This window comes from Oncorhynchus clarkii, chromosome 13 (genome assembly GCF_045791955.1).
Source record: "Oncorhynchus clarkii lewisi isolate Uvic-CL-2024 chromosome 13, UVic_Ocla_1.0, whole genome shotgun sequence".
Lineage (NCBI taxonomy): Eukaryota > Metazoa > Chordata > Actinopteri > Salmoniformes > Salmonidae > Oncorhynchus > Oncorhynchus clarkii.
Window position 1 is genome coordinate 54,580,755 of NC_092159.1, and position 61,967 is coordinate 54,642,721.

The window sequence follows — 61,967 nt, forward strand, 5'->3', positions numbered from 1 at the left end:
GGTGCGCTTTACCGACAGGCGGTGATGTCATGCGCTATTCTGATACCTCATCGCCTATACGGTTACTGGCCGGTAATTTATTCATTTACATTTGCTAATTTTCCTTACAAGCTTACGTACCGACATGGGTTGTCCCAGGGCGGGAAAGACGTAATTTGTTTTGGCTAATCCGGTGTCGAACAGAAACGGATTAGAGATGCTCCGTTGCCACGGAAGAAACGGTTGTGTGTTTCTTGTTGGGTTTAATCATATAGAAAATTGTGTAGACATATCATATGCAGTTCCAGATAATAGGCTAACTGCATTAATTATCCGAATTCAGTGTATTATGATTACATGAAATTTTGAACATGGTCCTGAAACTTCTGATCGCAGGGGGTTCCGATAGCCGCTGTCCGTGGTGCTAAATCATATTTCAATGTTATTAGCGCTATTTTATGTTTGTTTACACTGGCTTTTCCCTCGTGACAGTGCAACTATATTGCCAAATGCCCAATACCAAAAGTAAATTACTAAATCAGACAGCTCTGCCTGACATGGTTATAGTAGCCTAAATCAATGGCAGTTCGTTTTTCCGTTTTGTGGGTGTATGGTTTAAAAAGCTGCACGAGATGTTGTTTCATGGTTCGTTCTCCGTTTTAATGTGACTCTTCAAACATACATCAGGGGCCTGTGTTATATAATATGCCTACTGATGGTTTGTCGGGACTGATGGTTTCTACGGTTGTGGCTAGATGGAGTACAGCTTCATCTAGTTGTAGCGTCGGGGATCACAGTTGTTGACAAGTAGCATTTTAGCTAAGCCTAACCCATACCCTTTAATGACGTTCATTCTCCTATCCTGATGCGTTAGTTATCTTAACCTGCTGCGTTGGTTCTCCTAACCTGCTACGCGAAGTCACTTCTTTCCGTAGTTGGGTTAGATTTAGCTAAAATGTTACAGTTGTCCCTGAATCATCAGTCCCGACATACCATCAGTATCACAGTACCTGTTCAGGAGAGTGTAATATTACAGATAACGTTCAGATAAAAATGTAACCTATCGAGGGAATCGTATCAGCTTTCATGATTATTATATTCATTATATTATATTTCACTACCCTGAATACACCTCAGTACGCACCTCTGGCTATATTTAGGGGAAACGCTGCCTTGGGAAGATTACTCACTGTCTTTGTGTTTGCCGCCATCTAGTGGACTCCTAACGCCGACGCATGGACTATACTCCCATGTGGGGCTGCTAAATTCTGTCAGTAGGTCAACTGTAATACCGCACATCAAGCCATAGAGACGTTTTTAATGAGGGCTTTATACATACATTGATTGACTAAAAACAATATAAAACATATTGAAGCATGTGTTTTGGCCATATATACTGTATGTATGCAGACTCTAAGGCAATGGTTCCTAACCTTTTTCGGTTAATGTACCACCAACTGAATTTAGCTCTGCCGTAGTACCCCTGGAGTACCCCCTCATGTGCATTTTACCAGTAGGTCTATGGTCTCATGAGTCTTCTCGAGTACCCCCTGCAGATAGGCCAAGTACCCCCAGGGGTCCTAGTACCCCCGGTTAGGAACCAATGCTCTACGTTACTGTGTCGAACATGATTGGAATCACTTGAACCCCCAATCATAGTCTCTAGTCTAGGATAGGATGTAAATTATGGATGAATATATTGTTTAAGTAGAACATTTATGTTACCTATTTTCATATGAGGGCGGAAAATCTAAATTGGTGCTTGGCCATGCTGTCATTTGTTTTATTGACTTTTATTGTCCTTCTCTCTCGCTCTGTCTCTCTGTCTCTCTCTCTCACACCTCGGTTTGTGTGTGCCTGTGCGCCTTTGTGTGTAAACTTGTACTTGCACAATGATCGTCGTGTTTTTTTAATCAGCAAAACATGACAAATAGACTATGTGTCATGAATTATTATGTATAATTATTAGCGAATAAAATGGCAGGCGTTTTCTCAATTACAGTTCATATAAACCGGTTCCATTTATGTGTGTGAAGTTAAACTTATGGCATCTGAACTCAGATAAACACATTTGATTAATTAAATAGTAAATAATACAAAGACCTTTTATTCCAAAAGAATATTGATTTTTTTTTATCTATCGTCCTTTCCTGAAAAGTGCATCATAGATTTTACAGTAAGCAAAATTCGTATAAGACATGAACACATCCGCGCTACATTCACAATCATCATTTTGGACAGTGTGCCGCACAGGAGGAAACTTCTTGCAAGCAAATGTATAAAAAGTATTTATATTCAGATGAAATGGGGAGGTCTTGGGCAATATTGTTTCTTCAGGTGAGGTCTTGGTCAGTTGCTCTTTATTGCTTAACCAATACAGCGAACTCTGCAAAAGAAAAATACAACCATTAACCCTTTCCAGTGTCTTATAACATTCATGTACTTTCTTAGGCCTTAATGTAGATTGACACCAGATCATAAACATCGTTATTAATATTCAAGCAGCGGTGAAAAAAGTACCCAATTGTCATACTTGAGTAAAAGTAAAGATACCTTAATAGAAAGTTACTCAAGTAAAAGTGAAAGTCACCCAGTAAAATACTACTTGAGTGAAAGTCTAAAAGTATTTGGTTCTAAATATACTTAAGTATCAAAAGTAAATGGAATTTGTAAAATATACTTAAGTACCACAAGTATAAATAATTTCAAATTCCTTATATTAAGCAAAGCAGATGGTACCATGTTCTTGCATTTAAAATGTACAGATAGCCAGGGGTACACTACAACACTCAGACATCAATTTGACAGAATATGAATTTGTGTGTAGTGAGTCAGCCAGAAAAGAGGCAGTAGTGATGACCAGGGATGTTCTCTTGATAAGTGCATGAATTGGACCATTTTCCTGTCCTGCTAAGCATTCAACATGTAACGAGTACTTTTGGGTGAAGGAAAACGTATGGAGTAAAAAGTACATCATTTTCTTTAGGAATGTAGTGAAGTAAAAGTGAAAGTAGTCTAAAATATTAATAGTAAAGTAAAGTACAGATACCCCCCAAATACTACTTAAGTAGTACTTTAAAGTAGTTTTACTTAAGTACATTACACCACTGTATGTATGCAAGTGACATTGGTTAACGAATTGATTATCCCATGTATGCTATGTTTCGTACCATCAATTCCAATCATGCCATCACCATCGGCATCACCAGCCTTGAGGAAAGCCTTTGTCTCTGCATCGGTAAGTACCCTGGCCTTGGGGCAAAAGTTCTGAAGGAACAGCCTAGAGAAAGAGACACAAATATTAGTTTAGTTTAATTTGAATGTATGCAGATCAATGCACCAATGTACCCTGACTTTTACAATGCATGCGCACGGATACAATTGGATAAAGTGGACAGTCTCCTGCATTGGTTTAATCAATTGTCTGTTATTTGTACTGTAATGGTGCATGGCTCTTACTTCAGCTCCTCCACCTCAATAAAGCCACTTGCATCCTGGTCAATGACCTTGAAAGCCTTCTTGACGTCGTCGGCGGACTTCGAGGCAAAGCCAATCGTATGGAAGAAGGTCTTGAAGTTGAAGCTGTCGGCGGCTGTAACGCAAATATGAAGGATATATGCCTATTGTGTAAGCTGCAAGTAAACACACAATGCAACTACAGCCTAGAGAGGTAATCGTGTGTTCATATTGCTAATTTCACATTTATCATACAACATACTTGTGTTGAAAGGGCTTTTTAGGTGGAGGGGGAAGTAAACGAACTAGGGCCTACCTTTGCACGCTTCCAATGCGGTTTTGATGTCAGCCTCCTTGCACAGATGGGCACAGGCCATTTTGAGCTGAATGTTGAAAAAAAGGGAGAAATTGTTACTTTAATACAATTTTGATTTAGCATTTCAACGTTCGGTATTGAGCATTGCATTTAATCTACAACATGTTTGAGAGGTTATTACCAGGCAAGTACTAAACTATTATTATGTTGTGCAATACCAGGGCACAAAAAAATAATGATAAAAAATAGGAACAAATCACCAAACACTCAGACTTTCTACCAAACAAAATTTCAGCACGACTCAACCCATTTTATTGAATTTAAAATAGATGATCCACTTCATTACGCAGGATGTCAAACAAATATTTCAAACCGACCAGCCACTGTTTACCGGCATTTGGCTGGTGGTCTTTTGATAAAAGCAGAGCCCCTTTCACCATCCGGGTGATTATAACGCAATGAGCCAGATCAAATCAAATGTGTCAAGCTGCCCTCAAATGTGTCTGTCTCGACCAATGGGTGTAATTTGGGAATTCATATCAAATCCAATTGAAACGTTTTTAGTGGTTCCCAAAAGGAAAGCCCTGATAGTTAAGGCAGCCCACTGCACATGTTGGTCTTTGATAAAGATGTTGATGTGCATTCCAAACGTTCCATCTGAGAAACTGATTTGCAATTGTCCAAATCCGTCCCGCTCCGGGGTGCGTCCAAATACAGAAACAACATCTCAGCCTTTGGGTGTTTTGGATGACGCAACGGCTTGCAGTCCCACGTAAATTGTAAAGAGCGCATATGCGAAAATGTACAGCAAAAGCCTGGATGCTGTTGCAATTTTCTGGATCCTGGGTTCCTGTACTTCCTTCGCACCGCACTGAAACTCACCTCTGACGTCTTTGGTGAACGGTTGATAGAGAAGACTTCAGGCGACTGCAGCGAGTGATGTTTCCATCGATACTGCTGACCTTATATACTTTCACTCAACCGAAACCCGAGGCATAATGTAACCGACACCGGAGGGGGTGGGGGGATTGTCCACTGGCAAGAGATCCGATCTATTTTAAGTTTCATAAATGAAGATGCTTAAAAGGTGCGTTTGAAAAAAGTCCATAATATCCCCCATTGCTAAGAATATGTTCTGCTGAGTGATAGGGATGGAATCGACGGTTGCTAAAAAGATTCTGACCGTTTATATTGAGAGGTTCTTGTAGCCTATGGATATCAACGCGGTCATTAGTGAAGTTTCTAAGGAGGGTTGTAGTGTTCATGTAATATGCATGCATATGCTGGACTTGAGAGGTCTGTTTAAAATATTTTGTGTTACTCTGAATGTCTTTGTAAGAGTTTCCAGTCATTCATTGCATTGAAGTATTGGCTGTGCGTAAACCGTGTTGGTTTAGAGAAAATATGATGCTTTTATGATTTAATATTTTCATATTATAAGAAATGAGGCTACACTAAACGTTTAATATTTTACATGAGAGCAATTTACTTGCAACATTTTTATGATTGCCTAAGATTTTATCATGCAATGTCTCGTGAAAGCAAATTTACGCATGATCTTCCACATTCATTGGTGTATCCCGGACTAAACGTGCATAGCCAAAAAGTGTCTGCCGCTTCTGTAAGCCTATAAATGTAATACGATCATGTGGAGTAGCCTACAGTAAGTTGTACTATACTTCATGTCTAGCCTATACTGCACGCTCAAGTCCTTTGCATTTGTATATTTGTGTTACCCTTTACATCGCTCAGAGTACTTGGAAAATAAAGGAAAATATGTCTCAAAACAAACGTCGATATACTGTTTATTACTTTCACATGGTTTGGCTACTGGATAGAACCCAATGCACCATTCCACCATAATGTTTAACTGTTCATTACGCAGTTTTACAGCAAATGTATATTAAAGTTTATAGCAAACATATTTTTTTCTGCAGGTGGCATCACTGTCCTATCTTTGACTGGAGGTGGGGGCGGGGATAAACTATCACGACACCTATTTTTCTGTCTGGAAAATGAATTGATTGCGGCACGCTTATGTCGCAAAAGTGTTGCGTGTTGTATTACCGGATACATTCCTTAGTTGGGTAGTTACTATGTTGCACCAATGGGGTCAGTGATACACTGATTGGCTGAACACAGTCTGTGTACATGTTTTGACTGTTAAATGAGAGGATATGGAATTAATTATCTTAGATAAGCTATAATAGGACAATTGTTAGTTAGCTACTGTGAATTATTTACTGTAAGTATCTTTTAATTATATGTCAAATAAACAACCTACAAATACATTGCAAGATGTGCCACAAGTTTTCAAAAATTATGCAGATAAACACAATCTGACGTGACTGAAAATACCACAATCTCCTTAAGTATTTATAAGGGAACCCCACACACTGGTTACACTGTATTTAACATGTATTTAAAATGTCCCGCTGACTCAACATAATGACACAAGGCTATTCTTGGCCATTCTGTTGCAGTGTCAGTTTTCTCCAGCACTCTGTCCCCTTCACCAAAGAGGAAGTGCCATCCAGAGAGGGAGGATCCATGAGGGGGCAGCAGGCGGGCAGACCTGCAAGGCTCTATCAGAGTAATATGAAATATATCCTCTGCAAATCCCTTAGGAAGTATACCAGTGATGCCCAAGGACTTCCCCCACACTAGAAGCATTCCAGTACCTGGTCCAAATCCTACAGGACTCCCCTCTCCGATCTGGGCGTTATTAAAACAGGTGCACGTCTCTCTCTCTCCCCTCGTAACCTCTCACACTAGCAATGACCTTATAGATAAACACACAGGATACATTTGAAAACTCCTCAAATGTTCCCCAAAAGCCTGAATTCCAGATCTGTTTGTGCTGTCTTGGTGTGATAGTGACATAGGAGTTCACAAGACAGCACATACATTATACATCTGGAACACAGCCTTATTTCTCACCACATTGGTTTCGAAAGCATCGAGGGGCAAAGCTGGAAAGACAATGTTTACACCAAAATAGTATTTATTACTGGGTTTTCACTATTCCTCGAAAGTGTAGATACGATTGTACAATTTTCACAAGCCATTTTCAGATCATTATAACACATCCAAATACCATTAACAATACACTGTAAGGACATTGTGCTCCATGTTGAGAAATATGGTCCGCATAAATAAATAAAAATATGAATTTAGCTGAAAGTTAGTGATTCTGGTTCCGTGAAAAGCGGTGGATCTTGGTCAATGGACAATTATGCCTTTACAAGGGCAAGAAACTCTGTAAAAAGTGGATAGAGTTTAATTATCATTAGTATTGTGCAAAATATGCTCAACCAAGAATATTGACCTTATAGTTCATGTTTGAATAATACGATGCAGTCAACAAATCAGAAAATCAGTGTCCGCCTGCTGCAGCAGTACTGAAAAAAAGACAAAAACCTCTTGCTCTTATACACACAAGGCAGTCAATGTAGCAAATCTCCTCTAGTGTTGTTTTTCCTTGTTAACGTCATGTGGTCAGGAAAAACTCTGGGTCCCAGCTATATGTCCAATTTCTTTGTTACCAGTACACCAACATATCATCCCTGCAGTGTCCCTCAACCATGATGAGCTGGGTTAGTTCTCTTACTGTCAACTCCAATCTTGCCATCACCATCCTCGTCTCCTCGTCCTCAGCCACCAGGAAAACCTTGGTCACTTTGTCTGTGAGTACTCTGTCGCCGGCAGAGAAGTTCTGCAGGAACAGCCAGAGAGAGAGAGATGATGGAGGGAGGGATGTTGGTTTAGTGTAGCTTATAAAACGTTGTCTACTCAGACCAGTATTACTGTTCCAGCTTGCTGATTGTTACTTAGTGTAATGCATTTTGCACAGAGAATTTTCAACCAACATTTTCTTGGTGATAATTCCTCAATTCCCGACCATGAAGACAACGCATGTCTTTTAAACTTCCATGTCTAGTTGCAGGTGGTTCGTTTGAATTTAGAAAATGTTCCATTATTAAACAAAATCCTTTTTTTGCTCCATAAAGTAATCCAGCAATGTGTATGAATCTTCTCTCAGGTGCCGCATGTCATGAGCGCAACTCAGAAATTAAGTGTTGCGTTGAATGACACCTGTCACCTCACCTGTCTTGATCAATGAGAATATTTGAAATAAACAAGATGGCGGCAAGCTCATCACCAAACTCAGGGCCCTGGGTCAGGAAACCACCCTCAGCAACTGGATCCTGGAAGGTCTGTTATGGAAACTGCTCCGCTCTCGACTGCAATGCCCTTCAGCAGGTGTTGAAGACGGCCCAGTACATCACAGGTACTGTACTCCCACCCATACAGGACATCTACTCCAAGCGATGCCTGAGGAAGGCCCTCAACATCATCAAGGACCCCTCACAACATCATCAAGGACCCCTCACAACATCATCAAGGACCCCTCACAACATCATCAAGGACCCCTCACAACATCATCAAGGACCCCTCACAACATCATCAAGTACCCCTCACAACATCATCAAGGACCCCTCACAACATCATCAAGTACCTCTCACAACATCATCAAGTACCCCTCACAACATCATCAAGGACCCCTCACAACATCATCAAGGACCCCTCACAACATCATCAAGGACCCCTCACAACATCATCAAGGACCTCTCACAACATCATCAAGGACCCCTCACAACATCATCAAGGACTCCTCACAACATCATCAAGGACCTCTCATAACATCATCAAGGACCCCTCACAACATCATCAAGGACCCCTCACAACATCATCAAGGACCCCTCACAACATCATCAAGGACCCCTCACAACATCATCAAGGACCCCTCACAACATCATCAAGGACCCCTCACAACATCATCAAGGACCCCTCACAACATCATCAAGTACCCCTCACAACATCATCAAGGACCCCTCACAACATCATCAAGGACCCCTCACAACATCATCAAGGACCCCTCACAACATCATCAAGGACCCCTCACAACATCATCAAGGACCCCTCACAACATCATCAAGGACCCCTCACAACATCATCAAGGACCCCTCACAACATCATCAAGGACCCCTCACAACATCATCAAGGACCCCTCACAACATCATCAAGGACCTCTCACAACATCATCAAGTACCCCTCACAACATCATCAAGGACCCCTCACAACATCATCAAGGACCCCTCACAACATCATCAAGGACCCCTCACAACATCATCAAGTACCCCTCACAACATCATCAAGGACCCCTCACAACATCATCAAGGACCCCTCACAACATCATCAAGGACCCCTCACAACATCATCAAGGACCCCTCACAACATCATCAAGGACCCCTCACAACATCATCAAGGACCCCTCACAACATCATCAAGGACCCCTCACAACATCATCAAGGACCCCTCACAACATCATCAAGGACCTCTCACAACATCATCAAGGACCCCTCACAACATCATCAAGGACCCCTCACAACATCATCAAGGACCCCTCACAACATCATCAAGGACCCCTCACAACATCATCAAGGACCCCTCACAACATCATCAAGGACCCCTCACAACATCATCAAGTACCCCTCACAACATCATCAAGGACCCCTCACAACATCATCAAGGCCCCCTCTCAACATCATCAAGGACCTCTCACAACATCATCAAGGACCCCTCACAACATCATCAAGGACCCCTCACAACATCATCAAGGACCCCTCACAACATCATCAAGGACCCCTCACAACATCATCAAGGACCCCTCACAACATCATCAAGGACCCCTCACAACATCATCAAGGACCCCTCACAACATCATCAAGGACCCCTCACAACATCATCAAGGACCCCTCACAACATCATCAAGGACCTTTCACAACATCATCAAGGACCCCTCACAACATCATCAAGGACCCCTCACAACATCATCAAGGACCTCTCACAACATCATCAAGGACCTCTCACAACATCATCAAGGACCCCTCACAACATCATCAAGTACCCCTCACAACATCATCAAGGACCCCTCACAACATCATCAAGTACTCCTACTATTCTATTTTATTGTTTTAAAGTTTTATTGTTTTAAAGTTTTGTAAATATTTGTATTACTGTTTCTTTAGCCATTTACTTTCTGCTATGTTTGCTGCAGTGTTGAGAGGTGAATCTGCAGGTCAGCATTTCATTCACTGTGGACTCCATGTATATCAGTTGTACAGCATGATGATGAATAAACCAACTATAACGCCTCAAATGTGTACCAAATATACAAATGTGTTATTGTAAATTGTAAATAGTCCGGTGGCCATTTGATGAATTGTTCAGCAGTCTTATGGCTTGGGGCTAGAAGCTGTTAAGGAGCCTTTTGGTCCTAGACTTGGTGCTCCGGTACCGCTTGCCGTGCGGTAGCAGAGAAAACTCTCTATGACTAGGGTGGCTGGAGTCTTTGACAATTTTTAGGGCCTTTCTCAGGCACCGCCTGGTATAGAGGCCCTGGATGGCAGGAAGCTTGGCCCCAGGGATGTACCGGGCCGTACGCACTACCCTCTGTAGCACCTTATGGTCAGATGCCGAGCAGTTGTCATACCTGGCGGTGATGCAACCGGTCAGGATGCTCTCAATGGTGCAGCTGTAGAAGTTTTTGAGGATCTGGGGACCCATGCCAAATCTTTTCAGTCTCCTGAGGGAGCCCTCTTCACGACTGTCTCGGTGTGTTTGGATCATGATAGTTTGTTGGTGATGTGGACAAGGAATTTGAAACTCTCGACCCGCTCCACTACATTACTGCCCTGTTGATGTTAATGGTGGCCTGTTCGGCCCTCCTTTTCCTGTAGTCCACGATCAGCTCCTTTGTCTTGCTCACATTGAGGAAGAGGTTGTTGTCCTGGCACCACACTGCCAATTATCTGACCTCCCTATAGGTTGTCTCATCGTTCTCGGTGATCAGGCCTACCACTGTTGTGTCGTCAGCAAACTTAATGATGGTGTTGGAGTCGTGTTTGGCCCCGCAGTCGTGGGTGAACAGGGAGTACAGGAGGGGACTAAGTACACACCCCTGAGGGGCCCCAGTGTTGGGGATCAGCATGGCAGACTTGTTGTTGCCTACCCTTATCACCTGGGGGCACCCGTCAGGAAGTCCAGGATCCAGTTGCAGAGGGAGGTGTTTAGTCCCAGGGTCCTTAGCTTAGTGATGAGCTTCATGGGCACTATGGTGTTATCTGTCTATGCTGGTGATATATTGAGCATCTTTTCTGGCTCTATTATTCACTGTAGAAAGTATACTATACAACGAGTACTTTGTGAAACACACAAGTGAAACACAATCTGACATAATAGGTTTGAAGTGAAGAAAAATTGGACCTGATGATTTTTGTTGACAAACTGGTATAATTCGTACCTGAGCATGTAGCCAGAGCTGCGGTCACATCAGCTGCAGCGAGAAGTGCGGCCATTGTCTGGGAAATTATAATGTTCTTACATTTAACTGTTAACACTGTCAACACTATAGGGGTCACATTTAGACGTTGTTTTCAAGAGTGAATAACCCACGAGGTTACATTAAGGTTAAAATTAAGATGAATAGAAAGACAAGATATATATTTTTAACGTTTTTAAATGAGTTTTATTATATTTTATTTGCCACTGTGGGAAGAAATAGATGCCAACTCTGTAAATCGATCCAAACGTGTGCGTCATGCGCACAACTCCAACTTGGCGCAAAACATGCAGTGCTAGTCGGTTCGGCCACAGATTTGGTTTGACTAATTACCAATTTCTCAATCTTTTCAGCGTGTAGAAGCATTTATAATGTTATCTTTTTTTTCATCACTTTGACAAATTAGTGACGTGGGGAAATAATGTTTTTAAAGCTACATTACATTGTAGCCCTTTACATTCGCACCTATATGGATTGAAAATTGCAAATTTGGGCACTGATAAACTCCTAAATCAGAGAGCAGTGGCTATACATGACGTCAAAGCTCTGGCTCTGCACTTCACAGCACTGTATGTTTTTATTTTACTTTGACTGACAGCTGTTCTGAACTTGTGTTGGAACTTGAGCACCTCATACGACAGTTGCAGCCTGGCCCCATCACTCCCGCTAATTGGGAAACTTTTGCAAATGTTTTGTTGTCTGAGGAAAATGCTGTAAATTATGAAGACTTTATGTATTTTTGAAAGAGGAGACGTTGAAGATTATAATAAATACCACTTTGATGTCATATAAGCAAGCCAAACACCCATGAGTCCAAATGTGCACTTCACATTTTCATATCCTAAAACCCATGTTACAGTGTCAATGTTTCTGATCACTTTGTTTGATGTACAGTTAGAATATGAGATTTCGTCTTACCCTGTGTTGTTCTCAACATAATGAGCCTATGTTTGTCTTTTGTGAAGAAAATTAGCCGCGGAACATGCACCAGAATGCACTAATGACTCCCTTCAAAGCGCACCAAAATTATTATATTTTTCCCTGAATTGCATTGTGAAAGCCTAAAACTGTAATATCGTGTTGGCAACAGAACATGCTTTTAAATCATGCTCGCCTGACCCAGATTGCAATTTATAATGGACTGTTTTGGGATTTCGTAAACAACAACAGTAATTGTGTGATGGCAGGGATGCAGGGTTGTGTTCCTCACAAAATAACTATGTGTACTTGCTCTAGGAGAGCTAAAAAAAAAAAAGAACCTTATAGTTGAAGACTCTTCTTTGAGTAAAATGACTTAGGAACTGTGCACAATTTGGAGAGGTGTGTGGCCACTTGGAGACACCAGGTTGTCCTCTCACTCAAACCTTGTCATTTATTTGTCTTATTTTGCACCTAACCCGCATTTTCCAGGAATGTTCGTGTCATGTTACTGAATGTTTCCATAGTATTTTCAGATTTCGTTATCAACAAATGCCGCGAGAAGTAAAATGCACATAGAAGTAAAATGCACGAGAAGTACGAGAAGTAAAATGCACATAAAATCAACAACGTAATGTTTGGATTCAGTCTTGTGTCAGTCAGGTGAACCGTTGTGTCTAATAATTGTCCCATAATTTTCAAACTGTTCCCTTTCAATTGATACCATTGTTATGCATATGGTTTTCATATTTCTTCTGCAAGAAACATTTACATTTATCCCTATCCATATAAGCCCATTTCCACGAGTGTAAAAAGTTAAATAGACCATTTTAAATAATTATAGGCATATTGTTTATGTGGTAAATATAGGCTACTATTTTTTGGGTTTGCTTGTAATACGAGTGTGTGATATGAGTCAGTAAATGGAATTACATTCACGACATCTGTAACAGAATCACCCTCTATTTCACGCCTATCAGAGGCATTTAGACAATGACCCCCATCTCAGGAAACGCAACTTTTCGAGGCATAGCTTTTGGTGATTGTCTCTTTTGAGTAACATCTGGCATTTGTAAAAAAAATAAAACTATTAGTTATTCCATTCGATGACTCTTTATTTTTCTCAATTTGAAAGGAGGTAAAAAAAACAAAACGGGGCTTGTAAAGCTCTTACAAGCCTCGTTTTGTTTTTTTACCTCTCCATACACGCTGCACGTGTACTTCTCTTTTGTCTTCTAATTATCATAATCTTATTGTTTTGCAAATAAATAAAATAAAGAGGAGAACAAATCAGTGACTAATGATTATAACGGATGGTAAGAAGTTCAAAGTGTTATCCACCTTCACAACTGCTGTCCATAAATGATCAAGTTTGCCTCTGCTGAAAATTGTCCCTAAAATGTTTTTAATCAATTTTTACTGAGAGGTCCAGTGCTCCATGTAATATTTTGGTTCCATATTCACTATTCTGATGTATTCCAATTCAATGCCCCCATCTGAGATCCCTTTGCGCACTGAAGTTCCTTCGGAGAGCGCACATCCTACTCACCTTTACGCTGCGTGAAGGCAAGTGACAAACAGTGGATAACTCGAGTTGGCTGACCCTAACCCCTTTCCTTCTGTTTTGTATTACCGTGACCCACACCATTTATAGGAGTTTGAGTCCCCGTTACTATATCAGCATCGGTTTTGCTAAATAATTGCTATTTTTAACGTAACAAATTAGGTTGTTCAGGGGCTCTGAGTTAGGGCCACGTGTGTGAGTGCCTAAAGACTTGGCAAGGTCATAGCCGCCTTGAAACCAAAGTAGGCTAGGGAGTGACTTCATGGACCAACCATTCACGCATCTGGGCAGATAAAGAAAATCTGTTGTTTGGGGATATCAATTCTCAGTCGCAGGCCAACCCTATTGATACAATGTAAAAACATTTTAAGCTCATAAAGTTACAAAATGTTTGGTTTCTTTTTCCAGGGTAGAATGTCAATATCATGATAGCCTATTAAGATATGTTGCTAAGGGTAGACCCATGGTAGAAAAGAACACTTCAGCTCTTCATGGCTTCATGCTTTTTCGTGATTGATCTAATTGATTTATTAATTGACACAAACACAGCTAGGCATATTATGCACGAAATATTTTGATATAGTCACTGTAATACGCATTCTGACCCTTCTGCGACTCCCCTGCATAGAGGACCATTAACAATTCCATGCAGGTTAACTGTCCACAGATTCAGTAAATACGTTTTTTAAATTAAGCCTCTTACCACCTGATCCTTCTTTATAGGCAATGAGTTTAAATAATGCTTTCTCAATGCGACACTGCACTAACGGGAATAGCATGTCACCTGTGTGGTGTTGGATATAGAGTATCCGTCAGTCAGTTGGGAGACGAAGACAGATGGAGAGGGTATGAATGGAATTCGACGTGAGTGTCCTCCATCACCTTTTACCGCCTGAGAAAGAAAAGCCTTCGATCAATACAACTATTTACGAAACTGGGGTGCCATGCAGAGCCACCCCACAGGACACAGACATCAGTTAAACGGCTAGTTTTGATTTAGATTTGGTTGAGTTGTCAACTAACATGGAAATCTGTCTTTTGGTCTAATGAGTCCAAATTCGAGATTTTTGGTTCCAACCGCCATGTCTTTGTGAGACACAGAGAATGTGAATGGATTATCTCCATATGTGTGGTTCCCACCGTGAAACATGGAGGAGGAGGTGTGATGGTGTTGGGGTGCTTTGCTGGTGACACTGATGGTGATTTATTTATAATTGAAGGCATACTTAACCAGCAGGCTACCACAGCATTCTACAGTGATACGCCATCCCATCTGGTTTGTGCAATGACCCAACACACCTCCGGGCTGTGTAAGGGCTATTTGACCAATAAAGAGAGTGATGGAGTGCTGCATCAGATGACCTGGCCTCCACAATCACCCAACCTCAACCCAATTGAGATGGTTTGGGGTAAGTTGAACCGCAGAATGAAGGAAAAGCAGCCAACAAGTGCCCAGCATATGTGGGAACTCCTTCAAGACTGTTGGAAAATAATTCCAGGTGAAGCTGGTTGGGAGAATGCCAAGAGTGTGCAAAGCATAGATCAAGACAAAGGGTGGCTACTTTGAAGAATCTAAAATCTAATATATTTTGATTTGTTTAACACTTTTTTGGTTACTACATGATTCCATATGTGTTATTTCATAGTTTTGATGTCTTCACTATTATTATACAATGTAGAAAATAGTAAAAATAAAGAAAAACCCTTGAATGAGTAGGTGTGTCCAAACTTTTGACTGTTACTGTATATCTCTCTATTATGTGTGGGAATACTTTGGAACAGATTTCGGCCCGCGGGATGCCAGTTGGGGAACACTGCTATAGGCTCCAGCCTACTCAAATGACTTTATGTAGACTATAAGTGTAGCCTATAGGCTATAGCCTACCCAAACATTACGCATAATTGTATGCATATATCAAAATGAATGCGGTCGGCTTTTTCGTTTACAATAGATAATACAATGTTATATTTTATTCACATGATTCTTCATGGGCAAAGGCAGTTGTTAACACATCTATCGAAATAGGCATGTTTAGGTCTGACAAGTATTAATTTAAATTATCTCCAGCAGAAGGCGGTGTTAGTCCTGATATGGACACGCCATACGGGGAACACAACATTGCATGAGTTTATCAAATGTTTTTATCATTTTTCCGACATATTTTGTTTTGCCTACATCTAACCATATTTAACCTGTCTGGCCTCATTGCAGACTGACGTATCGCTGTCAGTACAGTATAAGTCGATTAAGATGTATTTAATTGATGCTTACAATAGGCTACTCATCTCATTGTCTTGATGAATGATCTTTCTTGTCGCCATCTACTCAAGAGGTTACCGTCACTTTGTGATGGACTGTAGTTGGCATCGTCCGGGCTCCGAGTCTTGTCCATGGTTGCGTGCTACATGCACGCAGCCTCTCGCTTGCTTTATACTGCATCGGAAATGCAGCCTGCACAGGCCGTGGGCACTTTGCTTATATCATCACATTTAGAGCTGCGTTGTCTCTTGTAGGGCAATGCAGAACACACAATTAAAATGCACTGGGGTAATCAGGCTAATAGCTTAGACCCAAATACGCACTGAAACGCTAACATAACCTTGGGAACTGTAGTAAGACACACGGACATCATATCTACGTTTTACATCCTTTATTAAACCATACCAGTTACCCAATGGATAGACGGACACTGACTTATACACCTAATATCCACAGCTACGAATTTATGTGCCAAGATGCACCATCAACCGGGGAGAGGACCAGCAGGCATGTAAATAGAGTCGCTGAGGTGGGCATTTCCCTCCAGACTTGCTGAATCTGGGCGTTTTGGGTTCCAGACGTTGTAAAAAGTACCAAAAGAAAGAAAAAAAAGAGACAGCCCTGATGAGGAGTGAAAGCTTCATTTCAGCAAAGCGCAGAACTCTGCAAGAGAACAGAGAAACAGAGCGATGACAAAGAGATATAGTGATCACCTGACGTGTGACCTCACAGCCAAATCACAGTGAATATTACAGACGTTGAAAAAGCTTGCTTTTATTTACAGTTTCTTCCACTATGCCTTTGCAGCATTCCTTCCTTCCTTCAGATGCAATATCCCCTATCATCTGGAATAATATCAAATATAATGATATACAACTGATGAAGATTAAACTATTATCAAGATGATATTTTGTGTCAGCATTGGACAGTCCCTCTGTTGCTCTCCTGTCAGTTGTGTGTAGTGCTTATGTGAGTGTACTGTAACCTGTACCTTCCATCCCTATCTTTCCATCCCCGTCTCTGTCTCCTGCCGCTAGGAGAGTTCTGGTCTCAGCATCAGTCAGCTCCCTGGCCCCTGAGGAGAAGTTCTGCAGGAATAATCTGGGGATCGACAAACAAAGAGAGGAGAAGGAGTGAAGAACTACACCTACATCTCATGTGTCAATGCTGCTTCATTGTATTGATATATAATGTATAGATCAAAGATCTTACTGAGTTACAGTTCATATTAGGAAATCAGTAAACTGAAATTAATTCATTAGGCCCTAAACTATGTATTTCACATGACTGGGAATACAGATATGCATCTGTTGGTCACATATACCTTAAAAATAAAGGTAGGGCCGTGGGTCCAAAAACCAGTCAGTATCTGCTGGGACCACCATTTGCCTCATGCAGCACGACACATCTCTTTCACATAGAGTTGATCAGGTTGTTGATTGTAGCTTGTGAAATATTGTCCCACTCCTCTTCAATGGCTGTGCGAAGTTGCTGGATGTTGGCGAGAACTGGAACACAATCAGTCGATCCAGAGCATCCCAAACATGCTCAATGGGTGACATATCTGGTGAGTATGTAGGCTATTGAAGAACTGGGACATTTTCAGCTTCCAGGAATTTTCAACAGATCCTTGCGACATGGGGCCATGCATTATCATTCTGAAATATGACGTGATGGCGGCAGATGAATGGCATGACAATGGGCCTCAGGATCTCGTCAAGGTCTCTCTGTGCATTCAAATTGCCATCGATAAAATGCAATTGTGTTCGTTGTCCATAGCTTATGCCTGCCCATACCATAACCCCACCGCCACCATAGAACACTTTGTTCACAAAGTTATCATCAGAAAACCGCTTACCAACATGACGCCATACAAGCTGTCTACCATCTGCCTGGTACAGTTGAAACCGGGATTCATCCATGAAGAGCCTCTTCTCCAGTGTGCCAGTAGCCATCGAAGATGAGCATTTGTCCACTGAAGTCGGTTTTGACGACAAACTGCAGTCAGGTCAAGACCCTGGTGAGGACGACAAGCAGGCAAATAAGCCTCCATGAGATGGTTTCTGACAGGTTTTGTAGAAATTCTTCAGTTGTGCAAACCCATAGTTTCATCAGCTGTCCAGGTGTCTGTTCTCAGACAATCCTGCAGGTGAAGAAGCTGGATGTGGAGGTCCTGGGCTGGCGTGGTTACACGTAGTCTGCTGTTGTGAGGCCGGTTGGACGTACTGCCACATGTTCTAAAACGACGTGGGAGGTGGCTTATGGTAGATAAAGGAACATTAAATTCTCTGGCAACAGCTCTGGTGGACATTCCTGCAGTCACCAGGCCAATTGCACACTCCCTCAAAACTTGAGACATCTGTGGCATTGGGTTGTGTGACAAAACTGCACATTTTAGAGTGGCATTTTATTGTTTAATCAGCTTCTTGATATGCCACACCTGTCAGGTGGATGGATTATCTTGGCAAAGAATAAATGCTCACTAACAGGGATGTAAAGAAATTTGGGCACAAAATCTGAGCTAAATAAGCTTTTTGTGCGAATGGAACATTTCTGGGACCAACCCCTTCATGTGCACCTCCCTCCCTCCCTCTACACACACACACCCTCCCTCCCTACCTCCCTCTACACACAGCCACCCTCCCCAACTCATATCATACTTCAGCTCCTCTTCCTCTATGTATCCACTCTGGTCTTGGTCCAGGACTCTGAACACCCGTTGGCCCTCTGCCTCTGACTTGCCGGTCAGTCCCACTTGTGCAAAGAACAACTTGAAGTTGAATGTGCCTGGAGCTAATGGAGAGATGGGGAAAGTGATCAAGAGAAATGCGGAGAGATGTCGAGAGGAAGTGAAAGAGTGTGAGGAAAGAGAGATCCGACAGCATGACAAGAAGAGAGAACGGAGAGGGGGATGAATAGAGAGATGTAACATTCTCTCATGCGCTCTAATTACTTTCATTTGACTACTACAGACATTCACGATCACAAACACAAACCCTCTAGCATTTTAATGCCACTGAGCCATTACAATAATACGGTAGTTAAGGACATTATTATACAATCTAAACACACAGATTCACAGAACACCTCAGGGAACCCATTCTAATGTGATCGTGTGACATTATGCTACAGATCAAATGTTTAAATCAATACATTTTTATTCACAGTTTATGCAGTTACAGAGAGTCACTCAGGTCATTATGAAAACCAAATGACTCATAAAGAACAGAGAAAGAGAATGATGGATCAAGTCTGTTAATGAAGTCTGAATAATATATTACACAAACAGTTATGCTGATGATATACTGGAACGTGAGTATACAAGCATTTCCATGTGGGTGTATTCTGGATGGTGTGCTTTAGTCTGCCCTCTGAAGCAGATGTAATGTGTAGCTAAATAATTAAATGCTGGTGGGCTGCAAATGAAGCCTGCTTGACTGGCTTGATTTAGACTTCTCTTCAATGCTCAGCATAAACACTGGTATCTGGGTGGTAACTGCTCTGCTGCTCCCCAGCCCCCTGGCTGCCTGGTTACCTGGATCCACCCTCCAACCTTCCCCCAATATAGGACCGCCCTTGGGAGTGGGACTCTTGGGTGTGTGTGTGTGTGTGTAATGGTGTGTTCACGTGTTTGACTCACCTTGACAAGCCTTGACGGCAGCCCTGATGTCCTCCTCTCTCAGCAACCCTGTAAACGCCATGGTTCTCTGTGCCTGAGGGACACGTGCTTACAAGAGGGAAACACACCACAATAAATTAAAGTGACAGTGTGTTTTCCTGACACAAACAGTCAGGGTGTGTTTTTTGTAAAGCATCAGACAAATCCCTCATCAGCCTATCCTCCTTTAGCTTCGAGGTACTATATAGCTACTGTTTCTATGGAATTTATTCAATGACAATTGCTTGACTTTTCAAGCTGTGGCACTATGAATAAACACTAAATACATTTTGCAAAACAATTACAAATTTGTCCAAAGTCTTGACGATGCAACTTTAAGGACAATTTTTTGTCTCCAAGCGAGACCGTGAGAGGTCTGCGTCTGCACATGTCCTATGTTGTGTTTCCAAGCGAGACCGTGAGAGGTCTGTGTCTGCACATGTCCTATTTTGTGTCTCCAAGCGAGACCGCGAGAGGTCTGCGTCTGCACATGTCCTATTTTTTGTTGCATTAGACCAAATTACATTGGATCACCTTTAAAAACCCTGAGATGCACAAAAACACTCATTAATACACAGAAAGATACATCAATCCCTACAGAACTGCAAAAAAAAATCTACGCATAATATATCTCTAAGCCTGGCTGGTACTAACCGTTATCTGGGTGAGGTGGTGTCCGCTCTGTAAGCCAGTGATGTGCAGATCTCTGCCTCTCTTGATTTTTGCCTATTACCCAACAGCACTCTCCTCCTGCAGCTTTGTGATCCAGAAAGCAAACATGACGTTTCTCTGTCCTCAAACCCTAGGAGATAACATCGCAATTGGAACTCCTCCTCCCCCTTCATTAGCTAATCAGAGCAGAACATTTTTCACAACTATTGTCAACTAACTTGCTGGGGGTAGAGCTTACAACCCAGCCTGTCAATTGGCTTGATAGGAATAAACAATGCCAAACTATCCCATGGTGCATTATTGCATAATGGGGGTTTTCCATGTAGAAATATTAAGGGTTGACTATGATCCACAATGATGAGAAAAGATGCTAGGTTATATGTCTCTTTGGGGAGATTAAAGTCCCAGTCAGAATTTCACATTTTCTACAGATGTGAATGGAAAGAACCTGGGTGCCTCTGCAGAGTACAGTCCACTTCAACATCTACTCCATGTTATGCATTTTGTATGGATTATTAATAACCATAAATGATACATCTGAGTGAGAGTAAAGTAACAAACATGACATGGAATGACAACACAGCAGTACAATTAGGGTCTTCAAATACTTACTTAATGTGTCCAGTCCATAAACCAACAAGTACACTGAATACTGTCAACACAGGATGTGTCATTAATAACAGATTTTAAAACTCCCATCACACCTTCTTACTATAGGCTATAGAAGCAGAGTTTCTAAGGTTCAGTCAAAAGTAATCAATGTTATCCCTTTGCTTGGATATGAAGGATGTGTCCAACTCCTTACCTGGCTCCCCCTGCCATATTCGACATAGATGCCAAACAAATTGATATGAAAACATAATGTAGGCCAATAGGTCTACTTAGCTATATTGTGGCTTATCTTATCTTATCTCATGTCAACTGGTTTCAGTTCAAATTGTTGCTATTGACCTCTTTATTATTTCTTTCTTTATTGCAGTTTTTTTTTGTACTGGTTCTATGCACACCCATTTGACTCCACCCACAAGCTCACACATACTACACTGACACTCCAACACACACATACTACATAAACTCACACATACTATACTGACACTCCAACACACACATACTGCATCATCTCACACATACTACACTGACACTCCAACACACACATACTACATAAACTCACACATACTACACTGACACTCCAGCACACACATACTACATAAACTCACACATACTACACTGACACTCCAGCACACACATACTACATAAACTCACACATACTACACTGACACTCCAGCACACACATACTACGTAAACTCACACATACTACACTGACACTCCAACACACACATACTACATAAACTCACACATACTACACTGACACTCCAACACACACATACTACATAAACTCACACACATGCATAATGATGACACTCACTGCTGCTACACAGTTATATATCCTGATTGCCTAGTCACTTTTATCACTAGCTACCTACCAGTACATACTGTGTTACCTCAATTACCTAAACTACCTCGTACCCCTGCACATTGACTCGGTACAGGTACTCCTTGTATATACCCTCGTTATTGTTTGTATTGTGTTCCTATCTACTTTTTTTATTTAGCAAATATTGTTCTTACTTTTTAAATCTGCATTGTCGGGTATAGGCTCGTAAGTAATAATTTCACTCTAAAGTCTACACCTGTTGTATTCGTTGCATGTGACCAATAACATTTGATATGATAGGCATAACTTTCCAAGACCTTTGCACTCCACTAAGAAATAACAATTATAGGGGAAACACTGGATGTATAGCCTACAAGTCCATTAAATCAGGCAGGTAGAGTAGTTCATCTTTCATAAAGCACCGGAACATTGCTTGCATACCTCACATGTCAAGTGACTGGTCTAAAAACGCATCTCGCTTTACGTTTGACACAAAGCAATGGATGTGGACAGGGAATTCGAAGAATGATAGTGATTGGTCATATCGGTACATTAATACAGATTAATGGGTTGTGATTCGCTATTCTATATGTCTCAATATGCACGCCCCCATGCTATGACGTTGTAGGAACATGGCGCCTCTGAGGAGAGGTGGTGCCTGACAGTTTGGACTATTGATAAAATATTACGTGTGAATAAATGTAGAGCACTGCCGGCAAAGCGTATTTATCTAAATATTATTGTTCTAGAAAGGTAATAGACCTTTTCTATTTTTCATGGATAATGAAACGGCATTGTTTGAGGCATTGATAGCTCATGTTAGCTTGTCGTTGCTATTGACGCTAGCCAACGCGTTTAGTCATAATACAATGTTTGCGGTGCGGGCATTTTCATTTAGCCTGTAGATATAGCTATGTATTTAACTTATTATCAATGAAATTGACATTTTATTTCGTTTATTAGTATTAAGTTATAATTTGACGATTTTGGATTCTCATTAGCTAGTTAGCTAGCTAAGCTAAAAAGGATGGGGAACCGTCATGGATTTGTGTTGTTGCTGGCGACTGGAATTTTTCTGTCGGCGTTATTTCTGGCCGAAGGTGCTCCGCTTCCGTATTCTGACACAACAGGTAAGATGACTCTAAATATATTTTGTTTACCATGTCACTGAATTAACTGTTACCACCAGTTATTTCCAATTAGTTTCAGGCCAATGCCATCATGCTAGTTAGATAATTAGTAAGAGGAATAGTGTAACAAGCTAGTTAACTAGTAAGCCATATCGCGCTAGCGACTCGCTCAACAAGCTAGCGCCAGGAAGATGGGCAGCTATTTAGATAGTTAGCATTGGCAAGCTAACAGGCTAGTTAACGTTCAACATAGCCAGACAGCAACCGCCGAGGGACACGAAGGGGGTATTTTGTTGCTTGTTATAGATTTGAGAGGCGTTGAGCTAACGGTAGTATGTCAATGCAATGTAGATGAGCTATTTTAACTGACTTGCTAGATTTGAAGGGTAGTAAACTCAGTACTCACCATACACCTGGCCAGTCCATTTACAACAGTAAGTTTTATCCAGTGCAGTTGTGCTTAGTAGTAGTAGTAGTATCAGTTCATAACACAATTTGCCTTCAACAGTTCGCTCGTTGCTTTGATAGTTTGACAACTGTAACACTGGTTCTGATGAAGTGATTCACCTAATGGCAATGTGTGTTGACAACCATAACATCTGAAGTATAACTGGAACACCATTTAAAGCTATGTCTGATGAACCAAACTAGCCTTATCAAAGAAATACAGTGCATTCGGAAAGTATTCAGACCCCTTGACTTATTCCATATTTTGTTACATTACAGCTGTATTCTAAAATAAAGCAAAAACCGTTTTTTAGAAATGGTTGCAAATTTATAAAACATTCAAAACGAATACCTTATTTACATAAGTATTCAGAGCTTTTCCTATGAGACTCAAAATTTAACTTCGATGCATCCTTTTTCCATTGATCATCCATGAGATGTTTCTACAACTTGATTGGAGTCCACCTGTGGTAAATTCAATTGATTGGACATGATTTGGAAAGACACACACCTGTCTATATAAGGTCCCACAGTTGACAGTGCATGTCAGAGCAAAAACCAAGCCACGAGGTTGAAGGAATTGTCCATAGAGCTCCGAGACAGGATTGTGTTGAGGCACAGATCTGGGGAAGGTTACCAAAAAATTTCTGCAGCATTGAAGGTCCCCAAGAACAGTGGTCTCCTTCATTGTTAAATGGAAAAAGTTTGGAATCACCAAGAGTCTTCCTAGAGCTGGCCGCCTGGCCAAACAGCAATTGGGGGAGAAGGGCCTTGCTCAGGGAGTTGACCAAGAACCCGATGGTCACTCTGAAAGAGCTCCAGAATTCCTCTGTGGAGATGGGAGAACCTTCCAGAAGGACAACCATCTCTGCAGCACCATCAATCAGGCCTTTATGGTAGAGTGGCCAGACGGAAGCCACAGTAAAAGGCACAAAACATCCCACTTGGACTTTGCCAAAAGGCACCTGAAGAACTTTCAGACCATGAGAAACAAGATTCTCTGGTCTGATGAAATCAAGATTGAACTCTTTGACCTGAATGCCAAGCATCACGTCTGGAGGAAACCTGGCACCATCCCTATGGTGAAACATGGTGATGGAAACATCATACTGTGGGGATGTTTTTCAGTGGCAGGGACTGGGAGTCAGGATCGAGGCAAAGATGAACAGAGAAAAGTACAGAGATCCTTAATGAAAACCAGCTCAGGACCTCAGACTGGGGCGAACGTTCACCTTCCAACAGGACAACGACCCTAAGCACACAGCCAAGACAACGCAGGAGTGGATTTGGGACAAGTCTATAAATGTCCTTGAGTGGCCCAGCCAGAGCCCAGACTTGAACCTGATATCTCTGGAGAGACCAGAAAATAGCTGTGCAGCAATGCTCCCCATCCAAGTTGACAGCGCTTGAGAGGATTTGCAGCAAAGAATGGGAGAAACTCCCCAAATTTAAATTTTGTTAGTCACATGCGTTGAGTACACTTTGAAGGAGAGTTTGTTGTCCTGGCATGACATGGCCAGGTCTCTGACCTCCTCCCTATAGGCTGTCTCGTCAGTGATCATACCTACCGCTCATCGGCAAACTTAATTATGGTGTTGGAGTCGTTCCTGGCCGTGCAGTCATGAGTGAACAGGGAGTACAGGAGGGGACTGAGCATGCACCCTTGAGGGGTACATGTGTTGAGGATCAGCATGGCGGACGTTGTTACCTACCCTTACCACCTGGGGGTGGCCCGTCAGGAAGTCCAGGATCCAGTTGCAGAGGTAGGTGTTTTTGTCCTTAGCTTATTGATGAGCTTTGAGGGCACTATGGTGTTGAACGAATTCTCACATGGGTGTTCCTTTTGTCCAGGTGGGAGAGGGCTGTGTGGAGTGCAACACTCATCTGTGGTTCTGTTAGGGCGGTATGCAAATTGGAGTGGGTCTAGAGTTTCTGGGATAATGGTGTTGATGTGACCAGCCTTTCAAAGCACTTCATGGCTACTGACATGAAGTGCGTGTAATGGGTCAGTAGTCATTTAAGCAGGTTACCTCAGTGTTTTTGGGCACAGAGACTATGATGGTCTGCTTAAAACATGTTGGTATTACAGACTCGGACAGGGACAGGTTTAAAATATCAGTGAAGACACTTGCTAATTGGTCACTGCATGCTCGCAGTACACATCCTGGTCGTCCGTCTGGCCCTGCGGCCTTGTGAATGTTAACCTGTTTAAAGGTCTTACTAACATTGGCTGCGCAGATTGTGATCACACCAGTTTAGCTTGTCTGGTATGCTCGTGTCACTGGGCAGCTCTCGGCTGTGCTTCCCTTTTGTAGTTTGTAATGGTTTGCAAGCCTTGTCACATCCGATTAGCCTTCGGGCGCAGGTGGAGTGCGATTCGATCTTAGTCATGTATTGACACTTTGCCTGTTTGATGGTTCTTCTGAGGTGAAAGTGGGATTTCTTATCGTACGGGTTAGAGTCCCGCTTCTTGAAAGCGGCAGCTCTACCCTTGAGCTCAGTGCTGATGTAGCCTGTAGTTCATGGCTTCTGGTTGGGGTATGTACGTGCGGTTATGAACAAGAAACACAATTGGTTGCTGACGTTTTACGTGTTCCAAATCTTCTCCGGCACCGAAATAGTGTACAATACAGGTGTGCCAAGCTTGTAGTGTCATACCCAGACTGTTATCGCTGCCAAGGTGCTTCAACAAAGTATTTCAACAAAGTATTTCAACAAAGTATTTGCAAGCATTTCTATAAACCTGTTTTTGCTTTGTCATTATGGGTTATTGTGTGTAGATTTATTTAAGGAAAAAAATAATTTAATTAATTTTAGAGTAAGGCTGTAAGGTAACAAAAGGTGGAAAAAGTCAAGGTGTCTGAATACTTTCCGAATGCACTGTAAACGCTGGGGTCATTGTTATGGGATCTATTGACTGATGGACGAGCAGAGTCCGTGTCATTACCAGTGTTTGACTTGGGCAGGACCTCAGCGGAGCAGAGTACCAGCACCTCAAATGTACAGTTGAAGTCAGAAGTTTACATACACCTTAGCCAAATACATTTAAACTCCAGTTTTTCACAATTCCTGACATTTAATCCTCGTAAAAATTCCCTGGTCAGTTCGGATCATCACTTTATTTTAAGGATGTGAAATGTCAGAATAATAGTAGAGAGAGTGATTTATTTCAGCTTTAATTTCTTTCATCACATTCCCAGTGGGTCTTTAGTTTACATACACATACACTTAGTATTTGGTAGCATTGCCTTTAAATTGTTTAATTTGGGTCAACATTTTCAGGTAGCCTTCCACAAGCTTCCCACAATAAGTTGGGTGAATTTTGGTCCATTCCTCCCGACAGCTGGTGTAACTGAGTCAGGTTTGTAGGCCTCCTTATTTTCTATGGGATTGAGGTCAGGGCTTTGTGATGGCCACTCCAATACCATGACTTTGTTGTCCTTAAGCCATTTTGCCACAACTTTGGAAGTTTGCTTGGGGTCATTGTACATTTTGAAGACTCATTTGCGACCAAGCAGTTGCTTCAAATTCAATAATGCCTTAAACCATGGTTAGAGCGTTGGGCCAGTAACCGAAATGTTGCTAGATCGAATCCCCAAGCTGACAAAGTAAAAATCTGTCGTTCTACCCCTGAACAAGGCAGTTAACCCACTGTTCCCCGATAGGCTGTCATTATAAATTAGAAGTTGTTCTTAACTGACTTGCCTAGTTAAATAAAGGTTCAATTTGATTTATTATGTTAGTTACATATAAAATTATACTTGAAGGAAAATTGTTCCATGTTTGCGGCCAGGGAGCACGTACCTGAGGTCAATTAAATTGATAAGCCTCTTGAAACGTTCCTTTTCGACTGTGCTAATGTCCTTAGCAATGCATAATAGCATTTGTGATGTCTTTGTCTTTTCAATGTTTGCTTGTAGGGCATAAACACTGTCTGGTGTTGACTGCTTCGGGCAAACATCCCTAGATTGGCTGGGTCTTGAGGGGCATTTATCAATACCGTCCTGCAAACTCAAACTTCCTGCATGTTCCAAAGAGTGATTTTGCTTCAGATGTTGAAAAAGGTTTGTTGTATTACTAGACTTCGTAGCCACCTGTCTACGGCACAATTTGCACCGAACATTGCTCTGCTCTTTGTCTGACTTCAAAAAGCCAAACCACTTCCAAATTACTGAAACAGTTTAACCCTTTTTATCAATAATTTCTTCGTTTGGAAGCTTCTCCTTCTCCATGGCTGTCACTGCCACTGTTTTCGACTACATCACTCATTTTTCGTGCTTAATAGTGGCTACTTCATCACTCGAGGTGCTAAGTGGTTTTTAGTGGGCGTATATCTCTCCACGTGCATATTGTCACTTCTCCGCACATTCCTGCTGCATCACAGAGGTGAAATGGACTGCTGGACCTAATTATTCTATATCGACATTATCGAAAATGAATAAACGTTTTTATATCGTTATTGAGGGAAGTAATTGCCTCTTATTGATTCATCGCCCAGCCCTGTGTTGGAGATATGTTTCATTTGGTTTTGTATTTAGTTAGCACAGTATGTATTCATTGTTTCGTATGACCTAATTTTTACAAGTGATGTCCTCTACCTTGACACTTGTTTTAACAATGCCTGGTGACATTACCAAGTTTTCACCGAAGCGTTTGAAAGTTGTGATTCATAAATGCAAAATCTGGCCCCTCAAAAAATCACAATTAGAGATTTTGTCCAAAGCGTGCAGCTCTAATAAATATTGTCATTTCAACAACCATTAGGCCTCACAATGTAGTACTGATTGATCACTTGTGTTGTGATGACATATTGGTAATTTCCATTGTAAAGAATTCACACAATTCACTTGGTGATGTAAGAATTCAACAGTACAGTGCTTGCTATGTAGCAGCACAATATGCATTAGCACTGCTTGCGCATTTATGACACAACTGAGTGAGAGTCGTATGGACGTGATAAACAACAACACAGAGGAGAGCAGAAGAATGGCCTCCCTTTTAAACCTTGCATTGTGCTTTCCTAGAGCACTGGACTCACTGACAATGACTAGGCTATGAGTAGCCAAATGGGGAAAAAGGTAAACGGTGTGTGCATTGCATTCTAGTGATGCCCTTGTAGGCTAATATGTAACCTCAAACATTCCATTATCAGCACAGGTGAATCATTTACCTTGGCGTTGTTTTAGTTTTATTACAGTTCACCACACAACATACAGTAAGATGTGGCGCAATATTGGGCGCAGCGTTGGTTTTACTGATGGAGACAAGGAAACTGCTAAAATGAACTCCTATGGTTTGCACAAAACCATTTAAGCAACAGAGATCTTGTTCCAGGAGGGTGTTGAATGTGTCTTCTGTAACCAAGAAGCTTGATCTAGACACTTAGCTAGCCAATTAGCAAACCAAATGCATAGCTGGAGCCCTGAGCTAGAGGTCTTCACAGCGCCAAAAAGATGGACCCATTCCGAAATGGACCTGGGGCTTTCCCACCCAGACCTGATATGCATAAATATATTTTAAATATAGAGACACGTTCCGAATAAACCCAAGGACAACTAGATCTGTTCCTTATATACCTGGTCAGATCCATACCCGGTTCGATCAGTTCTGAGTGAGGGGCGCAGCAGAAAAGCCTTTAAAAAAATGAAAGCTACTTTATTATCTGGAGTTGATAAAGTGCGAGGGGGGGGGGCGGGGGGAGGTGCTGCTCCAGCAGGCGGGGGGGAGGGGCCGTACTGTTAGGGAGTGAAGCAGGTACAGGTGGATCCGTGAAGATCTCTTCCCTGAGCTGGATGTAATTTATTTGACACATCTTGACACATCTTTCATGAAATCACACTTGCAAGATACAAACTTAAAGCTACACTTGTTGTGAATCTAGCCAACGTGTCAGATTTCAAAAAGGCTTTTCGGCGAAAGCAAACAATGCTATTATCTGAGGATAGCACCCCAGTAAACAAAGAGAGAAAAGCATATTTCAACCCTGCAGGCGCGACACAAAACGCAGAAATGAAGATATATTTCATGCCTTACCTATGATGAGTTTCTTCTGTTGGCACTCCAATATGTCCCATAAACATCACAAATGGTCCTTTTGTTCAATTAATTCCGTCTATATATATCCAAAATGTTCATTTATTTGGCGCGTTTGATGCAGAAAAACACCGGTTCCAAGTCACGCAACATGACTACAAAATGTCTCATAAGTTACCTGTAAGCTTTGTCCAAACATGTCAAACTACTTTCCTAATACAAGTTGAAGTATTTTTTAACGTAAATAATTGATAAAATTGAAGACTGGATGATCTGTGTTCAATACCGGAGGAAAACAAAGTGGAGCGTGCATTTCAGGTCATGCGCCTCTAACAAAGAGTACACTAGACTGGAGCCTCGTTCTGAACAGTGTTAGGTCTTCATTTCTCAAAGGAATAACCTCAACCAATTTCTAAAGACTGACATCCAGTCGAAGCGATAGGAACAGCAGGAAAGTCGATTAGAATTCCCAATGAAAACCCATTGAAACGAGTGACCTAAAAAAAAACAATCTGAACCGTTTGTCCTCAGGGTTTTGCCTGCCAAATAAGTTATGTTATACTCAGACATGATTCAAACAGTTTTAGAAACTTCATAGTGTCTTCTATCCAAATCTACTGATAATATGCATATTATCTTAGCTTCTGGGTCTGAGTAGCAGGCCGTTTACTTTGGACATGCATTTCATCTGGACGTGAAAATACTGCCCCCTGTCCCAAAGAAGTTAAAGGGTATATCGCCCAAGCCTATACCGTTCATGGCTTTTCAACAGTCCGGAGTACCCAGCACACCATGCCACATTCAGCATCTGAACAGTTCCTTTATCATAGGGATGAGTGAGGGGGCCACAAAGAATCTGATCCCCCCCCCCTTTTTTTAAATTTATTTAACCTTTAACTAGGCAGTCAAGAACAAATTCAACAAAAGGCCTCCTACGGGGGCTGGGATTAATATAAAAATGAAGGACAATACACGCATCACAACAAGAGACACAACACTACATAGAGACCTAAGACAACACTCGCGAGCAAAACATTTCAACTGCCCCCCCCTCTTGACAGCAGAGAGAGAAACTAACGTTTCAGTTTCTTGGCAATTTTTTGCATGGAATAGCCTTAATTTCTCAGAACAAGAATAGACTGATGAGATTCAGAAGAAAGTTCTTTGTTTTTGGCCATTTTGAGCATGTAATCGAACCCACAAATGCTGATGCTCCAGATACTCAACTAGTCTAAAGAAGGCCAGTTTATTGCTTCTTTAATCAGGACAACAGTTTTCAGCTGTGCTAACATAATTGCAAAATGGTTTTCTAATGATCAATTAGCCTTTTTTTAAATGATAAACTTGGATTAGCTAACACAACATGCCATTGGAACACAGGAGTGATGGTTGCTGATAATGGGCCTTTGTACGCTTCTGTAGATATTCCATTAAAAATCCGCTGTTTCCAGCTTCAATAGTCATTTACAACATTAACAATGTCTACACTTTATTTCCGATCAACTTGAGGTTATTTTAATGGACAAAAATGTGCTTTTCTTTCAAAAACAAGGACATTTCTAAGTGACCCCAAACTTTTGAATGGTAGTGTATGTATGAGACACAGTTTTTTTTTTGGGGGGGGGGCTTCCCACGGTCTGCCTTTTGCCCCTCTCTGCTCTGTCACAATCAGAAAGGGTCTCCCTGTAGGCCTAGTACTGTGGCCGTGCTGGCCATGGCCTTCCACCCGACTGAGCACTGATTTACTGCCCATAGATGACCTGGGGCACTAGGGGGATCCTACAGCTGCCTTTACAATATCCTCTACTATGTTTCTGGAGATACACCTGGGGTTTTAGTCAGGCTTTGCTCAATTGCTACTCTGTCACATGTATTTAAAATCGAGAGATGCTTAAATTTCACTTCAGTTTACAACCAATTACATGGGGTTACCAGAGTAGGCTACATTTAAGAGCTACTGTTATGGTCCCTGCACAACACTGAACAGCTTTACAAAGCTACATGTTTAAAGTGGTGTATTAATTTGTTATAGATTGACATTGACACAATAACCTGCCAGCCAAGCTGAAAACATTATGTGCTGTAGCCAACCATGTGATTGCAATCGTTGTCATGCCATAGCCTACATGCATGTTTATTTGGCGTGATGCCATTGACGATTTTAACTGTGCCAGAGCAGAGTACCACACAGAGATGGCAAATGTTTTCTTTCTTTAATGGGAGTTGGCTAGTCCTGTTTTTGCACCAGTAAAATTGTACATAGAGAAGCCCCACCTACACGGAATCATGCTTCTGTGTATCTAGTTGGGAGAGGATCACCCCACCAATCTCTATGTGGAACACACTGGTCTCTCATTGATGGCCAATAGGGTTGGGCGATATCGATTTTATTAATGCATTTGACATTATTTTATTCTTTTTGAAAAATAAAAGCTCTACATTTGCTTTGAGTTGTGAGACCCTAGGGTGACAACACATACATTCCATGAGGCTTTCTCCATTCTGATTGATTGTTATATACTGTTCAATAAAACTTCAACCCAAAATATTTTTCATACATTTCTGCATTTCCTGCACTCATTTGCGATCATTTCCACATTGTTATGTAGGGCTTGGCTGCACGATATGGGCAACAAATCTAGGCCACATTTGTAACCAAATATTGCAGTTGTGATTTGACTTAGGATTTAGATCAAAACATTTGGCTGAACTCTTGGAAATAGAATGATTATTCTAATTCTGTAGTTAGAATATAATAGTGGGCACTTTGAATAAAGCATAGTTTGACATGACAACTAATGAAAAAGCCAGGGAAGAGTTATTATGACAGGGCAGGAACCAAAGTGTTGGTTAGTGTTTCCTAAAGGACCCTATAACCTTTGGCTACATGTAGCTAACATATTCATGCTTCGCCAATTCTAATTTGATTTAGTTGGCCTACACCATCACTGGTATCAGTCGGTATTAGCTATGTTTGCTCTGTACATTTATTAGCTAGCTAATGATTAGCATTAGCGGCTAACAAGATTTAGCCGCAATTTGCTAAGAAAAGACAAACTAGCTGTTTGCAGCCAAGAAAATCAAACTAGTAGTATAATTGGGTAACACTTGTGGATTTATATTAAGAAGCAAAGTGGAAACCGCATCGTTGTCATGAACATCTAGTTGCATGTGCTGCATTGACCTTGCAGACTGAATGCAAGTGTCTCGTGATCAAGCAACAACTGCGCTCCTTGAGTGACGGGGCGGGTCTAGGTCTCTGTAGAAAGCGGCATATAGAGAGATGGGGAGCGGAGAGAGACGACTCAAGTAGACGTTACACAAGGGAGAGTAGTGTATCACATTTAACAAACCAAACATTGAAACACTTTTATAGAAGATAAAGTGAAAACCCAAACCGGTCCGTGTAGCAATACTGGTATATAGTAAAATACAGTATACCACCCAAATCTAATAGGACATATGGCAACAGGTGTCAGTCTTCGTTTCACTAGTCTTTTGTAATTATTTAGGCATAGCTTTCCATATTGTCTATGCAGTCCTTATAATATGCGTACAGGCAAATTAGATTGAGATTGAGCCTAAAACATGAATGTGCATAATGCATGGTCCTATTTAGTCTTGATGTTATAATGGAGGTTATTAGGATGTGGTGCACTCCTTCCAAACAAATTATCATACTTGTTCCATGATGACATCGGGAGAGCAGGGGACCTGTCATCAAGGGAGATGTCATTTGTTGTGAAGCAAGTCTGGTCTAAATGGGAAATGACCTAGGTTAACATCATGCATGGTCTGGTGGTCACACTAACCTAAGTAAGTGGTTTGATGCATTGCCTTGTAGTGCAGTACGTCACATGATAATAGTTGGGTTGGGCTACTTCACCATAGACAGTTTGCGATCTAGGCCTAAAGCAGACAAAACCATCCTCTTTAGTGCAGGAACCCAAATCATGTGTCATCAGCTGTAGGGACTGAGTGCATTGGAGAGTTATACCCCCTGTGAAAATGGGTCAGCCCCTCTGTGTGAACAAAGATCACTAAAATATGCAGGGAACCGAAATAAGATCTGTCAGCTCCCTGCGTACGGGACTATGGGCCCTACTGAGAAGCAGTTGGATAATTTGGTGGTGGTGCCAAGTCATAATATAAACCCATGACTCTAAGGCTAACGGAGGGAGAGCTGATCCCTACGCTGCCGCCAGTGTAGCGCTGCCTGGCTCACTCTGCTCCTCTGTCATCACACGCGTACAGCAGGCCAGGGAGACATACACGGCCTGGAACCCCCTAAAGCGTACGTGGTTGGTGGGTGGTTGCACTGACTTGCACACTGGCTGGAGTTTGTGGGTGACACACCACACCAAACATGCTCGCCATAAGGAATTTGCAATAGTGGATTAGACATGGGGGAAGACATTTTATGGGCTAATAGTAAACAAGCCGTTCTTGAGCTTCCAATAACGTAATCACACTTTGTACCTTAAGTCAAGGTGTAGGCTCCTGACTGATTGGTTAGACTGTAAACCAGGAAGGAGAAAATAGTTTGAAACATTCCTTGACATATTAAACAACAACTGTTTTTGTTCTGGTTTATCATTAGCCAACGTTGTTTTAAAGTTTTAAAGGGGAAAGGTACAGTGCATTCGGAAAGAATTCAGACCCCTTGACTCTCCCCACATTTTTTAAATGTTACAGCCTTATTCTAAAATGGTTTAAACTGGCCTGCCCCCCCCCCCCCCCCCCCCCCTCCCTCCAATCTACACACACTACCCCATAATGACAAAGCAAACTGATTTTTAGGAATGTTGGCATATATATCACACACACACCTAAGTATTCAGATCCTTTACTTTGTTGAAGCACCTTTGGCAGTGATTACAGCCTCGAGTTGTGTGTGTGTGTGTGATGCTACAAGCTTGGCATACCTGTATCTGTGGAGTTTCTCCCATTTACTCTCTGCAGATACTATCTGCAGATCCTCTCAAGCTCTGTCAGGTTGGATGGGAATGGTCACTGCTCAGCTATTTTCAGGTCTCTCCAGAGCTGTTAGATCGGGTTCAAGTCCGGGCTCTGGCTGGGCCAATCAAGGACATTCAGAGATTTGTCTTGAAACCACTCCTGCGTTGTCTTGGCAAAGTACTAAGGTTCCTTGTCCTGTTAGGTGAACCTTCGCCCTATTCTGAGGTCCTGAACGCTCTGGATTAGGTTTTCATCAAGGATCTCTGTACTTTGCTTTGTTCGTCTTTTCAGTCCCTGCCGCTGAAAACATCCCTACAGCATGATGCTGCCACCACCATGCTTCACCGTAGGGATGTTTCTGGGTGTTCTCCAGATGTGACGCTTGTCATACAAGCCAAAGAGCTCAATCTTGGTTTCATCAGACCAGATAATCTTGTTTTTATGGACTGAGAGTCCTTTAGATGCCTTGTGGCAAACTCCAAGCGGGCTCTCATGTGCCTTTTAGTGAGGAGTGGCTTCCATCAGACTAGAAAACGGACTATGGTTACTGTCAGATAAACTTTATGACATTCTTGAGTGAGGCAGCCAAGTTCTGGTGTTTCCAAAGACAAAGGCCTATGACTCAAATTAAATAGCAAGAAACAGTCTAAAAGCTAGATCAACCAAACAAAGCTGAACCTCATCACTATTCATTCATCAATTCTAGTCACTCTGATTTTGCGCACGCAATGCGTAGCCTGGTCCCAGATCTGTTTGTGCTATCATGCCACTGGAGTTGACATGATAACACAAACAGATCTGGGGCAAGGCTAAGAAAAGGTCAGCATCTCCTTTTACAGATTCCCCAGTACAAACCTCTCTTCTGCAGCACCCTTCTCCTCCAGCCCTGGCAGCTAGGCTACACTGTTTCCTCTCACTTCACTGCACTGACTAGCCTACAAACTGTATTTGTCAGGTGGGGGAAACACTTGTGTTGTTGACCTATACTCAGGATGTATGTAGATGTAGAGCAACATCACCAGGGCCATTGTTTGGATGGCAGGCCTCTGAATATTTTATTCACCATTCATAAATGTTTCACTGCTTCCTCGTGGCTGTCTTTTAGCACTGTACCACAAATGTGTGTCTCTCTCTGTGGATTATATAAGACACTAAGACATATTCAATTGTTTAGTGCAGTGTGGAAAATCACTGTCACTGACCGACAGAGTGGTGTTCTTCTGTTAGCTATTTTGTATGTAGCTACGACTCTCAACTCTGGTGGGACCACTGGGGTTCGGACCAGAGTGTCACCTCTTGTTTCTGTGACCTATAAAAGTGAGGTTAGATAGGAAGAGGCTGTGTTCGTTGATAGGCTTGCGTGCAGTCGTGCACTGCTAGAGCTACTAGCTTCCTGTGCCAGGCTCATGCCATGCTAGATCTGAGAGGAAATTATCAATAGACACTGCCCAGTAGGTTTATGACTAGGTGGCATCAATAGTCTGTGGCTCACTCAATGTCCTTGTCACATGCAGAAGGAAAGGAAGCCACTCAAGAAGGCATCTGTAGATCGGATTGGTGCCTGACCACTGTCTCCGCCTCTGTCATTCACCACTACAGTGGTTCTCCAACTGGCGTGCCAGCAAAACACAACAATATGAATCTGAAGCTTAAACCAATCTATTGTCAATGGCTTTGTAACAGATGCATTTTCATGTGCTTTCAGTTGTAAATGAAAGTGTAGTAAACAAGATTACACATGTACTAGAAGGGAAGTTCTGTCATTTGTATTAGCAATGTATACTGAACAAAAATATAAAGGCAACATTCAACAATTTCAAAGATTTTACTGAGGTAAAGTTCAGTCAATGAAATCGGTCAAATGAAATCAATTCATTAGGCCCTAATCTATGGATTTCACATACTGGGAATACAGATAGGCAACTGTTGGTCACAAAAATCTTAGTGGGTGTGGTGTGTATCAGAGAACCAGTCAGTATCTGTTGTGACCACCATTTGCCTCATGCAGCGCGACTTATCTCCTTTGCATAGTTAGTTGATCAGGTTGTTGATTGTGGCCTTTGAAATGTTGGCCCACTCCTCTTCAATGGCTGTGCGAATTTGCTGGATATTGTCAGGAACTGGAACACGCTGTCATACACGTCGAACCAGAGCATCCCGAACATGCTCAATGGGTGACATGTCTGATTTATGCAGGCCATGGAAGAGCTGGGACATTTTCAGCTCCAGGAATTGTGTATTGTTGTGCATTATCATGCTGAAACATAAGATAATGGTGGCGGATGAATAGGACGACAATGGGCCTCAGGATCTTGTCACGGGATCTCTGTGCATTCAGATTGCCGTCGATAAAATGCAATTGGGTTCATTGTCCGTAGCTTATACCTGCCCATAACATAACCCCACCATGGTCACTCTGTTCACAACGTTGATATCATCAAACCACTTGCCCACATGACACCATACAAGCTGTCTGCCCAGTATAGCTGAAACCGGGTTTCATCCGTGAAGAGCACCCTTCTCCAGCGTGCCAGCGGCCATTGAAGGTGAGCATTTTCCCACTGAAGTTGTTTATGACGCTGAACTGCAATGAAGTGAACACCATGGTGAGGACAACGAGCACGCAGATGAGCTTCCTTGAGACGGTTTCTGACCATTTGTGCAGAAGTTCTTCGGTTGTGCAAACTCATAGTTTCATCAGCTGTCCGGGTGGCTGGTTTCAGACGATCCTGCAGTTAAAGAAGCCGGGTGTGGAGGTCCTGTGCTGGTGTGGGGTTATATGTGGCCTGTTGTTGTGAGAAAGGTTGGATGTACTGCCAAATTCCCTAAAACAACATTGAAAGCGGCTTATGGTAGAAATTCATATTCAATTCTCGGGAAGTAGGGCATTCCTGCAGTCACCATGCCAATTGCAAGCTCCCTCAATTTGAGTCATCTGTGGCATTGTGTTGTGACGACTGCAAATTTTAGTGGCCTTTTACCGCCTCCAGCACGGGTGAACCTGTGTAATGATCATGCTGTTTAATCAGTTTCTTGATATGCCAAACCTGTTGGATGGATTATCTTCACAAAGAAGAAATGCTTACTAACGGATGTTAGTAAGTGGAACACATTTTTTGAGAAATAAGCTTTTTGTGCCCTTGAAACATTTCTGGGCTCTTATTTCAGGTCATTAAACATGGGACCAAATCTCCACATGTTTTAATTTCATTTTAATTTCTGTTCATTTAAAAAATGCTTCACGCCCTGACTGTTTGACAAATACGCTTACACAGTCGCTTCAGAGTGGAAGGACACAGTAGGCAAACACTGATTTACGTAGAACTCACACCCAGTGTTTGCATGTTTCTGTTTTGCCTGTGGTTTAGTCTACTTGCATTGATACAAGGTGCCCTTAACACATACCTGTAGGCCTACTGGGCAATTATATGGTAACTGAATTATGCGTTGACTCAGATTTTTCACTTTAAACAAAAACCATTGAGTTCAAAGTTTAATAAACCATACAGCACTTTGCACAATAACTACTTTGAACAATTTACACAGAACATTTAGAAAAACACTGCAAAAGCTGTGCAGATGCAAAGTTTGATAACAATTACGGTAAAACGTCCAGGTTTTTTTTTATGCGACCACGTTTTCCAAAACCCTGTTAAATATCTGCTCAGAATTTAGATTCAAAGAATTAGTTCTTAATTGACTTGCCTAGTTAAATAAAGGTTACATTTAAAACCTTTATTTTAATTGTATTTATTTAACCTTTAACTATCATGCTGGTGTGGTACTGGTTACTGAGATTGTAAACACTTCTCCATCTTATATGATAGTGCAGGTCTGTATCAGACCTAGATTAAGTGTATCAGGGATGAAGGAGTTGGAGTGTCCGTAGTTGTGAGTGGTTTGTTGTGTAAACATGTATTTTTGGGAGGAGGATGGTGGTGGTGATAGGGTCAGTCAGTCCAGCCTCTGTTGATAGGGCTGTGGTGACAGAGTGGTGAGGGGGTTGGGAGAGGATCTTGTCAACACACTTGACATCTGAACTGCTGGCCCAGCATCCCCAGCAACCAACACGTTTTACTGCTCTGTGTGGACCCTGTCAGCCAGTTGATGTACTAATGGGAAGGAGGGTGACTGGGGGAGGGTTCGAGATGGCAATGAAATGGTCAGAGAAATGGACCTCTCAAGCCTCAGCTTGTTCTGGCCTCTGAGTTGTTGGTGAACGTGACACCGGAAACAGGATGTGATCATCATAAGGAAACACCTAGGCCTATATGAATACCAGTCATCACAATTGAATGTACATTTAGCCTTTTTTGTTAATGTCCATTACTGGCGAGGAACACTAGCCTATCAAATAGAGGCATATCTGTGCTTGCAGCGCTACATAACACCATTCACTGTCCCAGTTGCATGTACAATACTTTTATTCTTGATACAGCTTGAACTTTTGAGCTGCTCAGCACAACGCTGTATGGCAGAACTAATATTCTTTGACCTGTCTTTTTTCAGGGGAGACTGCAGGTGGCCAGCTGTCTGTCTCTCTACACCTCTCTGTGGTTGTGTCACTGAGTGCCCTGCTTGTCCTGGTGGCCCTGCTGGTGAACTGTGTGACCTGCTGCAAGGAACGGGAAGTCAATTTCAAGGTGAGATTCTCAGGCACCTGACAACACGTAGTAGTAGGCTTAACCTCTTTTTGGATATGTGGACGCTAGCGTCCAACCTGGCCAAAAGCCAGAGAAAATGCAGAGCGCCAAATTCAAATAAACTTTCTTTAAATCACACATGTAAGATACCAAATTAAAGCTACACTTGTTGTGAATCCAGCCAACATGTCAGATTTCAAAAAGGCATTTCGGCGAAAGCAAACGATGCTATTATCTGAGGATAGCACCCCAGTAAACAAAGAGCGAGAAGCATATTTCAACCCTGCAGGCGCGACACAAAACGCAGAAATAAAAATATAATTCATGCCTTACCTATGATGAGCTTCTTCTGTTGGCACTCCAATATGTCCCATAAACATCACAAATTGTCCTTTTTGTTCGATTAATTCCGTCGATATATATCCAAAAAGTCCATTTATTTGGCGCGTTTGATCCAGAAAAACACCGGTTCCAACTTGCGCAACATGACTACAAAATATCTCAAAAGTTACTTGTAAACTTTGCCAAAACATTTCAAACTACTTTTGTATTACAACTTTAGGTATTTTTTAAAGTAAATCATCTTTAAAATTGAAGACGGGATGATCTGTGTTCAATACAGGAAGAATACAAACTGACGCTACCTTTCTGGTCACGCTCCTCTAACAAACAGTACACTTGAAGTGACCCTCGTTTTGAACAGGACTACTTCTTCATTACACAAAGGAAAGTCCTCAATCAATTTCTAAAGTCTGGTGACATCCAGTGGAAGCGGTAGGAACTGGAAGAAGGTCCCTTAGAAATCTGGATTCCCAATGAAAACCCATTGAAAAGAAGAGAAAATCTGAATGGTTTTTCCTCTGGGTTTCGCCTGCTACATCATTTCTGTTATACTCACAGACATTATTCAAACAGTTTTTGAAACTTCAGAGTGTTTTCTATCCAAATCTACTAATAATATGCATATCTTAACTTCTGGGGATGAGTAGCAGGCAGTTGAATTTGGGCATGCATTTCATCCGGACGTGAATATACTGCCCCCTGTCACCAAGAAGTTAAGTCACTGTCAGGACATTCTGTGCATATCTAATTTGCTCCAAAGGGAAGCTAAATAAAGCCATGGTATCGTTTGGTTGCCTAATTTACACAGACCTGTCTTGCAGTACTCTGTAGTAGAGGTCGACCGATTAATCGGAATGGCTGATTTTAATTAGGGCCGATTTTCAAGTTTTCAATCAGAAATCGGTATTTTTGGACACTTTTTAAAAATTGTAGGCCATTAATTTTTTAAAACATTTTTTACATTTTTAATTATACCTTTTATTTAGCTAGGCGAGTCAGTTAAGAACAAATTCTTATTTACAATAATGGCCTACCAGGGAAGAGTGGGTTAACTGCCTTGTTTGGTTCATAGGCAGAACGACAGATTTTTACCTTGTCAGCTCGGGGATTCAATCCAGCAACCTTTCGGTTACTGGTCCAATGCTCTAACCACTAGGCTACCTGCCGTGACCCAGAATTTTAGAAACCTTGCTTTGAGATATTGGCTATGATTAATGTAATGAGTTAAAGGGATAGTTCACCAAAATTAAAAAAGGACATTGGTTTCCTAAGCAGTCTATGGTCGAAGTATGACAAAGTAAATCCATGCTTTGGTTTAGTTTCCCTGGCACAAATCCAAATCCCATTCAAGTCATGGGACTGATATTAGCATTTTTCTCATGTCCAAGTAATCCAAAAGTATCTCAAATAAATGTTAGCCACTTAGATGATTTGAACCTGATGTGCAAAAAAATGCTAATATGATAATTCTGTTTTGGTCCAGTTCAAGGATGTTAATTTGACTCATCTCGCTCTGCCTCATCCATATGTAACACACATACAATTATAACGTACACTGGTGTCAGAAGTAGGATTCCTGTGTTTGGTGAACACAGTTGTACTATTGTGTTTTTCAGGAGTTTGAGGACAATTTTGAGGATGAGATTGACTTCACCCCTCCAGCTGAAGACACCCCCTCCATGCAGTCCCCTGCTGAGGTGTACACCCTGGCAGTGCCCCCCGTGGCCCTGCCCGGACCCCCCCACCTGGAGACACCCCCCCGTATCTCAGGTCAGGGGTCAGACACCCTTACTTTTCTTAGATGCGTAGTCCTACCAGCACATTACACATAGGACCAAGATTTTTTTTTATCCTGACCCTTTGCCATAACTTGGCATACAGTATCCAGGGTTGTGTTTATTAGGCACCAAACCGACTGAAACAGGAAGGGACTTCCTGTAAACGCACATAAGAAATGAAACTTTTTTTATTTCCTGTTGCAAAACATTTTCACATTTTCAAACCGAATGAATGTGACCCAGCTGTCTTACTGTATCAGTCAGGTGGAGTTGATACCGTCATCATTCCCTTTGGACTTTCTCCTCTGCTTTTTACAGGTTGATTGGGATGAGTCTTGTCCTGGAGGCAGAGTAGAGCAGTTTCCGTTAGATGAAACAGACACAAAGTAAAAATGTATATAAACAAAAATGTGCTTTTTTTGGTTGTAATGTAAGGTTACGGTTGGGCATAAGGTTTGCTGTGTGGTTAGGGTTAATAACATTTTATGACTTTGTGGCTGTGCCAGCTAGTGACCACCCTGCGGAGCTGCCTCGAGTATATAAGTCATCCCAATAAATGCCAACCTGCCTGCTTTTTTTTACACTTTAATTGGGACACTGTCATGCACTGCCTAGGGACAACAACACATCTAATGATCTGGCAGCCTATATGCCTGGGTTTACTACTCTTTCCTCACATGATAAGCCGTATATCAGCCCTGCTTCCAGCCAGTGACATTATAGTGGGTTTATAGTCTGTAAACGTCGTCACATGCTCCTTTGAAGTAGACATAAAAGCTAAACTTTGTTATGGTCTCCATCAGCCGTTCAGTATTTATGTCATTCTCTTAGTAGGAGTGTCTTCTCTGCTTCTCGTATGCAGTATGATAGCCTTTTGAGCTGTGCCAGTCAGTCATTGCATAACAGGACTGTGCTACATTCTCAGTAGCTCCCCCTTGGGTAGTGGACAGGTGCTAGTTTCCAAACACTCCCAGATGCTGTTGTATCAGCCACACACAATGTTGTGAGAGCGACTCATTCGCCCTTGCTTCATTGCATATGGCCAGGGCTTATGTCTTTGTACTTATTATGGATTTGTGACTTAATTTGATGGCTAGATGTGATCACTCCATTTAAAGTAGTGCCAGGCTGATTATCATAGGGGCCCTTTGAAAAAGAAAATGTTCAGCCTGCGAAGATCAAGATTAGGTCCACAACTGATGCAAAACCATGACTGCATTATCGCACAAAGGCTGTTTCTGTCTGGGGAGTAGGTCAAATCCTTGTAATTTTATCATGTACTATTGTAAAGGATTTACTCAAATGCTTAGCCAGATTATTTTAGTCTCTAAGAGTACCCCCACTGATTCATATGAAGACAGGATGGGGCCAAATCTGTCTGAGGTGCATATAGGCCTGGAGTTTATATTTTACTTCCTGGTCCGTAATACATTCGGGGCTCTAAATTAACATTTTTTTATTGGTAGCAGTGGTCCTCTCAACTGAAAAATGTTAGGAAGCACCACATTAAATTTAGGAGCACCAGAAAATGATTTTTTAAATTGATTGAGATACAGCCTATATTTACAGCCTACACTGTCAAGACATTTGTTTTTTATAAAAGCTAAAATGTTGATGAATAAGTAATTTGTGAAATATTAGTTTTTTTCTACATTGTGTAAAACCAGTACATTTAATTGTACACACTCTTTAAAAATGTCCCATTTGCGATGACATGCAAGAGATCTGTCATTCATTCATTGTTATGATCATTGATCTTCTGAAGTAGCTATCCCTTTTCCTTTCTTTCTGTGCCACAAAATGTTTGGAAATTCTGGTAGGGCTCCCGAGTGGCGCAGTGGTCTAAGGCACTCTCAGTGCAAGAGGCATCACTACAGTCCCTGGTTCGAATCCAGGCTGTATCACATCCGGCCGTGATTGGGAGTCCCATAGGGTAGCGCACAATTGGCCGAGCGTCGTTCGGGTTTGGCTGGGGTAGGCCGTCATTGTAAAAAAAAAAAAGTTTCATAACTGACTTGCCTAGTTAAATAAGACTTAAAAAAAAAAGTTACCAGGTTGTTAGCTAGCTCGCCAATGAGGTGACATGTCTGAATAAATTATAAATGGTTAGTGAATAGTTTTACAATGGTTTGAATGTAAAATGTGGTTCCCGCTATAGGAAGATAGAAATGTTTAGGCGGTAATATTGGTCAGATCCTTTGACCTTGTTGGGCTACAAGCAAGCAGTTTTTTGCTGTAGTAATGGTGCAACCATGACTCTATCAAATCAGGGCACTCGGAAACAACGGTACGGCGAAGCCTAATCGTTAGGCTACAACAATTATTATCTGGGAGATCTTTTCCAAGTCGCACAATGCTCCCAAAATAACATCTCTGGCTGCACAAATAATAGTTTGTCACATATGCGACCAAATTAGTTTCACTTTAGAGCTCTGAATACTTTTGATGTTAAGTCCCCTCAACAAGGTTTGTTGACCTGATTGTGTAGGCAACCCATGCATAACGTCTGTGTGGGTTTAGTTAGCTAACTTGGCTCAGTGAAGCCACATCTGTCGGCTGTTTTCCTCATGTACTGTAAGACATTTCTAAGTAGATTCAGTGGCATGTGACAGAAATACTGACCCTTGGATATTTCCTTCTGTACTAGTTCCATATGGGCCCTGTGTAAGGTCAAAGGTTAGCCTCAGTTTACATGCTCAGGCTTCATATGGGAAGGAAGTAGATTAACATCTTAATGTATGAAGCTTTTGTTTAAACACTCCTGTACCTTTTTCCTGGGAATCCATAATGTGTAACACTGCTGTTGTTTTGCAATGAGTAAATACAGTTGGAACATATCCTGGCCTGAGCATCTGATCTGAATAGAATCCTGCTACTGTGTTTAGATAACTAACAACACAACTGCTCCAGTTTTCTGTATTGATTGAACTCATGCCCTGGCTGCATCTCTTCACAGAGGAAAAACCATACAGATGAACATTTGATATCATGCAACAGCCTATTTAAATAAAGGTTAAATAAATAAAAATAGAAAAAACAAACAGGTGCCATTGTGTCACCATGGTTTGGTCTGGGACCAGAATGCTGCGTACTACGACATACCTGCAGATCACACACACTAACTCTGGGTTCTTTTTTTGTTGGCCACCGCAGTGGGATCCACTGGCCCTCAGGTGGTCCGTCACAGTCTCAGCTACATCCAGGAGATTGGGAACGGCTGGTTTGGCAAGGTAAGACATTTCTTCCTGACGAAGGTCGCAAAATTCTGTTACCTTTCCCAAAATTCCAACCCTACTCCAGACGCTTTAGTCAGTTGTCTCCAGTAGCCTGTACAGTGTGTTTGAGAGGAGCGAGTATTTCACCCTGGGGTTGAGTTTTGGTGTACGTAATAACAAAAGGAGACAGCTGCTCACTTCATCACAGTTGAAGCTCATCCTTAATGAATCAACATGGTAAATATGACTAGAGTAGCCCCTCAGCCTCTGGTCCTACACCACCTGGCAGTGTGTTCTATGTTGTGATTATTGCTGTCTCTCCATGGCTCCCCTGACTTTCACCCATCCCGTAGCTACACCCCCCCCATCTCCAAGCTACACCCCCGTCATCCCCTAGCTACATCCATCCCCTAGCTACACCCACCCCCCCATCCCCTAACTACATCCCCACCATCCTTCCCTTGTTTTCAGAAAGACCTGCCTTCCTGCAGACTACCAGTGTTTTGGCTCGACCCTTAACATGTTTCCTGTGTGTTTCCTTCCCTGCACTCTAACCTGTGTGTGTGTGTGTCCAGGTCCTCCTCAGTGAGATCTACACAGACCCGGGTGGGGCCAAGGCGGTGGTCAAGGAGCTGAAGGCTAACGCAAGTGCCATGGAGCAGAATGACTTCCTGCAGCACGGAGACCCTTACAGGTGAGCTACTGGCATGTCTGCTGGGAGAGGCTGAAAAGAAGGGGCATTTTGGACATTTATTTTATTGTCATGGCAATTTCAGGGTCATTTTCAGATTTTCAGGAAAATTTTGCCAAAGGCCCAGTTCCAACAATTGGCTAAATGGAACACACCAGATTAATTTAGAAAATGCATTATAGCAAGAATCTAAATAACAGAGTAACAGATCTGTCAGTACTTGAATAAAGTAACTAAGGTATTATAATGACAGCTACGCCTGACTTCTCCTAGTGGAGCAGCACCCTCTGCCTTCTAACTTGGACACTGCAGAGTGTTCTTATTTCACTAGTCTTTATTAACAGAATGGGACTGGAAGAGATGCCAGCTGTAGTCCTCCAGTATTCACATCAGTGATATAGACTACAGTAGATTGTCTTAACCGGTGTTTCTCTTCATAGAGTTCTGGTGCACCCTAACATCCTGCAGTGTCTGGGCCAGTGTGTGGAGGCTATCCCCTTCTTGCTGGTCTTTGAGTACTGCGAGCTGGTGAGTGTCCTCAATTACTATCATTTATGATTGTATGAGTCAATATACAGTACCTATTATATTTGATCAGTGAACCCTTTTAAAAGTCAAAACATCAGAACATGTTTTGGATGAATCCCACAGCTGCCACCAAATGATATGTCAACATGCCAGGCATTTTTCCTAACTCATGATCAGAGTGGAAGGGAGTAATTAGACCATCCTGTCGGTCTGACTGTGGTAAGCTCCGCTTGTGGGCAGCTCAGACTCCAGTTCCAACGCCATCCAATAAGTAGACATAATTTAGTCTCCCAATCACCTGGCCTTACAAGCCCCCCCCCCCTTCCCGGTTTAGCCGTGCATCTTAAATTAGCTTGCCTATCCGTCTTGGGTTATTGGGGAGCTGCACTCCGTCAATGCTGTCCATCATGGCCTGATTTATCTAGTGTTTTTCTTGATCTATTCTGGGCCCCTCTTGCCCCTGTGCCCAGGACCAGAGAGCTGCATAGCAGCAGGTTTCATCAGGGACCTGTCTCAGCTCACATTCCCTCCCTCCCTCCCTCCCTCAACCAGCAAACAGGCTCCATTTACCCCCCCATCAGCCCACTGAGCCCAGTCCCACATCCTGCTGTGTTTGTGTGTTTTTTTCTCCACACCGGCAATATGTTGGTCCTCATAGTGCTTTTTTTGTCAGCTCGTGCTGTGTGAGCGCGTCAGAATGTTCAGTCTTGGTAGAATATACATTACCCTGTTGATTAGGTCCTGCCTGTCTTTAGGATTAGCTGGGAGTTTCAGAGGAATTTATTTCTATGTGTTTCCGTTCCCCCTCTCGGGGTTAGTGTTTCGGCTGAGTCTGTTTCGGGATGACAGGCTGTAAGTCAGGCATGTGAATGGTATGTTCTGATTCAGTTCGGCCAGAGCTCATTTTTCAGTGCATCTGAAAGGCTGTTACCCACAGTGGCATCAGCCCTCGGTTTAGTGTGTGTACGCGTGTGCTTGTGTGTAAGTGGGGCGTGTTTGATATAGTGCGTGTTTGATATAGTGCGTGTTTGATATAGTGCGTGTTTGATATAGTGTGTGTTTGTCTTGAATGTGTTTACTGTTGGGCTTCGTGTTTGTTTGCATAGATGGAGTTTTACTTTGTGTGTGTGTGCACATGTGGGAGCCCTCAAGTGACCCTAACCTAGATTTAGACTCTATGAATCAGACCCTAACCCAGATCTAGCCTCTATAGATCAGACCCTAACCCAGATCTAGACTCTATGAATCAGACCCTAACCCAGATCTAGCCTCTATAGATCAGACCCTAACCCAGATCTAGACTATGAATCAGACCCTAACCCAGATCTAGACTCTATAGATCAGACCCTAACCCAGATCTAGCCTCTATAGATTAGACCCCAACCCAGATCTAGCCTCTATAATTTAGACCCCAACCCAGATCTAGCCTCTATAAATTAGACCCCAACCCAGATCTAGCCTCTATAAAGGGAGGAGGGATGCCACCCATATCTCTGACAGAGCTCTCTCTGCCTGGTACTGTGCCTTGTGACTGACTGGCCGCTACTATAGCAGAGGCCTCTGTTTGTAGGAAGGGGCTTCCTTAATCGACATCCAGGGGACAGAGATGGGGTTTGGCTAATGACTTAATGTTATTGTGGTCGTTAAACAACTTCAGGCTGGAGAGGAGGGTGTGAGTGGACCTTGTAACTGAGTGGGTCATCTTGGCCGGAGGTATTAACTTGATGAGGTAGCTCAGCTCTGATGTCTCTGCAACAGTTGTTGCATCTGGTCTATGGAGGAGCTTTGAGGACTTCTTATTTTGGCACTCACCATCCAGAAGGTATGGGTGGGGTGTTTTGGCACTCACCATCCAGAAGGTATGGGTGGGGTGTTTTGGCACTCACCATCCAGAAGGTATGGGTGGGGTGTTTTGGCACTCACCATCCAGAAGGTATGGGTGGGGTGTTTTGGCACTCACCATCCAGAAGGTATGGGTGGGGTGTTTTGTCACTCACCATCCAGAAGGTATGGGTGGGGTGTTTTGGCACTCACCATCCAGAAGGTATGGGTGGGGTGTTTTGGCACTCACCATCCAGAAGGTATGGGTGGGGTGTTTTGGCACTCACCATCCAGAAGGTATGGGTGGGGTGTTTTGCACCTTTTTTTATTGTTACATTATTTAGGTGTCATGATATTTGTATGGATAAAGTAAATTAAATAAAAAAAACTTAATATCAAACATTGGGGTCAAAATTATTTACACTCCTGTTTTCAATACTTTTCAATACCTCACCTTGCTAGCATAATGGCACTGAGCATTTTTCTAAAATGTTTTATGAGTTGGAGAAGACATTGGCAGGGATCTTAGACCATTCCTCCCTACAGAATCTTTCCAGATCCTTGATATCCTTTATCCAACCACAGGTTTTTATAGTAGTTTCAAGTCTGGAGACTGAGATGGCCGTTGCAAAATGTCAGTTTTGTAGCATATTAACCATTTCTTTGTTGATTTTAATGTGTGCTTGGGTTATTGTGTTGCTGGAAGATCCACTTGCAGCCGAGTTTCAGCCTGCTGACAGAGGCAACCAGATTTTGGGCTGAAATATCCTGGTACTCGGTAAAGTTCATGAAGCCGTTGACCTTAACAAGGGCCCCAGTGGAAGCAAAATAACCCCATAACATCAAAGATCCACCACCATATTTTACAGTAGGTATGGGGTTATTTTCTGCTCATACATTCTCATTTCAACACCAAACCCACCACTGGTGTGCGTGGCCAAAGTGCTCTATTTTCATGTCATCTGACCAAAGTACCAACCAATCCAAATACCAATGCCGTTTAGCAAACATTTGTTGGATGACATGAAAAGGGAGCTCTGGGGGAGAAGTTGCGGAGGGGGTCCCCCCAGATAATTTTTATATTGAAAAATTGAGAAGCTCTGTTCTGGGGACTTTTTACTCCAAAGTGAATGAAAAATAAAATAATGCTCACGCCGTCTAAAATATAATGAGCCTAATAACATACTGGTAAAATTATTTGTTTAACATTTTTATTTATTTTTATACATATTGGACCATTGTGAATATAGCCTATGCATGGTCCATATTTGTATTTATTTATTTTTATACATATTGGAACATTGTGAATATAGCCTATGCATGGTCCATATTTTTAGGAATGCTATTAGCAATAAGCATCATCACCTGTAGGCCAGCTGAAAACAGCATAGTGGCTATAAATAGTCAATCTTAGGTTTGCTTCTCTGCATTTATCCTATTGATCTAATCATTAGTTAGATTCAAAATGTGATCTTTTAATTAGTTAGTATCTTATTGATGAATTTGATGTTCCAAAAACGTGCATAAACACAGCGAACATTATGTAGGCCTGCCTACCTGATAGGGTAACTTGAGGTCATACACCTGCCTGCACTTCTTACAGAAACCACGTCATGTCACCATTTACCCCCCCAACACTATCCCTGGTGGCCACTAGTCTTGCTCAGCAACACATGTAATCGGTCTCATCACAATTTTGAGTCACTCCCCAAAAAATATTCCGGTGGGGCTGTGTTTTACCCCAAGTTACCTTACCATTGACCTGTGTTACATTCTGCCCCACACTCCCCTATGCACTCACAGTGAATTGTGGCGTGCTAATGTTCTACCCCCTACTTTTTTCAGTTTCCGCCTGAAGACATACCCAAATCTAACTGACTGTAGCTCAGGCACAGAACCAAGGATATGCATATTCTTCGTACCATTTGAAAGAAAACACTCTGAAGTTTGTGTAAATGTGAATTGAATGTAGGAGAATATAACACAATATATCTGGTTTAGATAATACAATGAAAAAAAAACATGTTTTTTTTATTTATTGTTGTATCTTTAAAATGAACAAGATAAAACAAACATTCAGATAGGATGATGGGGACAATTTCAGTGAAAAACATAAGAGGGCAACAGTACTTGTGCAAAGTTTCAGAATGATAACTTCCAAAATGAGTGTGCTACATGACATTTATCATGAAGTCACCCAGGTGTCCCACACAAGTAGCCCAAATGTACCCAAGTGGCCAAATTGGTGAAGGTATACATTTTGAAACAAATAACTATATACAAGATGCCAAAATGGTATTCTAACCCCCCCCCCCCCCCTCCCCCCCAAAAATGGAGCAAAAAATATGAAGAAAAAAATATATACATTTACAAAATAACATGGGTAATTATTTACACACTTTCAATATTTGGAAGACCCTCAGTCCTTTATCAAATCAAATGTATTTATAAAGTCTTTCTTACATCAGCTGATATCTCAAAGTGCTGTACAGAAACCCAGCCTAAAACCCCAAACAGCAAGCAATGCAGGTGTAGAAGCACGGTGGCTAGGAAAAACTCCCTAGAAAGGCCAAAACCTAGGAAGAAACCAGACTATGAGGGGTGGCCAGTCCTCTTCTGGCTGTGCCGGGTGGAGATTATAACAGAACATGGCCGAGATTTTCAAACGTTCATAGATGACCAGCAGTGTCAACTAATAATAATCACAGTAGTTGTAGAGGATGCAACAGGACAGCACCTCAAGAGTAAATATGAACAGTTTAGGGTTCCATAGCCGCAGGCAGAACAGTTGAAACTGGAACAGCAGCAAGGCCAGGTGGACTGGGGACAGCAAGGAGTCATCATGCCAGGTAGTCCTGACGCATGGTCCTAGGCCTCAGGTCCTCCTCCTCCTCCGAGAGAGAGAATTAGAGAGAGCATACTTAAATTCACACAGGACACCGGATAAGGCAGAAGAAGTACTCCAGATATAACAAACTGACCCTAGCCCCGACACACACTACTGCAGCATAAATACTGGAGGCTGAGACAGGAGGGGTCAGGAGACACTGTGGCCCCATCCGATGAGTCCCCTGGACAGTGCCAAACAGGAAGGATATAACCCCACCCACTTTGCCAAAGCTCTACACAATATTGTGCTGCTGATGCCAGGTGCCATAGCAGTCTCTTTCTGCTGTAAAGTGAGTATCAACAGGTATAATTAATATATATATATATATATATATATATATATATATATATATATATATATATATATATATATATATATATATATATATATATATATATATATATATATATATATATATATATATATATATATATATATACATACATATATACATATATATATATATATACATATATATATACATATATATATATACATACATACATACATACATACATACAGTACAGGGAACATAAGGTTGAATATATTATTATAGACCTGCTAGATCTACTGTCTTAATAATAATAATCCATTTCACTTTGGCCATTGTTCTCAACAGCCTCAAATAGGCTATGTCATGTGGGTTGGGGTGGGGCTGCAGACACACGCATCTCACATTTCATTACATTACATTTTTATATATTGCTTCTAAAATTAAAAAAAAATCACAAATAATATTTTATATTATTAATTTCAAACAAGGGCATTAGCATGAGAAGAACTTACCAGTCCAAAACAAAAAATATTCCTCCACTTGGGAATCGCTAAATGAATCGTCCTACAACAATCTCTGTCTCGCTTTTCCTATCAATTTCTTCTAAAATTGTGTGTACACCTGTATATCTAGACTTCAATTTAGCTTTCCCTGACTTAGTCGCCATACTGATTGATATATAAACAGCTGAATCTGCGCGTTTACCAAACAATGCTGTGCGTAATATGCGTAGTTCCTTCCGGTATAAAACTTCAATAGCGAATGACTCTCTTTACGCCGGAGTTTACTACATGGGTTGGTCTTCCAACACATAACCATTGCATATTGCCGTTTACCTCAGCTCATTGGCTATCTACCCAGCTAGATTTCAAGACGATCAGTGGTCATTGGGTTAAAATACAGTCAATCATCGAAACAGTGGTCATATCATTGGTGCACAGTGATGTGATTACTTGTCTTCAAATCGGTTTCTTTCAGCCAATACGTCCCGTGAAATGGCCCATCAGGTTTGGTTGTGTTACAAACAAACCAGTTGATTGCAATGAAACCAAACATGACTGGAAAAGTCACGTTTTGTGTGGGTATTTACCTTCGAATGTGTCGTCGAAAATGGAATGAGACGGAATTCACGACACAAGCGGTTCACAAAACGTTTCGGGTTAGGCTATAAAAACAGTTTTTATCAAACAAAAGATCATTCATTGTGTAACAATGAGCATTGGGATTGCAAACAGACAAAGATCGTCAAAGGTAAACTATTTATTTTAATGCAGTTTGTGATTTTGTTAGCCTGTGCTGGTTGAAATATATCTTTTTTTTTATGGGGCTCTATCCTCAGATAATCGCATCGTATTCTTTCGCAGTAAATCCTTTTTTAAATCTGACAACGCAGTTGGATTAGCAAGATTCTAGGCTTTCGATACATGTGAGACACTTGTATTTTAATGAATGTTTAATATGACTATTTATGTAGCGATCACCGTATGTTGTGGAATTTCAGCCCGCTACCGGGTTCCGTGCGCAGAGAGGTTAACCATGCCACTGCTAAAACTCTGGGTTTACAATGGTGCAGTTTACACACATTTTGAAGATAAGAAAAAAGTAGGAATGGAAAGCTCTTTTAAACAAATGCCATTAAAACTGCTGTTGCATTAAGAATTGGCTGCTTGTCCCTTCCTATAACACTGTCAACTTGAATGCACCTTGAGAGGAACATTTATCTTGCAAAAAACACACAACAACAAACAGACTAGGTAAATATATCAAATATTCTACTGTGGAGCTGTCTGGATTTTCTAGTCATTAGTCATTGTATTTGCACAGGAAAAGTAAATGTGGACTTTTATAGCGTCTTCAAAGTGCGCCTTGGCAGAAAGTAGCGGCAATGACTTTGCAGTGCCACAGCTAAATGGTTGCAGCGGAAACACTGCCTACTGTAAATTATGATGGTGGACGTTAATCTTATGGGGCAATTTTTCTTCCACTGTTCCTGGGGTCCCTTGTTAAGGTCAACACTCAACAGCATCATGAACTTTACCCAGTACCAGGATATATTTGTCAAAAACCTGGTTGCCTCTGCCAGGAGGCTGAAACTTGGCCGCAAGTGGATCTTCCAGCAAGACAATAACAAGAGTTATGGTGGTTCCGTCAGTAGTCTGGTCTAAGCTGCTTGTAGTCAGTAAGGGCACAGAGAGCGCTGAGTAAACACGGCTGATCCATTACCTTGAGTCGTGTGGATTGACAGTTTTACCGAAAGCTGCCTGTATATTGTATGACCCCGCAGAGTGGCTGTGTTTTCACTACCACATTCCACAAGAGTCCTCTTAGCTCCGGGTGACACAGCAGTCACCTTCTCCAGAGCTCCCCCACCGTGGTGGACCTGATCCCCATACATACCTGGGCCTGCAGCCCTTTTCACTGACTGGTTGTGTATAGAAGGACCTTATTGGAGTAGATCCTATCCTTGTCAAGGACCCAGTTGATCTGACTGGCTTTGTATAAGGGACCGATCAGAATGGATCCTGGTGAAGGACCGCCTGGGGGCTAGAGGGATATCATGTGGTGTTCCACAGGGCTCCATATTGGGGCCTCTACTGTTCCTCGTATTTGTAGGATAAATGACAAAGTAGCAGAGGGTGTGTGTAGCTAAAGTCCTTTGTAATGATACATTATAATGCCCCCTTCAGTGAAATTCCATCCTGGATTAGTGGCGCAGTGTCAAAATAAGGGTGTGGCTATTGTGGTTGGTCTTCCAACACATAACCATTGCCGTTTACCTCAGCTCATTGGCTATCTACCCAGCTAGATTTCAAGACGATCAGTGGTCATTGGGTTAAAATACAGTCAATCAACGATGGTGGTCTTTGCTCAATGTTCTTTCCGTCGTTTGTTTTTCACAACACTTTTTTATTTTAATGGTAAAAGTCTTAACAATATGTTGTGAAGGCTTTGTTCTTTTAAAAAGGAGGCTGCACTATGTTGGGAGATGTAGGTGAGAATGCAAGCCTTTCATGGCAGTTCTCAGAGCTTTGAGTTGCCTGCAGGGTGTGAACTACAGCCACTGTTGACACAATAGTACGAGGCAAGCCCCTATTACCTCAGGAGGAGCCTTGTCAGTGAATCCATCAACTCACTCATTATCCCAACGTTACTGATCTAAACTGACAGATGAATGCCTTGCACTCATGCCACCTCGGCCTAACCCACATAGTGACGGTTTGTACCACTACAATCAGAGGTCTCTGGTGGGTTGGTGGTTAGTTACATTCTGGCATCAGCCTCAGCTGCCCTCCCCAACATCTGAGGGGTGGAAATTAATTTTGCCACCCTCAACCTATTTCCCCAGACTGTGGGACTCGTTGTTCTCACACACCCCTGGCCTGCCCCGTTCACCCCCAAACGGAGCTTTTGACCGTGTGCCCAGAAACGTGACCTGGCCATTCGGCGATCCACCCCACTGGCCGGATTTTGTATTTTAAAATTGCGTGACACAGCATATAGACCTAGGTGTATTAAACAGCTGGGCCCTTATTTGGTTCTACTCCCCCATCAGCAGGAAAACCCTGCTGGGCTGGAGAGAGCTATGCAGTTGGAGGGAGTCTACTGCCCCTGTGTGGATGACTGCTTACAATGCACCTTCAGATAGTCACTCAAGTCCATTTTACAGGAGCTTCAAGTTGTGATGTTTCTGTGTGCCATTTTATATTAAAATATAGACTAAGCAAATGCTGTTTTTGGCATTGAACCTAGTACACAGGTGTTATCCTGTGCATGTGTCTCCATTTCAGGGGGACCTCCGGAGCTACCTGTCTCAGCAGGATTGGATGTTCCGAAATGCTGAGCTGCTGCAGCTGCAGAAGATGGCCTGTGAAATCGCTGCTGGCGTCACCCACCTCCACAAACACAACTTCCTGCACAGGTAGCACTTCTGCTCTGGCTCCGTTTACACCAGTCAGTCACAACTAGACACGGCTTTAGCTAAGGGCACAGCCTTCAGATGTCAAACGACAGTCGTGTTTCAAGGAATTAAGACTTCATCAAACATTTTGAGTAGTACTGTCTGTTTTTACATCTTCCAACTTAAAAATGTTGAGTTACGATAGTATCAGACAAGTGATATTAATCTGTCTGTCTCTATCAAATGAAATATGTGGTTTTGGCCTCCCTCATGGCAACTTTCTCTTATGGATACGTACTCCTACTCCCAAGCCAACACTGAGCCAATCCTAAAACAGGGACACTGGGCCTGTCCAAAAAGGAGAGTGCTGCAAGGGCCTGTTTGGTTGAACGTTTTACCCGGCAGTGCAGGACATGTAGGCTCCGCTCAGCGCATCCACATGCTCTGTTTTGCATGCTCAGAATAAACCCAAAGGGCTCCAATTACCCAGCTCCCACGCATTGCCACAGTGTCAACTATCAGCCTGTCAGAGGGATATGATGATTCTGCTGTTTGTGTGTAAATGGATAGCCTCATGTTGGCCATTTATTATCCTGTGTTACAACTCAAAAGGAGCCCAAGTACGAGATTCCACCGTTAACAGGGTCGTAATAAAAAATAGTGCACCGCTTTTCTTTTGGTTGGGTTGCAAAGTTGATTTACTACCACGGTGTGATGCCCCGCCCACAAAGTACCCGACACGGGGCTGTGGCTAGCACGGTGCCACAAAGCCTTCTGGGACAGTGGCAGTGGTGTGAACTGAAACTATAGCCAAGGCTTAGGGTCTGTGGTCTGAGCCCAGCAAATCAAATCAAATGTATTTGTCACATACACATGGTTAGCAGATGTTAATGCGAGTGTAGCGAAATGCTTGTGCTTCTAGTTCCGACAATGCAGTAATAACCAACAAGTAATCTAGCTAACAATTCCAAAACTACTACCTTATAGACACAAGTGTAAGGGGATAATGAATATGTACATAAAGATATATGAATGAGTGATGGTACAGAGCGGCATAGGCAAGATACAGTAGATGATATTGAGTGCAGTATATACATATGAGATGAGTATGTAAACAAAGTGGCATAGTTAAAGTGGCACATGTATTACATAAAGATGTAGTAGATGATATAGAGTACAGTATATACATATGAGATGAATAATGTAGGGTATGTAAACATTATATTAGGTAGCATTGTTTAAAGTGGCTAGTGATATATTTTACATTTCCCATCAATTCCCATTATTAAAGTGGCTGGAGCATGTTATTGTGATGGGGTGGCCACAGCAATAAGTTAGCGAGCTGTCATGGCGGTCCAGGAGAACCACTCTGACTGACATTACATAACAACCCTGGGGAGAAATGGCATATGGGGCAGTAGAGGAGCGGGAACTGTGTTCCCCAGTTTTTCGACCAGTGTGACAACCATAGCATCCAGCACATATTTGAATTAATTTGGTAATTTTACGCAAATGATAGTTTCACTTGACTTGAAAAAAATGAGCAAAATCAGTTGATCTCCTTTTTTGTTGTTGTAAGGTCTTTGTTTTTAACTCGCTAGGTCTCTGAACTATATGGATTTTCTGTCAGAGGTTAAGAATCTGCTGATGTGTCTGCACCAAACTGCCCCCATGCCATTTGCCTTGTAGGGATACGACTTTGAATCTGATTCTCTCTCCCTGATCTTCCAGTAGTACTGTAATGCACTGTGTTCGCCAACAGCAAGGAACATCCAGGACAGAAGAGGTTTAAAATATCTCTCAATTTATCTTGCCGATGTTTCAGTGGGCCTGACAGTAGCTCTCGGGGTGTACGAGCACAGACCACTAGTGTCAGCGATGTCCACGGATAGACGGGGTAAAAGAGACGCGCTTGGAACGGGTTGGTGGTGAAATGTTTCTTGGGCCAAGGGGAAACCAGAGCCTCTCCCTCCATGAGGGTCCCAGTCTGAATGAGATACCATCTGTCCACTCAGACAGCCCTGTCCCCCATTATCGCCCTCCCCTGTCCACCCCGCCTCACTGCCCACCTGTGAGTGTTCTTCCCTGGGAACAATATCCTGGTGCTGTATGAGTGAGTGGGGAAAAGCTCCAGCATCAGTGATTTTGTTACTAGGGGCGGAACAGAAGCAACTGGATGAGGTTTCCTCTAGTGATGCAAGCTATAAGTCCAAATGTGTTTGGGTCTAAAGCCACTGAAGAGTCCAGTCTTTGTCTGGCCCTGCCCTGACCTGGGTCTGTGATGGTTGGATTTAGAGTCAGGTTGAAGGGGTCCTTAATCACCTGAGACATGGCATTTAATCATATTAGGGTGAGGAAAATGTAATTATTCAAAATTTGTCACTGGGATATTATGTCATCCTGTCATAGGCCTGTACAGTGTATTTAAGGCATGAAAATATACTGTGGACCGTTTATTAGGTACACCACCCCAAAAATACTGGCCGTGGCTTGCTATATAAAGCAGGCAGACCGGCATCAAGGCATTCAGTTACTGTTCAATTAAATGTTAGGTCACTAGTTTCGCCTATTCTAAGTGACTTTGAGCATGGTAAGATCGTCGGTGCCAGCCGTGTCGGTTTCAGTACCTCAGAAACAGCTGGCCTCCTGGGCTTTTCATGCACGACAATGTCTACGGTTTACGAGAAAGGCGTGACCAAAACAACCATGCAGTCCTGTGGGTGAAACAGCTAGTTGATGAGAGGGGTCGAAGGAGAATGGCAAGAGTCGTGCAAGCTAACAGGCGGGCCACAAACAGGCAAATAACGGCGCAGTACAACAGTGATGTGCAGAGCGGCATCTTGGAACGTACCACTCGTCAGTCCTTGTCATGGATGGGCTATTGCAGCAGATGACCACACCGAGTTCCACTCCTATCAGCTAAAAACAAGAAGAGTCTCGTAAACACTAAACCACCAAGACTGGACAATTTGATGAATGGAAAAACATTGCCTGGTCTGACGAATCCTGGATTTGGCATAAGCAGCATGAGTCCATGGCCCCATCCTGGCACAGGCTGGTGGTGTAATGGTGTGGGGAATGTTTTCCTGACACACGTTAGGTCCCTGAATACCAATTGAGCAACATTTGAATACCACAGCGTATCTCAACATTGTTGCTGACCAGGTACATCCCTTCATGGCTACAGGGAGGTCTGACCCGGTACTCGATGGGTGTACCTAATAAACTGGCAACTGACTGTATATTCCACCCTTTCAATTATTTATTTCCATGATCACATGAGAGCAGCACAGAGCCAATCTAAATGTCTCCTGCAGCAGCACGGAGTTCCATCTTCTTCCCAAATGATTGATGAACAAGGTTCAGAGTATTGTTTTCTCTTCAGAGACTACAGCTGTGTGAACTGCAGTGTTTATCCCAAACCGCTTACTTGTGTTCAAACTTGGGTTGGGCTGATATATGATGACATTGATATATTGTGATGCGCAAGACTATATTTAATTTGAACTTTACAAATCTAAACTGTGCAGTTTAATCAGTCTGTGCAATATGTTGAAAAGAATCTCTAAATTAAGTCTTATTTCTTCGGCACACAAATATTATTTAATGAGAATGCGACTAATATTGTAAATAAGCACAAATTGCACAGTCTGGAGTGATTTTAGTCATTAACGGCGCAAAACGATTATATCAGATATCGCGATATTTGGTGTAGTGTGTCGTAGAAGAGTTCTCCCCAAGTATCGCCCAACCCTAGTTCAGAGGGAACAAATGAGAGCTATTTGTTGGATGTAGTGCTGGTAGACTCAACTGGACCTGTGGGTTGGCACCAGAACAACTGGACCAACTGCCTATTATTTGCAGCCCTGTGATCCATTCACCGCCCTGTGATCAACCGTTCTATTCACCGTTCTATGACCACACCAGATTGTATTGACCACACCAGATCAACCGTTCTATGACCACACCAGATTGAACTCAACCGTTCTATGACCACACCAGATTGAACTCAACCGTTCTATGACCACACCAGACCGTATTGAACTCAACCGTTCTATGACCACACCAGACCGTATTGAACTCAACCGTTCTATGACCACACCAGACCGTATTGAACTCAACCGTTCTATGACCACACCAGATTGTATTGAACTCAACCGTTCTATGACCACACCAGATTGTATTGAACTCAACCGTTCTATGACCACACCAGATGTTATTGAACTCAACTGTTCTATGACCAGACCGTATTGAACTCAACCATTCTATGACCAGACCGTATTGAACTCAACCGTTCTATGACCACACCAGATTGTATTGAACTCAACCGTTCTATGACCACACCAAACCATATTGAACACACAATAAACTCTGTAAATCCTCATGTTTTTTAATCTTCTTTAATCGGTTTCTCCCTCCTTTCTCAGTGACTTAGCCCTGAGGAACTGCTATCTGACTGCAGACCTGACGGTCAAAGTGGGAGACTATGGCATCGGCCCCTACAGATACAAGGTACCAGGGAACTTTCCATCCTGTTTTCCTTCAAATGGAATCAGGGGGATTTTGTTTTATTTTCAGGTGACAGGAGGTGGCTGTGTATGTGTGCTGTTACAATAGTTTCAGTTTAAGTTCATTAACCTATAACCCTTTTCACAATGCTGAGCTCAGCTGAACAGAGAGCTTACACATCCACCAAAGTTTCAAAGGATGTCAAAGCCAGTACTGTACAGTAGTATATGGCCTAGTCCGTGTAGTCAACACAATAGTGTAAAAGTGGTTTATTAAGGGGAGGATAAGTGCTTTCCAGTAGGGGGTTTATATACAGCCTTTGACCCCAGTCTGGCAGAACTCTGTGAAGCATTAAGACTGTTATACCAAAGTGTAACTCCCTACTGCGTTTGTCCCTGGCCTGACTGTCGATAAGGCTAGCTCCGCCCGCTGCATTCCTCAAATAATGTTGAGCTCTCTATTTAGCACGGTCAACAAGTGTGGCCAGACGTGTTTTGGCTGTATTTATGAGCTTGATTAAGTACTTAGGAACTCTGAAAACAACTCAAAGTACAGTAATGTGGGTTAGAACTGAAGGAAACCAAACATCCAAATGCTTCTTCGAAAGAAGCCTTGGCAAAACACATCACTGAATTGAATGGGGAAAAAAGGTGAATGTGAGCCTACTAGTTGATTATAGAACTATTCTGAGATAGACATCCTATTAAATTACACTTGTGTTCTGCATGTAATTACATGGATGCCCCATGCTTGACTCTGTCCCTCTCTCATGTCACAGGAGGATTACATCATCACAGAGGACGACGAGTCAGCGCCCCTGCGCTGGATGGCCCCGGAGCTGGTGGGGGAGCGCCATGGGGGCGTGATCACTCTGGACCAGACCAAGCCTGGCAATGTGTGGTAGGTACCTCCACCTGGTCACTGTGCAATTTAGGTGACACCTTCAATGGGGAGGACAGGCTCATAGAAATGGCTGGAACAGAATACATTTAATGGCCTCAAACACATGGTGTCTGTGTAGTTGATTCCATTCCAGACATTATTATGAGCCATCCTCCCCTCAGCAGCCTCCTGGGCATTGTGCTTCACTGTGTTGAATAAAATAAACTCATTAACACAGTGAGTCAACCTGTGTCCTGTTGTGCTGTTGCTGAGCAGTAGGTCAGGGTCTCCTTTGAAGATGATAGACTATCTCTGATTCTTCTGTCCAGATAGCCTCTATCTGAGCGTGTAAATCTTAGCAGGCACTCAGTCTAGCTGACTTCTAAAGGGAAGAAGACGCTGACCCTGCACTCCCACTCGGCAGCACAGCAACACTGGAACCTATCCCTCCTGGCCCCTCCCTTATGACCTCATGGCTCCGTGCCAGTCCGTGTCACAGCTGTAAATCACAACGTTGCATAAGGAGGCTCTCGTTGCAGCACCACATATACCCCTAAATAAGGATATGTTTAGTTCTCAGAATATGGGTCATTCCACCAATAGAGTGCATTTTGGGTAGTGTAGGGTAAGTGTACATATTAAGCCCATCAACATCTAAGTTTAGACATTTCTAACATGTACTGCCCTAATCTTCGTAGGAAAAGTGGAGATACAATGAAATATACATTCCTCATTTTTATGTTTGGACTGGGCTTAATGACTACTGAATGTACCATTTATAAGTACCATTTATTATAAGTACCATTTATTTGTGCATGGATAAGAATCCATGCACAAAGACCATAACACACACACTGGTCCTCTGTGGATAAGAATCCATGCACAAAGACCATAACACACACACACTGGTCCTCTGTGGATAAGAATCCATGCACAAAGACCATAACACACACACTGTTCCCCTGTGGATAAGAATCCATGCACAAAGACCATAACACACACACTGGTCCTCTGTGGATAAGAATCCATGCACAAAGACCATAACACACACACTGGTCCTCTGTGGATAAGAATCCATGCACAAAGACCATAACACACACACTAGTCCTCTGTGGATAAGAATCCATGCACAAAGACCATAACACACACTGGTCCCCTGTGGATAAGAATCCATGCACAAAGACCATAACACACACACTGGTCCTCTGTGGATAAGAATCCATGCACAAAGACCATAACACACACACTGGTCCCCTGTGGATAAGAATCCATGCACAAAGACCATAACACACACACTGGTCCTCTGTGGATAAGAATCCATGCACAAAGACCATAACACACACACTGGTCCTCTGTGGATAAGAATCCATGCACAAAGACCATAACACACACACTGGTCCTCTGTGGATAAGAATCCATGCACAAAGACCATAACACACACACACTGGTCCTCTGTGGATAAGAATCCATGCACAAAGACCATAACACACACACTGTTCCCCTGTGGATAAGAATCCATGCACAAAGACCATAACACACACACTGGTCCTCTGTGGATAAGAATCCATGCACAAAGACCATAACACACACACTAGTCCTCTGTGGATAAGAATCCATGCACAAAGACCATAACACACACTGGTCCCCTGTGGATAAGAATCCATGCACAAAGACCATAACACACACTGGTCCCCTGTGGATAAGAATCCATGCACAAAGACCATAACACACACACTGGTCCTCTGTGGATAAGAATCCATGCACAAAGACCATAACACACACACTGGTCCCCTGTGGATAAGAATCCATGCACAAAGACCATAACACACACACTGGTCCTCTGTGGATAAGAATCCATGCACAAAGACCATAACACACACACTGGTCCTCTGTGGATAGGAATCCATGCACAAAGACCATAACACACACACTGGTCCCCTGTGGATAAGAATCCATGCACAAAGACCATAACACACACACTGTTCCCCTGTGGATAAGAATCCATGCACAAAGACCATAACACACACACTGGTCCTCTGTGGATAAGAATCCATGCACAAAGACCATAACACACACACTGGTCCTCTGTGGATAAGAATCCATGCACAAAGACCATAACACACACTGGTCCCCTGTGGATAAGAATCCATGCACAAAGACCATAACACACACACTGGTCCTCTGTGGATAAGAATCCATGCACAAAGACCATAACACACACACTGGTCCCCTGTGGATAAGAATCCATGCACAAAGACCATAAC

The 61,967-nt window shown here is 42.3% G+C and overlaps 3 protein-coding genes across 4 annotated transcripts; 1 reads left to right on the forward strand and 2 right to left on the reverse strand.

The window, feature by feature from the left end:
• Positions 1-2,070: 2,070 nt before the first annotated feature.
• LOC139365098 (parvalbumin beta 1) lies at positions 2,071-5,759 on the reverse strand. Its single transcript, XM_071102475.1, has 5 exons — positions 4,634-5,759; positions 3,752-3,818; positions 3,439-3,571; positions 3,150-3,259; positions 2,071-2,365 (listed from the first exon to the last, which is right to left on the reverse strand). Exons 2-5 carry the CDS (start codon positions 3,810-3,812, stop codon positions 2,340-2,342), a joined length of 330 nt encoding a protein of 109 aa, XP_070958576.1. The 5' UTR covers positions 3,813-3,818; positions 4,634-5,759; the 3' UTR covers positions 2,071-2,339.
• A 10,515-nt stretch (positions 5,760-16,274) lies between these two features.
• On the reverse strand, positions 16,275-20,362 carry LOC139365103 (parvalbumin beta-like). Of its 2 annotated transcripts, none has more exons than XM_071102483.1 (5): positions 20,211-20,362; positions 19,539-19,611; positions 18,559-18,691; positions 16,890-16,999; positions 16,275-16,561 (listed from the first exon to the last, which is right to left on the reverse strand). In XM_071102483.1, exons 2-5 carry the CDS (start codon positions 19,597-19,599, stop codon positions 16,539-16,541), a joined length of 327 nt encoding a protein of 108 aa, XP_070958584.1. In that variant the 5' UTR covers positions 19,600-19,611; positions 20,211-20,362; the 3' UTR covers positions 16,275-16,538. The 2 variants fall into 2 exon arrangements, with proteins under 2 accessions (XP_070958584.1, XP_070958583.1); XM_071102482.1 differs by having other exon boundaries at positions 19,539-19,625; positions 20,211-20,360.
• Positions 20,363-20,812: 450 nt separating this feature from the next.
• Positions 20,813-59,795, forward strand: LOC139365102 (serine/threonine-protein kinase LMTK2-like). The gene is made up of 9 exons (XM_071102481.1): positions 20,813-22,793; positions 38,742-38,875; positions 40,834-40,987; positions 44,149-44,225; positions 44,786-44,904; positions 45,342-45,429; positions 54,203-54,333; positions 58,740-58,824; positions 59,600-59,795. The coding sequence occupies exons 1-9, from the start codon at positions 22,691-22,693 to the stop codon at positions 59,723-59,725; spliced, it is 1,017 nt and encodes a 338-aa protein (XP_070958582.1). The 5' UTR covers positions 20,813-22,690; the 3' UTR covers positions 59,726-59,795.
• The last annotated feature ends 2,172 nt before the right edge of the window (positions 59,796-61,967 follow it).

Coding starts and splice junctions, on each gene's coding strand:
- LOC139365103 (XM_071102483.1), bottom strand. CDS start 19,599: ATGGCGTTTACAGGGTTGCTGAGAGAGGAGGACATCAGGGCTGCCGTC. Junction 18,692..19,538: donor TGCCGTCAAGGCTTGTCAAG/GTGAGTCAAACA, acceptor TCTCTCCATTAG/CTCCAGGCACATTCAACTTC. Junction 16,562..16,889: donor TGGAAAGATAGGGATGGAAG/GTACAGGTTACA, acceptor GTTCTCTTGCAG/AGTTCTGCGCTTTGCTGAAA.
- LOC139365098 (XM_071102475.1), bottom strand. CDS start 3,812: ATGGCCTGTGCCCATCTGTGCAAGGAGGCTGACATCAAAACCGCATTG. Junction 3,260..3,438: donor ATTGAGGTGGAGGAGCTGAA/GTAAGAGCCATG, acceptor CTCTTTCTCTAG/GCTGTTCCTTCAGAACTTTT. Junction 2,366..3,149: donor TGGCATGATTGGAATTGATG/GTACGAAACATA, acceptor TTTCTTTTGCAG/AGTTCGCTGTATTGGTTAAG.
- LOC139365102 (XM_071102481.1), top strand. CDS start 22,691: ATGGGGAACCGTCATGGATTTGTGTTGTTGCTGGCGACTGGAATTTTT. Junction 22,794..38,741: donor TCCGTATTCTGACACAACAG/GTAAGATGACTC, acceptor GTCTTTTTTCAG/GGGAGACTGCAGGTGGCCAG. Junction 44,226..44,785: donor GGAACGGCTGGTTTGGCAAG/GTAAGACATTTC, acceptor GTGTGTGTCCAG/GTCCTCCTCAGTGAGATCTA.